Genomic DNA, 72,089 nt, shown 5'->3' with positions numbered 1-72,089 from the left:
CACGTTTTAACACTAGATGTATAGTGGTCCAGGGAATCTTAATAGGGGTATCGACGTTTCGACCCGACTTAATGCCTTGGGGTAACTGATAGCCTCTGCTTGCGGGTCTTCTTCAGGACTAGAGAACACCCTCCGTACCTGACGTAAACCAGTTCCTTAATGGTAATTCAAGTGGTCATCATCAGAAATCGACCTAGGATCTATATATCCATCTCGCAAAATGGAATCCGTAAGAATTAATCCACTCTCAATGGTGATGAGCCCACTCAGTCTATGTATCCAAGTTGCCAGAATGCTTATGTAGCGACGTCAGAATTAAATCCACTCGTAATAATAGTAAATTCCAAACCAGCTGGTTTGCGAGCGGTGAAAAACGACCGGCGCTGTATAGTGGACTCCCCCCTTTGCATCACGTTCGGCGTACATGGAATCTAACAAGAGTGACCACACCGGCACTAAAATATAATATCGCTCATTGAGGTGGGAAGATACATTGGATATCTCAAACTGTGAGGGAGTCCTCAACACCATTTGGAATTTACTATCATTACGAGTGGATTTAATTCTGACGTCGCTACATAAGCATTCTGGCAACTTGGATACATAGACTGAGTGAGCTCATCACCATTGAGAGTGGATTAATTCTTACGGATTCCATTTTGAGAGATGGATATATAGATCCTAGGTCGATTTCTGATGACGACCACTTGAATTACCATTAGGGAACTGGTTTACGTCAGGTACGGAGGGTGCTCTCTAGTCCTGAAGAAGACCCGCAAGCAGAGGCTATCAGTTACCCCAAGGCATTAAGTCGGGTCGAAACGTCGACACCCCTATTAAGATTCCCTGGACCACTATACATCTAGTGTTAAAACGTGTAAAAAAAGAATGAGATTCTAATACACTAGATTGTGAACTTTGAAAGTGGACAGGACATATTGTTTTATTAGTATTGAATCAGTATATTCACTTGTATAAATTGTCACCAACTCTTCCTTCTCTTTCTCTTAATCACCCGCGCCATCTTTCGAGCACTAACTCTATGCACGTTCTCCATGAGCACCTTGTTATGCGTACCTTTAAAAACATTGTAAATATTGTAAAAACCTGATAAAATTGGAACTTGAAACCTTTGAATTCTAAGAGGTTATAAGCATGGTTTAGCAAAAATAATAAATAAATAAAAAATATTATATTTTTCTATAAACACGACACAGTTGTTGGGCTCTGTGACTGTATGAATAAGTCTGGATCTTTTTCAAAGAGCAAAATTTATTTGGGCTCCAAGTTAGTAAATTAAGGACTACTTTTGTGATATAATCATTGCATTGAATTATGTCCAGGGGACAGCAAGATGGAATTGTAGGAGGTCCAGAAGTGTACATAACAGAACTAGTTAAAAAGGTGGGTTTTTATGGCTTTGCGAAAGGATAAAAGGTCATTCATTGCGCGGATTTGAGCTGGAAGTCCATTCCAAAGTTTGGCGGCCAAGTATCCAAATGAGCGGCCGCCCATTCTGGATAACTTGATGCGGGGGATAATGACCAAGTTTTGACCTTCTGACCGAAGGGACCGCCGAGGGACGTAGGGTGAGAGCAGGGGACATAACATAGGTGGGGAGGAGAGTTTCAAAATTTTAAAAGCAAGACAGAGGGTTTTAAAGTGAATCCTCTTTTCAACAGGTAGCCAGTGTAGGCTCCTGAGGGTGGAGGAGACCGATTTGTGCCGGGGTAGCCCTGTAAGAGCTCTTGCAGCGGCGTTTTGGACTCTTTGTAGTCTCACTTTCTCAGCTACGTTAGTTCCCAGCAGAAGTGAACTAGCGTAGTCCAGCCGTGATAAAATAGCCGACTGTACTACCACTTGGTGGGTTTGGCGGTCGAAAAATTTTAGGATGGGCCGAAGGTTTCGAAGGATCCCGAAACATGTGGCAGCAACTATTTTAGTGTGGTGGGTAAAATTCAGAGCAGAGTCCACCCAAACTCCTAGGTTTTTTACCACATTCTTGGGGGCAGGCGGTTGGTCTAAGGTTTCAGGCCACCAATTATTGCCCCAGACCGTAGTGTCTTTGCTTAGAAGCAGAACCTCCGTTTTACCGGCGTTTAGTTGAAGGTAGTTTGCTGACATCCAGCTTGTGATGTCACTGAGGGTTTGCCTAAAGTTCATGGCACTCAGGCCATTATCGTCTTTTAGAGCCACCACCAGCTGGGTGTCGTCAGCGTAGGACACCAATGTGAGTCCATGTTTCCTAGCTACCTCTGCCAGTGGGAGGACATATACATTGAACAGGGTCGGGCTGAGCGCCGACCCCTGAGGAACTCCTTGTTCAACGGGACATTCCTTCGAAATGAAGGGTGGGGTAGAGACCCTAAAGGATCTGTCGGCAAGGAAAGCCCTAAACCAGCCAAGGGCCTGGTCTACAACTCCTACTTCCTCAAGTCTGGACAGCAGTACCTTGTGTGAAACTGTATCAAAGGCAGCACTGAGATCTAAAAGAATCAGTGCTGCCTTTCCTCCTGCGTCCAGTATGGTCCGAAGATGTTCAATGACGCTAAGGAGTGCAGTCTCGGTACTGTGCCCAGCTCGGAAACCATGTTGAGACCTGTCTAGAATGGAGTTAGACATTAGGAAGTTGGTCAAGATGGAATTGACATAGGCTTCTGCCACCTTGGCAGGCCAGGGGAGCAGAGAAATAGGCCTGAAATTCTCCGGGAGGCTAGGGTCAAGTGATGGTTTTTTTTATAATAGGTGAGACCCATGCCTGTTTCCAGGTGGTGGGGATGTTGGCCGTAAGGAAGGACGAGTTGGTGATGGCTCTGAGTGGGCCCAGAACATGCTCACCAGCTTCTCTGAAGAATTCAGGTTTTAAAGGATCGGCGGGAGAGCCGGATTTGATTTTCGCACAGACTTTCAGATAGTTGTCATGGCTGATGGGAGGAATAACAGAAAGTTTAGGGCCATGAGAATCGGCAATGGGTAAATTGTGGGGCACTGTTGTAAACGTGTTGTAGATTTTTTTAACTTTGTCCATAAAGAAAGTGGCCAGATTATCGCACAGGTCGGGGGAGGTATTGATGTTTTTTACAGTTTTTTTTGCACTCAGCTCTTTCATTATGCGAAAGATGATTTTAGAGGCATTGTGGCTGTTCTGAATTTCCGATGCATAGTATGCCGCCCTGGTCCTACATATGTTACGATGGTAGCTTTTTTGAAGCTGGCAATATATGTTTTTTAGCGTGGGGTCGTAGTCCTTTCTCCATTTGCGTTCTGCTTTTTTTAGCTCTTTTCTGAGCAAGGTGAGCTCATTATTAAACCAGGGGCTAGATTCATGGGCTCGTGGTTTAGTTAGTTTAGCTGGAATTAATGAGTCTAGAGCTTTTGTTATCCGGTTGCAGAAACAGTCGTAATCTAAATGGGGATCGTCGCTGGAAATGGAGGGGTCTGCAGTAAGAAGAGTGTGGAGATCTTCCAAGCGGAGTTTCTTCCATGGTCTTTTCAAGACCTGGTGGATGGGAGTGGTAGAAAGGTCACTGCTAGCGGGTAAGTCCATAGTTACTAGGTAGTGATCTGTCCAGGTCATGGGGATGGGAGAATGGACTTTCAGGTTATCCAAGTTAGAAAAAACTGGGTCGAGAAGGTGCAGACCGCTGTGTGTGGGACCCTTCACGAGTTGGCAGAGCTGTAAGGCAGCAAGGTCAGCAATCAGGGAGTTGATCTTGTTGTCTGTGACCGAGTCAAAATGGATGTTTAAGTCCCCAATGATGGAGAAGTTGGCGGTTTTGATGACTAAGGGACAGACATTCTCCAAGAGGGACTTTATAAAGTTAGCATCTGCGCCCGGGGGTCTGTAGATCAGGAGACCCGTAAGGGTGAGTTGGGGGTTAACTTTGATGTGATACTGAGCACTTTCACAGTCCTCTACTACTAAGTTAGTGAAGGTGCAGGTAAGATGGCTTTTAGCAATCATTGCTATCCCACCTCCTCTGGAATGTCTATTTAGGGTGTACGCGGTATATCCCTTAGGGGTTGCTAAGTTGATGATGGAGTCCATATCCTCCTTCAACCATGTTTCTGTAACAAACAGAACGTCACAGGTTTGGTTGGATAGCAACTGGAAGATTTCTAGATGGTGTTTTGGAAGGTATCTGACATTCAAGAGACCTAGTCTAAGGGTTGCAGGGGGGGATTTAGTGCACGACGATGGAAGTGTGAGTATAGGCGCATGAAATCCACAAGGGCACACGGCAAGGGAGTTATTGCAGTTAAGGCTGAATTTAGTGCAGTTTACATGTCTTTGGTTCAAGGACAATAGCTCGTTTTTAGAGTATCTGTAGTAACCTTCTTTAATGTCTCCTTGGGTTGGGGGCAACGTCCTGGCGCGGACGGGCGCAGACGGGCTGGACTCTGGCGCGACTCCGGCGCAGGTCCGGCGCGTCCGCTGACCGCGTCCGTGGCGCGGAGTCATGGCCGTTCTTTATGAGCGCTGCTAGAGCGCGTCACTCACGCACCCCCACTCAATATGGCCGCCAAAGTTGTTGACAACCAGCTCTTGGTGTCTACACTCGACCGAGAGCTGACCGGGGGCAGAGGGAGGGAGGGGGGGCACAACAGCGATCCTACAGCAAAGAGAGTCACAACACGCTTATTTCAATCAAGCGTGGCAAAGCTGGCGCTATAAACAAAAGTGCTTTAAAATGCGGGCAATTAAAAGTAAGTCCAGCGCTAAGCGCGGTGTGCAAAGGGATAGAGACAGAGACCACCCGGCTTCCGCCTCAGGTGGGAAATAAGCAGCTGTTAACAAGCAGAACACGGGTACCGTAACTACTGAGCGGGTGTGCAGCCTGCGGTGATGCCCTGTCTTGGCAGTCTGGACAGCTCAGGATTTGTGTGCCCTGCTGGACTGCAGTGTAGGCCTGAGCCATCAGACAGCGCAGGCCTACCGCCACGTGGCGTCGCCTCGCTGGTCACAGAGTTAGTGGCACTGCAAGGGCTGAGCGGGTGTGCAGCATGCGATGAAAAGCCAGGTGCACTGATATGTCCTCTGTCATGGTGAAATCAAGACCCAGACCTAGTGGCCTACGGAGTGGGGCTGCATGATATGCAGGGTGCCCTGTCCGCGGGCCCTGGGCATGGGGCTTGCAGCGGCATGTGGTATGCTCTCTTTTTTACACACAGATTGAGAAAGGTGAGCAGAAAGGCTTGTTTGTGCAGCGGGGGGCAGTCACCTCCGAGCAGTGGGAGTGGATGGGGTACAGTAGCCTGGGTGCGCAGTGGCGGGCAGTCACCTTTGGGCAGTGGGAGTGCATGGGGTACAGCAGCCTGGGTGAACAGCATCTGTCATACACCTCTGGGCAGTGGGAGTAGATGGGGTGCAGCAGCCTGGGTGGGCAGCGGTGGGCAAACATCTATGGACAGTGGGAGTGGATGTGTTACACTAGCCTGGATACACAAAGGCATGCTCAGTTGTATGTACTCTTCCATGACCGATTCCATACTATGTTTCAGATGACTAAGCTTGAGGACTGCCCTATATCCCGGCACATGGTTGGAGATGCACCAGTGGCAGAAAGGTGAGCTGTGAGGATTTTCTTCACAGTGTCAATACTCACTCTCCCTCTCCATCTCTTCCTTTCTGTCATTCACACTCTTTCTCTCTCTCTCTCACTCTCTATCTCTTCCTTTCTCTCCGTCACACTCTTTCTCTCTCTCTTCCTCTCTCTCTCTCACTCTATCTCTATCTCTTCCTCTCTCTCACACTGTTTCTCTCCTCTCTCTCTTCCTCTTTCACTCTTTCTGTCTCTCTTTCTCTCTCATTCTTCACACTGTTTCTCTCTTTTTCTCTTTATCTCATTCTTTCTCATTCTCTCTCTATTCCTCTCTGTCTCACTTGTTCTCTCTCTCTTCCTCTCTCTCACACTGTTTGTCTGTTTTTCTCTCTCTCTTCCTTGTATCTCACTGTTTCTTTGTCTCTCTTCTTTCTCACTCGTTCTGTCTTTCTCTGTCTTCCTCTCTCTCCCACAATTTTTTTCTTTCTCTCTTCCACTCTTTCTCTCTCTCTCCTTTGATGGACGCATGATGCACAATCTTATTATGCTTTTTGTCTTGCAGGCTGTGATTCACAAATGGTCCATGGATGACACATTATGGCTGTACATAGTTTTATTTGTTGTTTTGTTTACATAAAGTGTTTTATATGTAAATTCATACATGACTGTGATTCTTGTTTGTCCAACCTCACATGCATCTTTTTTATTATAATTGTGCGACATCAGTCAATTTGTTACGTTCCAGATTTTCTAAGGTTGCTCTCACATTTCTTTGTGGGGTGGGGGTGAGGAGGGATGACGGACAAGGGGCTGGTGGTGGGGGTGTTGGGGCAGTGTTTTAGGGTTTAGGCCAGTGCAGTAGTGTTTGGGTAGTGTAGGGAATCCTGCCGAGGATAGTGTTTTAGGGTTTAGGGTAGTGCAGTGGTGTTTTCTCAGGGTAGGGGATCATACTGGGGTCGTGTTTTAGGATTTAGAGTAGTGCAGTGGTGTTTGTGTACTGGTCAGAGGTTTGTGTTGGGAATATTAGTTTAGGGTTTATAGTAGCGCAGTGGTGTTTGTTTAATGTAGAAGGTCATGCTGGGAGAAGATTTTTAGGACTTAGGGTAGCGCAGTGGTGTTTGTGTAGTGTAGGACGTCATACTGTGAGTAGTGTTTTAGGATAGTGCAGTGGTGTAGGAGGTCGTGCTGGGAGTAGTTTTAGGGCCCGATTCACAGAACTAACTTAAGACAACATCCTAAACTTACTACCATTTTCGTATTCACAGAAGGCACTTATTTATTTTGGTATTCAAAGAAGACACTTACTCATTTCGGTATTCACAGAAGTTAGGACTCCTAACTTTAGGACTCCTAAAGGCCTTCTGTGAATACCGAAAGTTTTAAAATTAGTATTTTTCTCAATTTAGTGATTCCGTTGAAGTGAGTAAGGTGACAAAATTGTGTGTCTTATGCTGTGAAGTCATGTGCCATGGCCGCTGCACTACACCTATGGAAGTATTGTCAGCATGTGTTTATACCTACTAGGACGAACTACTGACCCGTTCTGGTCTGAAAGTCCTGCGGTACGAAAAATGTGTGAGGTATTGTCTACAGTCTCATGGTGCTAATCGGAGCTGCTGCCGGACTCGGGGAGGAAAGAGTGAAGTCATGTGCTCTAGGCGCTGAGCCAAACTTGTCCAAGTAGTACGAGCATGTAATTGTAGTTACTTGGATGAGCTTTTGTTTCGAACATTATAGCTTGTGTTTGGTGCTTACGGGGTGTTATAGAGGGAGTGCGAAGGAAAATTTGCACGTAACAATTCAATTCGGTATTTGTGAAGTGCTAACTACTCACTCCTACGGGTCTGATGGCGCTGGGGGCGTAAGCTGAGCTGCTTACGGACTCGGGGTAAAGCCGTTGAACTACTGACCCCTAGTGGTCTGAAAGTGCAGGGTACAGAAATTAAGTGAGGCATTGCGTAGAGTATCATGCTGTTAAATTGAGCTGCTGCTGGACTCGGGATAAAACCATGAGCCTAAACTATGTGTGCTATGCTGTGAAGTCATGTGCTCTGGGCGCTGTGCCACACATGTTCAACTTGTATATGGTGCTTAGGTGGTGTTGTATAGGGAGTGCGAAGGTAAATCAATACAGTATTTGTAAAGTGCAAACTACTCACCCTTATGGGTGAGTAGAGCCGGGGATCAAATCGAGAGGTCTGTGCTTCAAAGTGTGATGGTCTGGCCCTGCGCCGCAGCTGTGTGTAGAATAATTGTTGGCGAGGGTCCAGGAGTTGCCGTTATCTGGCCCTAAATAGTGGGCCTAAGTTGTAAGTTATTGGGTGGCTTTGAAAAGTGCCCTTGTGTCCATTAGTTGGAGCTACATATAAGTGCGGATGCACAGCTTCAAGTTATTCAGGAAAACTCGGTTTCCCTGATCTGTGAAGTGTAGGTCATCACTTCTGTATATATCCGCCATTTTAGATGTAGATGTGACCCATTTTGTGGTCTCTGAGGTATTTCTTCAGAGATTTTTCAATCTGAGGCCAAAATTGTTTGGACCATTTCCACTTCTGTCTTTGGAATATTTTGGAATATACAAAGACAGTTTGAGACAAAAGTAACATAAATTGTCCAAAGGTGTCCTTCATAAGCATTTCCAATGTGGCTAGGTTGTTTCCACCCCAGTGCACAATCATGAGGTCAGGGTGTTGGAGATGCAAACAGGTTTTAACCAAAGTCAACACTTGGTGCCATTTCAATCCTCTCTGTCTAAGCCATTTAATGTCCAATACGTCTCTGTTCTGCTACCTCTTGCACCAGAAAACATAGCTATGTCCAATGATCCATGCTAGCATTTTGGAAGTATGGCTGGAAGGTATGGAACGATGTCTGTAGCTCACGCAGTTCCTTCGTAGAATAAGAGATATGTTTAAAGATGGGGAACTCGTTTCTTTTCGAATACAAAATGGTACCTGATTGGGAGATGAAAATTATTGTTTTTTAAAAGTAGGGTGCACATTCATTTTGTGGAAAAGCATCTTTGTGATTGGTCAAGAAAAAGCAGTTTGAACGTAGAGTACATATTGTAAGATAAAATATGATAAACTCAACCACACCTGCTACTTGCATATGGAATCCAGTGTTCAAACTTAAAATAATCGTGAACATTTAACCTGCATGTGCCGTTAAATGTTCGAGAAAATGTTGCAAAAAAATAGTGTTAGGTTTAAAACAATTGATGAACTTTTAACCTCCATGTGTTGTAGAATGGTTTAGAAAGTGTGTTGATAGAATACATTGCATTTCTGACTTCTATGTGTACTTGAATATTAATAAAATTGTTTATATAGAAAATTAGAAAGTCAGTAATAGACAGAAGTTTTGAAAACTAAAAGAGTTAAGGAACTATTCTGATTTGTTCTTTATTACCTACTGGCGGTTGCCCCAGTAGGCAGGTATAGAGTTAGGACCGAGGGGCATATATCAAGGTCGGGTGTTAAAATTATCGCCGTTTTATCGGCAGGAAACTGCAGATAAAACGGCGATAATGGGATTGATAATACGCCCTTGTTAATTCCCATAGAAGCCCATGTTCTGATGTTAACATGGGCTTTCATGGGAATTAACAAGGGCGTATTATCAAGCCCATTATCGCCATTTTATCTGCAGTTTCCTGACGATAAAACGGCGATCATTTTAACACCGGTCATTTATAATATGCCCCATGTTTCTATAGGAAGAACATTTTTTGTTTTGCTTGTGAAATTTTGAAAACTAATTCTTTCTTCATATCAGCTCATATGTTGAAAAGTTGTGGGTAATTCATTAAGGGGGGGCCGAGATAAAAAGGGGGTCCCAAAACGTGTTTTCTTCATGTTAATTTCCTTAGGAAAGTTTAGACAAGGCTACAGGTCGAACGGGTGAACCGAATTAACCCAGATTTGGAAGGGAGAAGGGTCTTGGTGAAGAAAGCATGATTTTGTTTCTTTGGTGCAAATACTTTCAGTAGTTTTTGAAAAAATATTGAAATTTACAGATATCAATATTTAGGAATTCTGCCATCTGATTGGCTGAGGCATTACGAGCAGGAGCTTGCTGCTTATTGGCTGTGATGGTGTTGCAACTAGGAAGTGCTGGCCGCCATTTTGTGATTGCGTTGAAGCGAGTAAGGGGAAAAAAGGGTGAAAAAAGTAGGACAGGGTAGGAGCACTGTAAGCTGTGTGGGGGAGTGAGAAGCAAAGTAGTCACTGTTACCGGTCTGAAAGTGCGGTGTTGCTCAGAGTGACATGGTGCTTATATGATATGGTGCTACACTCGGGTATGAAACCGAGAGTCTAAACCGTGAGGTCATTGCTGTAAAGTGATGTGGTGTGGTGTTTGTAGCATATGTGTGCAAGTAGTGTTAGTAGGCGTTTATACCATACAGGGAGTGGGAAACAAACTACTGACCACTACTGTTTGTTGATAGTATACCGATAGTGGGAAGTGAAGTAGTTCGCCTACCGGTGTGTTAATAGGCGTATATACCATACAGGGAGTGGGAAGCGAACTACTGACCGGTACCATGCATTTATACTATACCAGAAGTGGTGTGGTGTTTGTAGAATATGTGTGCAAGTAGTGTTAGTAGTTGTTTATACCATACAGGGAGTGGGAAACAAACTACTGACCGCTACTTTTTGTTGATAGTATAACGGAAGCGGGAAGCAAAGTAGTTACGCCTACCGGTGTGAAGACTCAGCAATCAAACTGCGCTGATTGCTGTAAAGTGATGGGCTCTGGGCCCTGTAGGAAGGATACTAGCCGCTGTAGTATAAGTGTGTAAGTAGTGTTAGTATGCGTTTATAGTATATAGGGAGTGGGAAGCGAACTACACACCCCTACTGGTGTGAAGACTCAGGGTTTAAACCGTGAGCCTAAATTGTGAGCTCATTGCTGTAAAGTGATGTGCTCTGGCCACTGTAGCATACCTGTGGAAGTAGTGTTAGTTTGTGTTTATACAATATAGGGGGTGGGAAGTGAAATACTTTTTTTTTAAAAAAAATCCAAAAAATCTTAATTGCTCACTTCTGCGAACATACACAGCACGTAGCCTACAGCCCGGAGGCCGGCAGCAATGAGATCTCAAATCTTTAGCAGTTATGTTCACCATTTGCACAGCCTTGTTGCCGACAACCCTGGGTTCTGGCGGCGCAGTTCACTCAAAATTTGTATATCTGACCGTGCATTTTCTAATTGTAGGAAAGCTTATTACACCCCCCCTAGGAGAGAAACAAAACCCGTAAACCTGACCTATATCTCCACCCGGTCTTACTCCTTGCTACGGTGACTATGTTATTCTGAATCTCACAATCTCACTAAGAAACAAACCTAACCCACCCCCCACCCCCCACCCCAAATTCCTGCACACCCATAACCCCACCTTGCTTCACACGTAGTTGCAGATGTAGAGTGCCCTTAATCCCTGTCACTCTGTGATTCCTTACGGCCCGGACATGTTCCTATTTCTCGCCTAAAAACAGCCTTCACCGTGTGTCCCAGCTTGCCCCGCCTATAGGGCTCCCTTAAGATACCTCTGAGTGTAGCTATTGGGTCATCTCACCTCCCCTTCAGTGTCTTCCTCCCCCCCTTCGGCACAATGTTCTCCCAAACCCCCTCTATGAGTTTTATTTGTTATACAGTGCTACTCCCTCTCCTCTACGGGCAGAGTTGTGCCTGACAGTGCCCCCCCATGATCCGCCTCCTCCTCCGCTGTGCTCCCTGTGTCTCTGACTTTCAGGTGCGTTTGGTATAAGTACCAAAAGCTCTTCGGTCGGCTAGTAGGGGGCAGCAGTTCGCTATAATGTTCGGATTGTGTGCAGCAGTACAGCATATTGTGTGCCCACCTCTTAGCCGTCGGTAGTGGGCTACCAGCAAAGGGCTACTACTCTCCTAGCCATTAACATACCCATATCGGTGAGTCGCCTAACCACAAACGGAAGTCCTCTGGAATGTCCAAGTAGCGCTAACGCCGGGTCCGGGGTCAGCTCTAGTTCCAGTATCTTATTCATTTCTGCAAAAATGCTGTCCCAGTATTTCTGGATCCCCGGGCACCACCATGCTAAGTGCATAAAGTCTACTATTGGTTCGTGGCAATGCTCTCATTCTGCCGTCTGCCTGAGACCGTATCTGTGAAGTCTCTCAGGGGTGTAATACACTCTCTGGAGAAACTTGAAATGTATTAGTCTGTGTCTTCCGTTCATTGATAGCTTTTTAGTATTTGTACAGCAGTATCGCCACATATCATCATCAATTGTGACCTGTAGATCTCTTTGCCAGGCCACCCTGGCTTTCATAAGCTGGTGTTCTCTGTGCGCCATTGCCGACTTGTATAAGTTCGTGGTTAACCTGCGCGGGGCTTCTGTTTTGATACCATAAGATAGTTCCGGAACCTCGAGCGGTTCCGCCAGATCTGGGCCCAGAAGGTCTAGTAGCGCGCTAAGCACCCTGTGATGTTGGAAACGGAGCAGCAGTGAGGCTACGCGGTGCTATGTCTCTACCTGATCCCACGTTTTCACTTGACCCACTGAGAATAAGTCTCCCGCCTTGGTAATCTCTAGTTTATGTAGCGCTTGCACCACACCTCTTTCTGCAACTGGTGCTAGCCATATAGCCCACTCTAGTGGCATGCTGGGGGAATAAAGGATTGCACATTGCTGTGCTTGCAAGAGGGAGTGCCAGGCGTGATTTATGGCAGTTATGGAATCCAATATGCCCGTCCTGCGGTCTACAGGTCTGAATACCGTGGCCGGAAGGGGGAGAGGGTCTACAAAGACTCGTTCCATGTGCACATGAGGAATATGCGTGTCTCCATGTATCCATGTGTGAAGGTGTGCTGCCTGCTCGACCCTGTAGTACAGCTCCAAGTCCGGAGCCCCTAGTCCGCCCATATCATACAGCAGTGTAAGGAGAGTCCACTTCACCCTGGGCTGTTTGCCTCCCCATGCCAGTTTACTCATGAGCTGCGTAAGGGACCTGAAAAAAACTTTCGATAGGACCATCGGTATGGCACTGAACAGGAATAGGAATCTGGGCAGCACCACCGTTTTCATGATGGCTATGCGTCCCATGAGGGACAGCGGCAGCTTGCACCACGCCTCCACATCGTCTTCCAGCTTTCTGTACGCCACTCCATAGTTTTCTCTTAATATAATTTCCGGGTCTGTGTGTAGCTGAACCCCTAAATATCTTACCGATTCCACGGACCATTGCAGCGGGTATTCCATGTCAAATTTACTGGTCGCAGGGGTTAAGGGAAAGGCCACTGACTTCGACCAGTTTACCTTCAAGCCTGAAAGCGCCCCAAATCGCCCCACTTCTCTGAGCATTGATGACAGGCTGTTCTCCGGGTCTCAAACGTACAACAGCGTGTCATCAGCGTACGTCGATACTACAATCTTATACTCTGGAAAACTGACACCTTCGTTACTATGCTACTCACGCAACGCACAGGCAAGTGGCTCTGCCACTAGTGCATAAATTAGCGGTGATAGTGGGCAGCCCTGTCTAGTTCCTCTGCCTATCGGGAAAGGATCCGTTACCAGGTCACCCAGGCGAAGCCTCGCTGTCGGACCACGGTATAAGGCACCAAGCATTTGGAGAAACGGTTCACCCAAGCCAAATCGCTGCAATACTCGGGACATGAATGGCCACTCCACGGAATCAAAAGCTTTCTCCATATCGAGGAAGATTGCCATGGCCTTCGCGTCCTGCTTAATATGTTGCATGGTGCCCAGCACTCTGCATATATTATAGGTGAGGTTCCGACTTGGAATGAATCAAGCCTGTTCTGGTGCTACTAACTGCAGAGTGAGCAGCACTAGACGAGTCGCCAACACCTTGGCATACAATTTTGAAATCTACATTGAGTAGAGACAAAGGCCTATATGAACTGCACTCATTATGGGGCTTGCGGGGCTTGAGGATTGTGACTATCGGCGCTTCTCTCATGAATTGTGGCATACTGCCCTCTACGGAAATATCATCGAACAGAGTGGACAAGTGTGGGATCAGCTTTTCCTGAAATGCCTTATAGAAGCCCACCGTAAGCCCATCAGCACCGTGTGAGCTAAAGGGAAGGCATGCTCACCAAAGCTTCTAGTATTTCATCTTTACCTATAGGCAGCATGAGGAACTCACGATGTGTATTCGTTAGTATAGGCAAGTCAATATGCTCCAGGTAATCAGCTATGTCGTCAGTGAGGTCCCCGCAATTAGAGGAGTACAGATCCTTATAATATCCTCTAAAGCCATTTGCAACCTCAGCCTCATCAGAGACAACGTTGCCATCAGTTGTCCTCAACTCCGTGAACTGTGTTTTCCCTCTTGTGCCTTTCAGCACTTTGCCGAGTAGCGAGCTAAGGCGCTCCCCCTCACCGTATGTCCGCGCAGTCACATATTTCCCCATGTGCTGAACTTCCCTGTCTGCCTCTTCGTTGTATTCAGCAATTAGTAATTTTATTTCCTCTGCTACTGTTGGGTCAGCGCCTCTCCTCTGCCGCCTCTCGAGTGATGCTAGCTGCTTTTCTAATAGCGATAATCGTTGCTGAATGGATTTGAGCACACTCAAATGTTTGGACATAGCAATACCCCTTATATAAACCTTAAAGGCCACCCACACTGTGTTGAAACTATCTACTGAACCTGTATTAGTCTCGAAAAAGACCTCAATCTCTTCCGCCAACTCCCCCCGAAATTGTTCGTCTAACAGTGAGTACGAGGGGAAACGCCATGTGAATGGTGGAATCACCTTCGCCGGGGAGTCTATTACCAGTAGAAGTGGAGAGTGGTCAGAAAGAGTGAGTGTCAGGACTGCACACGACTTGATGCATCCCAACAGGGTGGAAGATGCTAGCCAGTAATCAATTCTGGTGAGAATATATTGGTAGGCAGAACAGTGGGTGTACCCTTCCTGTGTTGCGTGCCTATTCCTCCAGACATCCTCCAGATCCAAGTTGAGAAACTCTGTCTGCAGCGTTTGCGCAGCAGCTGAGGGTGTACGCAGGGGGACTGCGGATCTGTCCAGCATCGGGTTCAACACCAAATTAAAGTCCCCCCACCCAAAGCATCTGTGAAGTAGTGTACATGCGGGCGATATGCGCCAGCTTTCTATAAAATTCCGGGGAGTCATAATTAGGACCATAGACGTTAATAACTATTAGATCAAACCCCAACCCTTTGCATCGAAATATCACAAAGCGGCCATCTGTATCTGCCTGCAGTAAAGTCAGAGTTAGCTTCGATCTAGGGTTAACCCAGGTCAATACACCCCTGTCATGAGTTGTGAATCCAGCAGCTGTGGCGTTGCCTGCCAACCCCCTACTAAGTAGCATTCTTCTTGTGAGCGGGAGATGCGTCTACTGTAGGAGTGCCAAATCGACCTTCTGTCGCTGTAAATAGCTTAGCACCTTTCTGAGTTTGCGATAGTCATTTAGTCCCCTTACATTCCATGTTAAGGCCTGGAGCGCAGCCGTCGTATCTTTGGGAATCACATCAGTTGTACTTGCCATCGCTCCAGTGCACGGGTAGCTTGTGTGACAGAAGATGGTGTGGGCCCGGTGCAGGCAGTGGGTGCAGACATAATCCCAACAGACTCCCCCCCTGCCCTTTGTAACTGATGACCAAAGAACTTCCCCTCCCCCATCCCACAGCAGACCTCCCCCAACCTGGCCTTGCCGGACCCATACCCACCCATCCCCCCCTTCATCCTGTTGTAAACGTATCTAGGACCCTAATTAAATATTCCCGATTTATGCCCTTATGTGGTTATAACAAATCACATCCTTATAAAGGCATAAGAATCACATCCATATTTAGTAATAGCCAATGCAGTCCAAATACGGCAAGGCTGCTTCCTTAGACTCCTAGAAAGTACAACGAGTTCTTTAAACAAACCAAACCTCAAGCAACCTGGGAATTCCCCATGCTTTTGTTTTGATTTGTCCTAGAACTCCTGCGAGTCCTGAAAGAACTGCCAGTTCTTAGTGACATCTTTCATTGACGTCTTATGTCCAACCTTACGTCAAACACGGCACCTTCCGGGTATAAAAATACCAGCGTTTGCCTTAAGCAACACACTGTGGTTTGGAGCAGAGCGGCTATCTACTTATCCGAAGCCCAGCTGATGCGAGTGCCGAAGGAAGCCGTCCCTCCCATTTGACACATTGAGAAAGACGCTGTCTTTTTCTCCTGCCGAGAAAATCCAGCTCCAGTTTATCCAGTTACCCTTTTGGGTTACTGGGAGATCGAGTCCTGAGAACGAGATACAAGACCTCCTTCATTCTTAAACCAAGGTACGGAGCTGATTAGACCTTTAGAGAATTCTTGACTCAGATTCTTGGCAAAACTAACTTAACTTAAACTGCAACTCCCTTACTCCTTCCCACGTACTAGGCTTAGGTTAGGTACACTGGGGTAGGCGTATTTAGGAGCACCAGTTGAGTATGTTTAGTCAACTTTTATCATTGTATGTAATTGTATATATTTTATCTGTTTTAAGTATCATATGGCTCAGAAACCATATCAATGCTTTTACAGTATTATTTCATAATACTCCTTTTACTGTACGCACTTTACTTTATAACAAGTATTGCAATTGTGGAAATTCATTTCTCTTGCATGAGAAAGAAGACTGCTCAATAAATAACACCTTTTATTGAAAACGCCTGTCTCTCTATTTCTCTGCACTCTGGTAAAACTAAGTATTCACGATTGACTGAGTGAAATAGCTATCTATTGTTTTCACACGACTCTGGAGATATACTCCTTATTCTGGGGGAGCAAAGTTGTCATGTTTATGCGGTTGTCAGAAGCTAATTACTTCTTGTCTAATCATGGAAGTTAACTCCTCCCTGTTCATTCGAGAAAGTTTCTAGTGACCTCTGAGCTAGCTGGCATTCCTATTGAGTCTAACATATTCAATAGAGACCTAGTTGACCTCAGTCCTACGTCTAAACTGCTGTTTATGTTATTCCAATGCGCAGAGTCTATTGAGAATATAGGAACTACACTACATGGCGCCCAAAATTTGGTAAGGCGATAATCTAATGCAAGATACTAAAGTAACTCAGTTGTGCTTTTTCACACAGACCCCCTTTCCCGTAAAAACTCCAATAGATGTCTGAAGTGGATAAAAGGTTAATATCCGCCGAAACTTAGTAGGAAGAGATTCCTATGTATTCGTTTTTGGTTTAGTCAACGCTGAAGGATACAGTGTTCCAAAATATTGTGCACCTAATCTTTGTTTCCTCAAAACTTGCTCTGCAAACTTTCTATCAGTAAAAATGTCAGACAGTGAGGACGAAAGGGACAGAGTTAGAATAGCAGCTCAACTCGTAGCGGACGACACACTTGTCCGAGATAACGACCCGGATGCTATATTCATCCCGGTCAATATAAGAAAAAAATAACTATAAAACGTATAGAAAATGGAGTAACATCAAGAGGTGGTACAGTCGTATTTGTGGTAGAGGCACATGAATTTCGGCAGACAGAGGTATTCAATTCCTGGATAACTTTTCCAGCAGCACATGCTGTAACACATGAGCTCCACTACTACAAAATAGCGGAAGCTCTGGAGGAATACTCTCCTTTCGAGGAAGTTGAAATTCCACTAACATACCAAGAGCACCTGCTCTGGTTTAATGGCGCCCTAACACATCGAAATCACATTACCAGGCTTGGTCCACTAGGTAGACCAGGAGCCACATGGCCGGTTCTAGCCAGCTACACACCACATCCCGATATTGAAAAAATGTCAAGTGAAGAACTCTTAGTTAAAATAAAAGAACTAACAAAAGCATATAGAGATTTAGTTCAATTAACATTAGACAATACAACATACCAACTAAAACCCCAACTAATTGAAAATCCTGAAAAGACTTTCATTAAAAATAATCTCAATTTTCAAAAGAAGAAGTGGGAGGGTAATAAACAAACCACTTCCAGAAAAAAGAAGTTTCAGCTCCAGAGGAAGGTCTCCCCAATGAAGAAATAGATCTCCAGAAGGGATGGGCAAGTCTCCACAGCGAGAGCCCTCTGAAAAAAAATACAACCTTAGAAATAGGGACAATTTGAAAAAACCTGACAGATATCAAGATATTGATACACGTCCCTCTCGATCTTTTCAGACTTCCTCAAAGAAATCGGAAAGAAGAGGACGGTCAGAACATAAAGAAGAGCACGTCAAGTCCAAAGACAAGGAACCTGCTCATCAAAGTAAAAAAAAAACAATTTCCCAGAAAGAAGGTAGCCAGTATTAAAATAAAACATGCAGAGAATCCTGAGGACACAACTGAAAAATGGAGAGTGGGCCCAGACAATGCTAGACAGCGCAGCAGAAGTGACCATAGCTCGTAAGATCCTGATGAATCTTATGGAGACAGTGGACACAAATGAATACATTCAAGTGGAAACTGCAGACACCCGAGTGAGCGTGCCCCATAAATTATACGAAATAACATTACGTATAGAGTGAGATAAAACTAGGAAAATAAGAGGTCTCTTTTGGGAGAATCTATCTGAAGGTTATGATATCCTTCTAGCAGAAAGGGACTGGCCACCAGAGTTTGTCAGGGAGTGCCCACATGGCAAAGAAATGATTATGCCTGCCTTCTCAAATCACATTCCAATTCATAAAAAATACACACTTGCTAGAAAATGGGCAGTTGCCCAAGCCCCTGAATTATATAAAAATAATGTAGGATGGGATGAGGATTCTCCTCACCATAAAATCCAGTTAAAAAATCAACCTACTGCACAGAGGGAGTATCCTGGTAAGCAAGAAGCTAAAAAACAAGTAAAAGAAATTTTAGATCAACTTGAATATCAGGGGGTGATTAAAACATGCACCTCACAAATGAACAATCCTTTGTTTCCTGTCTCCAAGCCAGATGACTCATATCATCTAGTTTTGGACTACAGACACCTAAACTAACATTTGCAGTACAAAACTCACACAGTGCAGCACTAATGAATAACATTGTGCGCAAGAAATATAAAACGACATTAGATATTTCAAATGGTTTCTTCTGTCAAAACATAGCTCCTGAAAGCAGATATTTGACCGCTTTCTCCAGCATGGGAACCCAGAAACAATTTTGTCGTCTTCCACAGGGATTCATAGCCCAGGATTATTTTCAGCCAGGGTAACAGAGTTACTACAAATTTATGATGATGAGGCATTATCCTATGTCGATGACCTCTATTTTACAGACGATGACCTGGAGACTCACTTGAAAAGCGTGAACACCATAAAACTTGGGTTCGCATCTAAAGGGTACAAATTCAACTTGAAAAAATCACGAATCGCCCATTTAACTGTCCTATTTTTAGGATATGAATTATCAAGTGAAGACAAAAGCCTAGCAGACAACTTCTTAGAGAAGTGTGCAGTACTCCAAGCTCCAAAAACGCTGAAAAACATACAATCAATACTAGGTTTCCTGAATTTCGGAAGAAAATACATTCTAAATTATGCAGAGAGGGTTAAACCTCTATATGAACTAATGAAACCTGATTTTAAACCACTTAATTGGACTCAAAAACAGACAGAAATTTTAAGATCATTACAGACAGACATGTTAACTAAAATAAAACTGCAAACACGCTCAAACGAAACGCAACCTTGTAATCCGAGTCATCCCAGGAAGATGCGGATTCACATACCTGACCTCTAACGAGGGAGAAACGGTACCAATAGCTTACAAATCACACTTGTACACACAAGCTGAGATGAAATTCAGTTCTACTGAAAAAAATCTAAATGCGGTTCAAACTGCGGTAGCAAAAGAAAGAACCCTAGCCCAAGGGAAAAGGATATCTGTTTTAACAGCAGTATCAGCCCTTGAGGCAGTAACAAGACCCGGCATTCCAAATGCTATAGCTCTAGATCCAAAATGGATACAATGGGAAAATTCTCTTGCTACAGAAGACGTGAAACACGCTTTTGATTCGAAGATGAAAAAAATAGAAAATCTGGAATACGAACATGAATGCGCTCTGGCGATCGAAATTCTGCCTCTAGAACAGTACACCTGTGTAATCTACACGGACAGATTGGCACAACACTACGTTGTGGAAAAACAAATTTACAATGCTGCGTGCGTGATTGTAAAAGGTCGCTGGCGCTTAGGTAAATTCAGACTGATGGTCACTAAAACTGAATCACTCAGAAACTGTTCAGCTCAGCGAGCTGAAATACGATCTTTAAAGATGACGCTTGAAAATGCTGATCGCGAATTCCCGACACTAATAGTGTGCAATTCGCATTACTGCGTCTGATCTTACAATAATTCCATGCAGACCTGGATAAAAAATGGTTACAAAGATGAGACAGGTGCCACAATAAAGCATAAAAAAATGTGGGAACAAGTAGTTCTTTTTCAGATAGAACTACAAAAGACTAACGTGGTACATACGCAGAGTCTTCAACGTGATGGCGTTCACATTGTAGAGAATTCATTGGCTGACAGAGCCACAGCGGCAGCCGATCACTCGGCTTCCGTAGCTACAAAAAAGTGTACGAAAAAAAAATAGATGGAGAAAAGCCTCAATGGAAGGCAGTTATGCGGCGTTACCTCTAAACTATCCACTCGGCAATACATACATAATTGATGCGAACTCCGTTCCGTTTGCTCAAATCCCTGGAGTGGGGGATAGAGTAATTCCAAACACGAACCGGAGAGTCTTCTTGATACAAGAAGCACTCATGGAATAGGGTCTGAGGCATCAAGAGATCCTGAAATATCTAATAGAATTACAATCACAATACTGGTGGCCGGGAATGAGTGTGCAAAGTTATAACTTTGCAATTATTTGTCAGGACTGCAACAGAGATCTCAGTTGTGAACCGGACCAGACACCTGCCCAGACACCACTATTAGACAGCATCAGGCTATCTATGCGCAGACATCCAGATGGAAAAATGCGATCCCATACGTATTAAGACGGGATTCATTTAGATGAGACCCTCGGCGCTCGACTGACGCCAGAACTGTTATAAAACATTTGCGAGTCTTTATCGGCACATAGGCAATTGGCATGCTACATTCTGAGCAGGGTCTTGCGTTTAGCTCTCGAGCTTACAAGGAGGCCATGGCCAGCATGGGCATTGCATTGCAGTATTCTAGTCCATTCCATCCCGAAGGAAATGCGGTAGTGGAGAGAAAAAAACGTGACATAAAGCAATCTATAACAGCGAGGGTATTAGGTTCGGGTGACGGGTGGGTCAAACATCTAATAAGTGTCAAACGTAGTCTTAATAACATGCTAAGAAATTCTCTAGGAAGTATCAGTCCGTACAAACTTTTATTTGGTACTAGAATGATCATCCAGGATTTGGATTGTCAGACTTCATTGGTGAAACAAAAAAACCTTTGATATCACAGATTGTTTGGCTGTTTTACAGGACTTAAATGAAATGAGAAAAAGTCTGAGTAACGAAAAGCTAAAGCCAACAATCACTGAAGAAAAATACCTGTCCCAGCAAGACCTGTCTGGATTCCAAAAATTGGGGATCTGGTCAGAGAAAAGATCGCGGTGAAGAAGGAATTTGGGCCTTCTTATAGAAAAGTAGTACCTGTCTTAGCTGTCAGCGGAACAAGATCAGTCCCTTGATCAGCCGCCCCTTGCTGGTAAAAAGGAGAACCGAGTTGTATCAATCGACCTGGTGAAATAAACAACCAGGTGGCCGATAATAAGTGGTATGCCCAGTGGACTCCCAAGAAATAGCAGAAGACCAAATCTTGCTACAATCCAAGAGGTTCAAACTTAGAGACTAATCACATTTGATAAAACTGCAGTGATTAAAAAAGGACTATGCAACAAAGTCATTGAACTTGTGCCTCTTGAAACCCAAATTGCAACAGTTCATCAAGAAACACCAGTCTACAACGATGTAGCCTCGGACTATACAAATGTAACAAAAGAAAATCCAAAGATCAATAGAAATCCGGAAGCAATCCCACCAATTGACAGAACTGCATCTGGCTACTTTATCAACTTTAATGAATTTCCCGATGATCCAAGTGAACATGAAGACAAGCCAGCAACAAAAACTTTTAAAAAGAAAATCACAGAGCTCGTTCATCAACTCAGAGAAACATATCTAACTTCACCATGGATTACATTATGGATTGTGTTAGGTGTACTTTTCCTCCTTCTGTGGCACATCTTGGATTTAAGTTTGGGTAGATTTATTAATGGAAAATATAGTACAATGGACACAGCAAGTCAGAACATCAACTTGGTCCTGAAACCACATAGATCCTCTCACATTGAAAAAAGAGAACTATCATCAGTGAACATCACAGCCATCCCTATACCTGGTGGTATAGCATGGGACAGAGCTGACTATGAAATCTATGGCCCGGTTGAGCTCTTGAAATATCCACACCAATTTACGATTTCCTTAAGTGACTTTGTATCACCTAGTACCTTCTCTGATGATTGGGACTTTGAAAATATTAATAATATGATGTCAGATTTAGAAATGTCAGCAAAATTTACAGAACATGAATATTTACAGGGTTCGTCGAATTATGAGGAAATGTATTGTTACAATCCCTTTGGGCATCATTATCTGCATAAGTCTGCAAATCCTAGAAATGTTTTCAGTTATAATCAATGGGAACATTTTCCAACCCCGCCAAAAGACAGTTGGAAAATATTTTATGAGAAATGTTCGTTCTTCTCAGGGTGTAAGTACACTAATCCAGAAACATTTTATTTCAAAATGTTAAATAAGACAGGAGTGAAAAACATGTTGACAAATACTAAACTGATTTATTCGGAAACATTTTATGAAAAAATGTCTACATTTGGTTTTGAATTTTGGAAAAACAACATTGAGACAAAAACCATCTGGGGTACAAAAGAATGGCAGGTACAGGGTCTAGAATCATTGTTTAGAGCCTGCATGATCCCAGAACAAATAATGTTCCTGAATGACACAATTCAACAAACAACCTGTCTTGGTTTAGCCAAGATAAAAGATTTAAACAACCCGTCTATACCAAAGCCTATGCCTGATACAAACACCGCTACAGATGAGGGGTTAGACGTGTCCTATATTTTAAAACAAAACAGAACACTTACTGACTGGAACAAATGGTTGATCTGGCCAGCAGACACTAATAACTGAACAAAATACAGGGGTTTAAACAGAATAGGCCAGACCCACGATATTTCCAGAGACAACATCCAGGGATAGTTACAACATACAGTGTAGGAAAACTATGCCTCGACTGGCTACAGAAATCCACACTTCCTGAAATTAAGCACACTTAACTTTACTTACAGAAGGTGCTGACTTGCGAGATTTCTTACCGGGACCTCGCAAACAGTGTCAAAAACGTTTCATATACGCCGGTATATACGCAGCTTACAATGAAGCTTGGAAGGTAACACAAATTGAAACTGCAGAAAAAATACGAGAAATTGATCGTATTAATTTGGAGAAATCCCTTACTGTGGTGGACAATGGGTTAACGACTCTGTCCTCCAGAATTTATTCACTGGACAGCATTGTATCATCTGCTATTGATATAATAGAACAGGATATGATAATGTTACAACATGGTCAATCCCAATTGCGGTCTATTGTACAGCTAGGCTGGACGTTACAAAACCTTCATTCAGGCCACGTGCCATGGCGTCTAATCAACATAACGTCATTATTTTCTATCTTTAACATTACTGATAGACAAATCTCGTTGGCACAAAAAGGAGCATTGAAAAACTAGAAAGATTATCATTGACAATGTCAGAAAGACCAGTCATTGAATGGATAATACATGGCACCATTACAATCCGGATAACAACTTTTCAGTTTCAATACTGCCAAAAATATATACCAGCAGGCCTGTATGAAAGGTTGGGTAAAGGATACATCAAATCAACCTGGAAGTTACCTTTTACACAGAAATGTTATAGTGAAGGGAAAAAGGAGGTATTTCTTAGTGGTAACAATTGTAAAAAATCACTAAGCGGTACACTTCTGTGTCAAGGTATAAACTTTAATGGAGCCTGTGAAGATTCATCAAACAACCTTTCATGTCATCTGCACGGCACCCCTGCTACACAGATAGAGCCCTTTTTCAGACAACTTTCCAACGGTAGCTACGTTATATTAAGTGACCGCAGCTGTTGTGGCAAGGTGCCAGGAAAAGCCTATCTCGTGAGCGTTACTTCCAGGGTCATTTGTTGTATGCAAGTATTGTATCCAAAAAGCAATCCAGACATGGAGGCAGCAATATGGCCTTCTGTGAATATCTCTTCTATTCGAATTGATACTTTAAGCAGAATGAAGTCTATTCTTTTACAAACAACTGTGCCTTTAACATGACTCAGGAGATATACTCCTTATTCTGGGGGAGCAAAGTTGTCATGTTTATGCGGTTGTCAGAAGCTAATCCCTTCTTGTCTAATCATGGAAGTTAACTCCTCCCTGTTCATTCGAGAAAGTTTCTAGTGACCTCTGAGCTAGCTGGCATACCTAATTAAGTCTAACATATTCAGTAGAGACCTAGTCGACCTCAGTCCTACGTCTAAACTGCCGTTTATGTTAATTCAATGCGCAGAGCCTATTGGGAATATAGGAACTACACTACAATCCCAACCCTCAACTTGTCAAAGAAAATTCTGAATTGCATTGCGCGCTGGGGCCAAGTTCGTCAGGCAGCCTAAGTACCCTAGTGATGCACAGATATTTCCCAAGCCACACCCCCGCTGCCGCCACACCCTACGGATAGCATCATTGAACACTGAAACAATACTACTTGTTACGCACATTAAGTCCCTTCCCTGCCCCCCCACCAGATAGTAGACTCTCCCGTATGAATCTAGGTATAGGCAAGCCTATTAGCATTTGACAGTCAGTTAAGTCCCGTATAATGACCTGTCTCCAACCCCTCTCCCCAGGGTCAACAGTTCCAATGTCTATACATCCAATCAATGGCGTCCTACCTGAGACCGCTACATGGAACATTCCAGATCACTCTCTGGGGGGGGGGTCAACATTCAACGGGATAGATCCATTCGCCATTGGCGAGTCCTACCACACTTCTCGCAGTTCGAGGTCACTCCTGTACATCAAGTTGACTGTTTCCTTCGCCTTCCTCCATCGATCTGTTATTATCACCTGACCGCTCAGTTGACCAGCTTTTCAGCGCCTGTTGCAGCGCCCATGGGTCAGTTAAGAGGTGCGAGTGGCCCTGCCAGTTCACCCGCAGCTTAGCTGGGTATAACATTGCATAGTCCAGCCCAAGCTCTCTGAGTCGCTTCTTATAGGGGATAAAGTGCTTGCGCGCCTCCTGTACCCCAGCTGTGAAATCAGGATATAGCGAGATCTCGGATCCCTCAAACTGCAGCGACATTTTAGCTCTTGCCAACCTGAGGGCAGTGTCCCTGTCGCGATAATTTAGTAGTTTAACGATTATAGGGCGAGGTGGAGCTCCGGGCGTAGGCCCAGCGAGCGGTGCGCCCGCTCCACCACAAACATTGTTGAGAACAACCCGTCACCCAGGAGTGTGGTAAGGAGTCTTTCCATTGTTCCTGTCTGAGTAGTTTCTGGCAGGCCCGTGATGCGAAGGTTACAGCATCGTGAGCGTGCTTCCAAATCCTCCGTCTTGTCCTGTACAGCCTGCATGACCTTCTCCAGCTTCTTATGCCCTGTGTCCAGTTCCATCTGGGCCTCCTCCACCTCAGTTATTCTCCTCTCCATCATGTCGAGTCTCTCAGCATGTTTATCAAGGCGCTCCCCCATGCGATCCATCCTGTATGTTAACGCATCAATCTTGGGGCCCAACGATGACATGCTAGACTGCAGGCCTTTTTTCATAGATAGTAGCATGGTCTTTATATCCGCTGCTGCTGCCTGATCCTCCACTGGCCGTGCATGCACATCGTCCACAGCCGGGGCCCCCTGTAGTTGCGATCGCCGCTGCGCAAAGGGCAATTTGCTCTGAGTTTTGTCTCCTTTGCCCATTGTGGCAGCTGGTCTGCAGCACAGATGGGAGGACTCGCCGCTCGCTAGAAACCTGGGAGGACCACTAGCTGCCAGGGTCTGAGACGCACCAGTCCGCAGCCCCGCTTGCTTGTGCAGGAAATGTAAGCTATCTCCACATTCTGGCCCAGTGCCCTCGGAAATGTGGCTCTCAGTCACAGCCTCAGGTCTTAACGGCATGCAAACCACTGTCGGGCACGCCATGTGGCAGAGAAGGCTCGCACCCGAACCTCTAGGCACCTAAGTTAATTGCGGCAAGACCCCCACTGCACCTCCAGCAGGACTTATGATCACTTATCTCAGTGTGGTCACCAATTAAGCATGAGCGAATTTTGCGGATCTCGCGTTCGCGAATTTTGCGGATTTGCGGATTCGCAATCCGCAAAATCCGCGAATTCCCGCGAATTTGCGGATTTTTTTTTTTTTTGTGTTCGCCCGTGTTTCTGCCAGTTCGCGAGGGTTTTTACAATTTCGCAATTTGCGAACTTACCTGTCGGGTCGCAAGTTTTGCGAACTTGTTGTTTCTACGTGTCCAGCCTGTTTGGGACACTCTTCTTCATCACTGCCACTCTCTGTCACCACTGCCACTCTCTGACTACTCATGCCACCCTCTGGCCCACCCATGCCACCCTCTGTTTCATCACCACACCCTCTGGTTGTCCAGTGTACATTATTTTCGGCAAAGCAAAGCACACCTTCCCTGCCTCAAGTGACCTGAATTAATTTGGGGCTGATTAATGTGTCACAGAATATTTTTTTAGCTGGCACCTGCTTCCTTAGTGCGCCCTGATTATTGATCTTTTGCACTTGCTAAGTGCTTTCATTGTTGCAAAATTAGTTACAACACCTGCCCTGCCCTAACTGACAATAATGAATTAGGGGCTGATTAATGGATTTTAACTTCCAGCCTGGCTCCTGCTTGTCTCCCTTAGCTGTAATTCAGGACCTTTGTGGCATATGTGTAACTATTCTGAGGTTCAGAGCAGGGTCACATAATAGTTTCAACTGGCAACTGAACTCTGGAGGGGCCCCTCAGGAAGCACTACAGGAAATGGCTACTAATGATGAGCCTGAACTTTTGAACCTGGTAAGTAGTTACTTTCAGTTTTGCTAAGATCGTATTTCTGCAATTTTGCACTTATTCGCGGGGCGCGAACTCACGCGAACAGTGCGAGCAGTGCGAGCAAAATCCGCTGCTCGCGGATTTGCGGATTTTGCGGGAAATTCGCAAATCTCGCGGATTGCGGATTTCCCGAAAATCCGCAAAATCCGCGAGCGGAACGGATTTTCCACCCATGCCTATCACCAATATCCGTCCAGCAACCGGGGGGTGTCTGCCATATGGTGCAGCTCGCTGTGTAGGCCTCACTGCCACCGCATCAATTCTCATCCCCTCACAGCGTTTCGCACATCTTCAAGTGCGCTCGCCACGGTCAGGCACGTTTCTCCGACACTTGGGGTTCGTACTATGCACACCGGTTTCACTCTGGTGGTCAATTCTCTGTGTTTTCGCCCCTACATCGAAGGCGGCACCCGGGGCCTCGCAAACATTAGCGGAAGAATGCCCCCGTGGCGCGAGGGCAAGTCAGCACTCTCTGCGCTCCTCTCCTCCCGGCATCGCTTTGGGGGCACCCCTGCACCCCATCTACCCTGGTTGCCGGGCCTGTGTGTGCGTTTGGCGGTGTTGCACCCTGGACTATCCGCCGGACCTCAGTGACTCCACTTCGGCGCTTCTGCGCTGCTGTCAGTCTCTCAAGCACGGGGGCTAGAGGGGAGAGCCAGTGGGGGTGCAGTTATCATCATGCAGAGACCCCCCACCTCACCTGGTGCCCCTACTTTGCTAGTCTCTCCGGGGTCTCTGGTCTCATTGCCCGCTCCCTCCCAGCGATGGAGCTCACGTGCCCACAAGTCACGTTACGTCTTCCGGCCTCCCGGCTCACTCTAGGTCGTGGCATCAGGGCCCTCCCGACCGTAGCTTGCTGTTGAGCGTTTCCCGGCCTGCTCTTTCCCAAATCTCGGGGGAAAAGGCTCTGCTAGTATCTCCGTTGGTTCACTGGTTCAGGGGGGGTCCGGGACACAAATCAGGCGTGTTCTGATGCAGGATGTTGCAGGATAGGCTGAAATACGTGACAGAGCTACAGGCTTTCGGCGGCCATCGCGGTTGCCGGCAAGCTCCGCCCCCCAGGGAAGTGAAATACTTACCCCTACCGGTCTCAAGACTCGTGGATGAAACCATGAGCTCATTGCTGTGAAGTCATGTCCTCTGTGTAGTATTCCAATGTAAGTCATAGTAGAATGTTAGTATGTAATTCTACCAGAATCTAAGTATGTAATGTTAGAATGTAGGGCTGTCATGAGGGGAACTTTGCGGAGTTTGTACACGGTGCTGGAGAAAACGGTTGCCTTGCTGTCTGCTCCTGTTGGTGGCGGTTTCAGGTGTCTTGTTTTTCTGTAATAAATCTACTTATTGGGTCCACTGCTGTCTGCCTCTTCACTACATAAATTTGGCGACGAGCCGGAGAAGGTAAAAAGAAAACAGCACTCACCAACATTTCAAAATTGCTTGCTTTGTGCTGAAGACCCGTGTTCTTGGTGTAGCTGTTTCTACTTATGCCAGGGTCGTTGGCTCATTGAACTATGTCATCCGACTCCTGGTAGGTTTTATATTTTTAGATTTTGTGCTTCCTCTGCTTCTTCACTACATTCTGTTCACTGTACTACACGTGTGTAAGTAGTGTTAGTATGCTTTTATACTACTAAATGCATCATGGTCCTAGGGAGGGTGACATGTCCTGCGCAGCTTATAAAATGTTCCAGGGTGTGCATTCGTGGGACATTTGTGTTTTCTATTAGAGGGCTGGTGCATGGCTTCCACCCTGTGATAGAAAATCCTTGTTTGTCTACTTGAAACAAGAGGAGGAAAACCTTGTAGCACTTTAATAGAGGGGATGCGGATGGTAAAAATAGAAGGAAAAATAGAAACAAAAAAAATAGCAGGGTCTCACCTGTTCTTTTAAATGAGGCCCCTGGTGGGTAATGTTTTGTGGCCAATCCAATTATTATATTGGGGGTTTCCGTTGGACTGGGGATCTTAATGTCACATGTAAATTAGGCGCAGAAGGGCACAGAGACGTTTTGCAGCCTATGGAACCGCCACCTTCCCGGGTATTGTTTACTAATTGTTCAGGGGGTTCAAGGCCAACTGAATTCCGGGGATCGCCACACTCCAGGGCTTTATTTAAATATGCAGGGTGGGCCTCAGCAGTCCCTGAAGTCTTGGTGGTCCTAGGCAGTGCCTTATTTGTTCTGTAATCAGACGGGCAGTACTTAAGGTGTTATAAAGTGATACACTCATAGAACTCTTGCAGTTGTAGAACTACCCAGGCTTGATTTGTCTAATAGTCAGAGATTATGTTTGGTGCACTGTAATATTAGAAAAGTTTGCCCTTAAAATCTCCTATAAACAGATGATTTTCACAATAAATAATAGACAAGTGTTGTTAGAAAAAGAAGACCTATACACTCAGTTATGTATTTGAGAAAAAAGTAACCTTTATTAAAACACAAATAAATAGAAACGTAAGTTTAATAGAACATAAGGTATAATAGAAAATACGTGGGTTGGACTCCAGTGGAAGCAGCGTGGGAAACCTGCAACGCAAAAATGAAACATAAGTATGTGTGCTATGTGGAAGAGGTATAGAAAGGTAGTCCGAATGAAAGGACGATAGTGAGAATGGAAGGGAGGGGGAGTGGGTGGAAGGGAGAAGGGGAGGGAGAGTTAAATGAAGAGAAGGAGGAGGAGATAGAGCGTCGGCCTACTGCACCCAGCCCTTAGTGTTTACCCTCCTATCACCTGTTTGTCTAGGACGCTGGGGTCTGCGAGAAAGAGTGTGGTTCAGCAAGTCCTTAAAATGAAACGTATGAGGCCAATGATTAGGGGCCTCATATTGTCAAGGAACAGCGATAACATTATCACTGCTTTAGCGGCAGGAAACTGCCCCTAAAGTGGAGATAAGGGGTTGATAATATGCCCTTGTGAATTGCCATGTTCTGGTGTGAACCTGGGCTTCTTTGGGAATTCAAAAGGGCATATTAGCAAGCTCATTATCGCTGCTTCAGCAGCAGTTTTCTGCCGTTCTCTGATAACATAGTCCTACATTATTAGCTACAGTAAAATTGCTTGCATGCTCCTGTGCACCCAGGGTGCTGCACCCCAGCCCCTTCCCCCGCACTGTGCTCAATTATAGGTCTTGCACACCGAGACTTCACTGCTCACCTGCCACCACCGGTGTGTCCCACGACGTGTTGGTGCAATCTCCGAGTCCGGGGTACGTATGTATGATAGGAGACAAGGTCTCCGGTTGGGGACGGTGTCTTGATACCACAATGGAAGGTGTCAGAATGCCCAGGGCATCTTTGCTGGGTCAGCTCCCGCTTCGCCCTTCTTGAGCCAATCAATTGTATGTCTGGAAAGGGAGAAATAGTTTAATGGTGGAAACGTCTGGAGGTAAATGAAGGTTTATTTCAAGCTTGATGGCAAACAGGAGTTGAGTGCATCCTTCGTTTTTGAATCACGATCTACCAACTGTTAATGGTAATCGTGGTTCAAATAGAAATTTGAGTGCTGGAGAATTCACAAGGTTAAATAATATTACGTTATACGAAGATTCCTATAGAAAGGAACTGAGCGCATGCTAGAAGCATAATGTGCATGTGCAATGCAGTGTCGGAAGCCTGTGTGCATGTACACTTAGTAACAAGCTCACTACAGTGCCCTGAAAGCCAACGCCACGTGTCTGTAGGTCAGCGCTGCCCGCTGGCTCAGGCCTACAGTATGGTACAGCAGGTCCTTAAAATGAGACAGATGTGACTGAATGAGGTCAGATATCACATCGTTACACAAGGCAACATTGCTTATTCACAAATGCGCACCCAGGCTGATGCACTCCACCCCTCCCACAGCACCGTACTCAAGAGGTGTCTGTAAGGCAGCGCTGCCCACTGGCTCAGGCCTACAGTACGGTCCAGCAGGTCTTTAAAATGAGACCGAGATGAGAATGAATCAGGTCAGAGATCAAATCATTACGCATGGCACCATTGTTTGTACGCACCTGCTCAGCCAGGGTGATGCACCCCACCCGTCCTGCCGCACCGCGCTCAATTGGAGGCCCTGTGCACCCAGGCCGTTCTGCTTACCTGCTGTCATTGTAGTGTGTACAACAAGGGGTGGTGAGGGACAGAGTCTCTGAATTAAGCAGAAAGCTCTCACCCAGTCAAGAGATCAGGGCTAGATCCAACACCGTTTTTTAGCTCACTGCACCATCCCAGTTTCAGAACCTGGCTGTATGCAAATTAGTCTGTTCCTGTCCCAGTGCATGATGGGAACAGGGCAAACCAAACTGCAAAAGCCAATTCTTACACTGGGAAGGAAACAAGCTCCCGGGGACCGGTTTCTGGCATTACAGCCGTCTTCGGCCCGGTTTGCTTGAATCCTGATGGTGCAATGAGCAAGGGTCTCACATCTGAGAATACCCTTCCACGCTTAGGGTGGACAAAAATATTTACAACAAGGGGTGGTGAGGGACAGAGTCTCTGAATTAAGCAGAAAGCTCTCACCCAGTCAAGAGATCAGGGCTAGATCCAACACCGTTTTTTAGCTCACTGCACCATCCCAGTTTCAGAACCTGGCTGTATGCAAATTAGTCTGTTCCTGTCCCAGTGCATGATGGGAACAGGGCAAACCAAACTGCAAAAGCCAATTCTTACACTGGGAAGGAAACAAGCTCCCGGGGACCGGTTTCTGGCATTACAGCCGTCTTCGGCCCGGTTTGCTTGAATCCTGATGGTGCAATGAGCAAGGGTCTCACATCTGAGAATACCCTTCCACGCTTAGGGTGGACAAAAATATTTACAACAAGGGGTGGTGAGGGACAGAGTCTCTGAATTAAGCAGAAAGCTCTCACCCAGTCAAGAGATCAGGGCTAGATCCAACACCGTTTTTTAGCTCACTGCACCATCCCAGTTTCAGAACCTGGCTGTATGCAAATTAGTCTGTTCCTGTCCCAGTGCATGATGGGAACAGGGCAAACCAAACTGCAAAAGCCAATTCTTACACTGGGAAGGAAACAAGCTCCCGGGGACCGGTTTCTGGCATTACAGCCGTCTTCGGCCCGGTTTGCTTGAATCCTGATGGTGCAATGAGCAAGGGTCTCACATCTGAGAATACCCTCCCACGCTTAGGGTGGACAAAAATATTTACAACAAGGGGTGGTGAGGGACAGAGTCTCAGAATTAAGCAGAAAGCTCTCACCCAGTCAAGAGATCAGGGCTAGATCCAACACCGTTTTTTAGCTCACTGCACCATCCCAGTTTCAGAACCTGGCTGTATGCAAATTAGTCTGTTCCTGTCCCAGTGCATGATGGGAACAGGGCAAACCAAACTGCAAAAGCCAATTCTTACACTGGGAAGAACCAAGCTCCCGGGGACCGGTTTCTGGCATTACAGCCGTCTTCGGCCCGGTTTGCTTGAATCCTGATGGTGCAATGAGCAAGGGTCTCACATCTGAGAATACCCTTCCACGCTTAGGGTGGACAAAAATATTTACAACAAGGGGTGGTGAGGGACAGAGTCTCTGAATTAAGCAGAAAGCTCTCACCCAGTCAAGAGATCAGGGCTAGATCCAACACCGTTTTTTAGCTCACTGCACCATCCCAGTTTCAGAACCTGGCTGTATGCAAATTAGTCTGTTCCTGTCCCAGTGCATGATGGGAACAGGGCAAACCAAACTGCAAAAGCCAATTCTTACACTGGGAAGGAAACAAGCTCCCGGGGACCGGTTTCTGGCATTACAGCCGTCTTCGGCCCGGTTTGCTTGAATCCTGATGGTGCAATGAGCAAGGGTCTCACATCTGAGAATACCCTTCCACGCTTAGGGTGGACAAAAATATTTACAACAAGGGGTGGTGAGGGACAGAGTCTCTGAATTAAGCAGAAAGCTCTCACCCAGTCAAGAGATCAGGGCTAGATCCAACACCGTTTTTTAGCTCACTGCACCATCCCAGTTTCAGAACCTGGCTGTATGCAAATTAGTCTGTTCCTGTCCCAGTGCATGATGGGAACAGGGCAAACCAAACTGCAAAAGCCAATTCTTACACTGGGAAGGAAACAAGCTCCCGGGGACCGGTTTCTGGCATTACAGCCGTCTTCGGCCCGGTTTGCTTGAATCCTGATGGTGCAATGAGCAAGGGTCTCACATCTGAGAATACCCTTCCACGCTTAGGGTGGACAAAAATATTTACAACAAGGGGTGGTGAGGGACAGAGTCTCTGAATTAAGCAGAAAGCTCTCACCCAGTCAAGAGATCAGGGCTAGATCCAACACCGTTTTTTAGCTCACTGCACCATCCCAGTTTCAGAACCTGGCTGTATGCAAATTAGTCTGTTCCTGTCCCAGTGCATGATGGGAACAGGGCAAACCAAACTGCAAAAGCCAATTCTTACACTGGGAAGGAAACAAGCTCCCGGGGACCGGTTTCTGGCATTACAGCCGTCTTCGGCCCGGTTTGCTTGAATCCTGATGGTGCAATGAGCAAGGGTCTCACATCTGAGAATACCCTTCCACGCTTAGGGTGGACAAAAATATTTACAACAAGGGGTGGTGAGGGACAGAGTCTCTGAATTAAGCAGAAAGCTCTCACCCAGTCAAGAGATCAGGGCTAGATCCAACACCGTTTTTTAGCTCACTGCACCATCCCAGTTTCAGAACCTGGCTGTATGCAAATTAGTCTGTTCCTGTCCCAGTGCATGATGGGAACAGGGCAAACCAAACTGCAAAAGCCAATTCTTACACTGGGAAGGAAACAAGCTCCCGGGGACCGGTTTCTGGCATTACAGCCGTCTTCGGCCCGGTTTGCTTGAATCCTGATGGTGCAATGAGCAAGGGTCTCACATCTGAGAATACCCTTCCACGCAATCGTTTTTGGCCACTATAGGTGTGGCAGGGTATACTCAGACATGAGTCCCTTTCTCACTGCTCCATCAGGATTCAAGCAAGCCGGGCCGAAGACGGCTGAAATGCCAGAAACCGGTCCCCGGTAGCTTGTCTCCTTTCTGGTAAAGAATTGGCTTGGTAGTTTAGTCTGCCCTGTTCCCATGATGCACTGGGCCAGGGACAGACTGATTTGCATATAGCCAGGTTCTGAGCTGGGATGGGGCAGTGATATAAATAACGGTGATGGATCAAGCCCTGATCTTTGGACTGGGTAAGTGTGGTCTGCTTAATTCAGACACTCTGTTCATCACCACCCCCTTTTCTAAATCGTTTTTGGCCACTATAGGTGTGGCAGGGTATACTCAGACATGAGTCCCTTTCTCACTGCTCCATCAGGATTCAAGCAAGCCGGGCCGAAGACGGCTGAAATGCCAGAAACCGGTCCCCGGTAGCTTGTCTCCTTTCTGGTAAAGAATTGGCTTGGTAGTTTAGTCTGCCCTGTTCCCATGATGCACTGGGCCAGGGACAGACTGATTTGCATATAGCCAGGTTCTGAGCTGGGATGGGGCAGTGAGATAAATAACGGTGATGGATCAAGCCCTGATCTTTGGACTGGGTAAGAGTGGTCTGCTTAATTCAGACACTCTGTTCATCACCACCCCCTTTTCTAAATCGTTTTTGGCCACTATAGGTGTGGCAGGGTATACTCAGACATGAGTCCCTTTCTCACTGCTCCATCAGGATTCAAGCAAGCCGGGCCGAAGACGGCTGAAATGCCAGAAACCGGTCCCCGGTAGCTTGTCTCCTTTCTGGTAAAGAATTGGCTTGGTAGTTTAGTCTGCCCTGTTCCCATGATGCACTGGGCCAGGGACAGACTGATTTGCATATAGCCAGGTTCTGAGCTGGGATGGGGCAGTGAGATAAATAACGGTGATGGATCAAGCCCTGATCTTTGGACTGGGTAAGAGTGGTCTGCTTAATTCAGACACTCTGTTCATCACCACCCCCTTTTCTAAATCGTTTTTGGCCACTATAGGTGTGGCAGGGTATACTCAGACATGAGTCCCTTTCTCACTGCTCCATCAGGATTCAAGCAAGCCGGGCCGAAGACGGCTGAAATGCCAGAAACCGGTCCCCGGTAGCTTGTCTCCTTTCTGGTAAAGAATTGGCTTGGTAGTTTAGTCTGCCCTGTTCCCATGATGCACTGGGCCAGGGACAGACTGATTTGCATATAGCCAGGTTCTGAGCTGGGATGGGGCAGTGAGATAAATAACGGTGATGGATCAAGCCCTGATCTTTGGACTGGGTAAGAGTGGTCTGCTTAATTCAGACACTCTGTTCATCACCACCCCCTTTTCTAAATCGTTTTTGGCCACTATAGGTGTGGCAGGGTATACTCAGACATGAGTCCCTTTCTCACTGCTCCATCAGGATTCAAGCAAGCCGGGCCGAAGACGGCTGAAATGCCAGAAACCGGTCCCCGGTAGCTTGTCTCCTTTCTGGTAAAGAATTGGCTTGGTAGTTTAGTCTGCCCTGTTCCCATGATGCACTGGGCCAGGGACAGACTGATTTGCATATAGCCAGGTTCTGAGCTGGGATGGGGCAGTGAGATAAATAACGGTGATGGATCAAGCCCTGATCTTTGGACTGGGTAAGAGTGGTCTGCTTAATTCAGACACTCTGTTCATCACCACCCCCTTTTCTAAATCGTTTTTGGCCACTATAGGTGTGGCAGGGTATACTCAGACATGAGTCCCTTTCTCACTGCTCCATCAGGATTCAAGCAAGCCGGGCCGAAGACGGCTGAAATGCCAGAAACCGGTCCCCGGTAGCTTGTCTCCTTTCTGGTAAAGAATTGGCTTGGTAGTTTAGTCTGCCCTGTTCCCATGATGCACTGGGCCAGGGACAGACTGATTTGCATATAGCCAGGTTCTGAGCTGGGATGGGGCAGTGAGATAAATAACGGTGATGGATCAAGCCCTGATCTTTGGACTGGGTAAGAGTGGTCTGCTTAATTCAGACACTCTGTTCATCACCACCCCCTTTTCTAAATCGTTTTTGGCCACTATAGGTGTGGCAGGGTATACTCAGACATGAGTCCCTTTCTCACTGCTCCATCAGGATTCAAGCAAGCCGGGCCGAAGACGGCTGAAATGCCAGAAACCGGTCCCCGGTAGCTTGTCTCCTTTCTGGTAAAGAATTGGCTTGGTAGTTTAGTCTGCCCTGTTCCCATGATGCACTGGGCCAGGGACAGACTGATTTGCATATAGCCAGGTTCTGAGCTGGGATGGGGCAGTGAGATAAATAACGGTGATGGATCAAGCCCTGATCTTTGGACTGGGTAAGAGTGGTCTGCTTAATTCAGACACTCTGTTCATCACCACCCCCTTTTCTAAATCGTTTTTGGCCACTATAGGTGTGGCAGGGTATACTCAGACATGAGTCCCTTTCTCACTGCTCCATCAGGATTCAAGCAAGCCGGGCCGAAGACGGCTGAAATGCCAGAAACCGGTCCCCGGTAGCTTGTCTCCTTTCTGGTAAAGAATTGGCTTGGTAGTTTAGTCTGCCCTGTTCCCATGATGCACTGGGCCAGGGACAGACTGATTTGCATATAGCCAGGTTCTGAGCTGGGATGGGGCAGTGAGATAAATAACGGTGATGGATCAAGCCCTGATCTTTGGACTGGGTAAGAGTGGTCTGCTTAATTCAGACACTCTGTTCATCACCACCCCCTTTTCTAAATCGTTTTTGGCCACTATAGGTGTGGCAGGGTATACTCAGACATGAGTCCCTTTCTCACTGCTCCATCAGGATTCAAGCAAGCCGGGCCAAAGACGGCTGAAATGCCAGAAACCGGTCCCCGGTAGCTTGTCTCCTTTCTGGTAAAGAATTGGCTTGGTAGTTTAGTCTGCCCTGTTCCCATGATGCACTGGGCCAGGGACAGACTGATTTGCATATAGCCAGGTTCTGAGCTGGGATGGGGCAGTGAGATAAATAACGGTGATGGATCAAGCCCTGATCTTTGGACTGGGTAAGAGTGGTCTGCTTAATTCAGACACTCTGTTCATCACCACCCCCTTTTCTAAATTGTTTTTGGCCACTATAGGTGTGGCAGGGTATACTCAGACATGAGTCCCTTTCTCACTGCTCCATCAGGATTCAAGCAAGCCGGGCCGAAGACGGCTGAAATGCCAGAAACCGGTCCCCGGTAGCTTGTCTCCTTTCTGGTAAAGAATTGGCTTGGTAGTTTAGTCTGCCCTGTTCCCATGATGCACTGGGCCAGGGACAGACTGATTTGCATATAGCCAGGTTCTGAGCTGGGATGGGGCAGTGAGATAAATAACGGTGATGGATCAAGCCCTGATCTTTGGACTGGGTAAGAGTGGTCTGCTTAATTCAGACACTCTGTTCATCACCACCCCCTTTTCTAAATCGTTTTTGGCCACTATAGGTGTGGCAGGGTATACTCAGACATGAGTCCCTTTCTCACTGCTCCATCAGGATTCAAGCAAGCCGGGCCGAAGACGGCTGAAATGCCAGAAACCGGTCCCCGGTAGCTTGTCTCCTTTCTGGTAAAGAATTGGCTTGGTAGTTTAGTCTGCCCTGTTCCCATGATGCACTGGGCCAGGGACAGACTGATTTGCATATAGCCAGGTTCTGAGCTGGGATGGGGCAGTGAGATAAATAACGGTGATGGATCAAGCCCTGATCTTTGGACTGGGTAAGAGTGGTCTGCTTAATTCAGACACTCTGTTCATCACCACCCCCTTTTCTAAATCGTTTTTGGCCACTATAGGTGTGGCAGGGTATACTCAGACATGAGTCCCTTTCTCACTGCTCCATCAGGATTCAAGCAAGCCGGGCCGAAGACGGCTGAAATGCCAGAAACCGGTCCCCGGTAGCTTGTCTCCTTTCTGGTAAAGAATTGGCTTGGTAGTTTAGTCTGCCCTGTTCCCATGATGCACTGGGCCAGGGACAGACTGATTTGCATATAGCCAGGTTCTGAGCTGGGATGGGGCAGTGAGATAAATAACGGTGATGGATCAAGCCCTGATCTTTGGACTGGGTAAGAGTGGTCTGCTTAATTCAGACACTCTGTTCATCACCACCCCCTTTTCTAAATCGTTTTTGGCCACTATAGGTGTGGCAGGGTATACTCAGACATGAGTCCCTTTCTCACTGCTCCATCAGGATTCAAGCAAGCCGGGCCGAAGACGGCTGAAATGCCAGAAACCGGTCCCCGGTAGCTTGTCTCCTTTCTGGTAAAGAATTGGCTTGGTAGTTTAGTCTGCCCTGTTCCCATGATGCACTGGGCCAGGGACAGACTGATTTGCATATAGCCAGGTTCTGAGCTGGGATGGGGCAGTGAGATAAATAACGGTGATGGATCAAGCCCTGATCTTTGGACTGGGTAAGAGTGGTCTGCTTAATTCAGACACTCTGTTCATCACCACCCCCTTTTCTAAATCGTTTTTGGCCACTATAGGTGTGGCAGGGTATACTCAGACATGAGTCCCTTTCTCACTGCTCCATCAGGATTCAAGCAAGCCGGGCCGAAGACGGCTGAAATGCCAGAAACCGGTCCCCGGTAGCTTGTCTCCTTTCTGGTAAAGAATTGGCTTGGTAGTTTAGTCTGCCCTGTTCCCATGATGCACTGGGCCAGGGACAGACTGATTTGCATATAGCCAGGTTCTGAGCTGGGATGGGGCAGTGAGATAAATAACGGTGATGGATCAAGCCCTGATCTTTGGACTGGGTAAGAGTGGTCTGCTTAATTCAGACACTCTGTTCATCACCACCCCCTTTTCTAAATCGTTTTTGGCCACTATAGGTGTGGCAGGGTATACTCAGACATGAGTCCCTTTCTCACTGCTCCATCAGGATTCAAGCAAGCCGGGCCGAAGACGGCTGAAATGCCAGAAACCGGTCCCCGGTAGCTTGTCTCCTTTCTGGTAAAGAATTGGCTTGGTAGTTTAGTCTGCCCTGTTCCCATGATGCACTGGGCCAGGGACAGACTGATTTGCATATAGCCAGGTTCTGAGCTGGGATGGGGCAGTGAGATAAATAACGGTGATGGATCAAGCCCTGATCTTTGGACTGGGTAAGAGTGGTCTGCTTAATTCAGACACTCTGTTCATCACCACCCCCTTTTCTAAATCGTTTTTGGCCACTATAGGTGTGGCAGGGTATACTCAGACATGAGTCCCTTTCTCACTGCTCCATCAGGATTCAAGCAAGCCGGGCCGAAGACGGCTGAAATGCCAGAAACCGGTCCCCGGTAGCTTGTCTCCTTTCTGGTAAAGAATTGGCTTGGTAGTTTAGTCTGCCCTGTTCCCATGATGCACTGGGCCAGGGACAGACTGATTTGCATATAGCCAGGTTCTGAGCTGGGATGGGGCAGTGAGATAAATAACGGTGATGGATCAAGCCCTGATCTTTGGACTGGGTAAGAGTGGTCTGCTTAATTCAGACACTCTGTTCATCACCACCCCCTTTTCTAAATCGTTTTTGGCCACTATAGGTGTGGCAGGGTATACTCAGACATGAGTCCCTTTCTCACTGCTCCATCAGGATTCAAGCAAGCCGGGCCGAAGACGGCTGAAATGCCAGAAACCGGTCCCCGGTAGCTTGTCTCCTTTCTGGTAAAGAATTGGCTTGGTAGTTTAGTCTGCCCTGTTCCCATGATGCACTGGGCCAGGGACAGACTGATTTGCATATAGCCAGGTTCTGAGCTGGGATGGGGCAGTGAGATAAATAACGGTGATGGATCAAGCCCTGATCTTTGGACTGGGTAAGAGTGGTCTGCTTAATTCAGACACTCTGTTCATCACCACCCCCTTTTCTAAATCGTTTTTGGCCACTATAGGTGTGGCAGGGTATACTCAGACATGAGTCCCTTTCTCACTGCTCCATCAGGATTCAAGCAAGCCGGGCCGAAGACGGCTGAAATGCCAGAAACCGGTCCCCGGTAGCTTGTCTCCTTTCTGGTAAAGAATTGGCTTGGTAGTTTAGTCTGCCCTGTTCCCATGATGCACTGGGCCAGGGACAGACTGATTTGCATATAGCCAGGTTCTGAGCTGGGATGGGGCAGTGAGATAAATAACGGTGATGGATCAAGCCCTGATCTTTGGACTGGGTAAGAGTGGTCTGCTTAATTCAGACACTCTGTTCATCACCACCCCCTTTTCTAAATCGTCATTGTAGTGTGAGCAAACACTACGGGCAGCAGTGCGCACAATTCGGTGGAGTGATGATTGCAGGATGGTGTACACCTCATGAATCCCTTTCATAGATGACGGGCAGTAGGGCTAACAATTTAGAGCCCGTGTTGATTGCCAGGATGGTGTACACCTTATGGATCGCTTTTTTTTTATTGCAACCGTATCACCTGAGGCAGTGTGGAAGAAGAGGGATGTGCGTTGTCATGGTTATCGTATTTATACGTATGCAAAGTGGGCTGGACTTGCATACACCAGGCCTGAGTAGGGGTGTGAATAATTATTCCGGGGACCTGGGCTTTATTCAGTTCCTGTCTGGCCAGGAAGTGTTCGAATGTGTGTTTCTTTTGTAGTTTTGACCTCGCAGAGTGCGCAAATTACATTAGTGTAGCATTTGTCGGGAGGGCGTAAACTATCGTTAATGAGATGGTGTTTGAAAAGATTGAATGGTGAACATGACATGTGGTTGTCAAGGTTGTGGATATTCGTAGTCATGCATGTCAATGGTGTGCGGTATTATTGAAAGTGTTGCTATCGGGAAGCATACACATGTATGTGGTCGGATGGAGGGAGGATCAGCAGTGAGGCTACGTCATATACAGTGATAACACTAATTACTGTCAAGGAATACATGTCAAATGTGAATCTGAAAGTCTCACATATAACACATTAGTATATAGGTAAAGGCTGTCAACAGAGCGTACAGCAAAAGAAATCTACACATTGCTGTTTACTGTTTGTCACATGTGATCTAGGATGTGCACTCTGCCAGTGGCTCCTGATACTTCTTAGAGCCACAAATACCCAGGCCGAAAGGGAGCACAATAATGTGCACACACACATACCAGGGGCATCGCGTAACACATATTTGTTTTTAATGGAATGTTTGAGATGCATGGCAATCACACGTGGAAGGCTAATGTACAGACCATGAATATTGATCAAGATGATTGTTGCATAAGACATGTGTACACAGCAAAAAAAGGTTTTTCAAAAAAGCTATCCAAGCAGAAGAGGTGTCTTTCATCAAACGCTGTAGAGAAAATGAATAAAATGGGTGGGGTCGTCCAACTGTTACAATGGGAAATGTTATGAAGTAATCAAATGCTTTTTTTAAGGTCACATGGCAATCCCGCATCGAGCGCTCAAGGAGGCCGCACCCGGTGCTATTTTGACAAAATATATTTATCATAATATAAGTTTATTACAGTTAGAAATATATAAATGTTTGAACTATTTTAGATTATCGCTTGCTCTCATATACTGTTTAAAGTTATTTAGATATACTTTTGAGAAAAAAAAAACGAGGGACTGGCATATCTGGTCCGACACCATACGTCTGTGACGTAACACAGGTCCTGACAGCGTGTACCTGTCGCAGACGCAACGCGCAGCGGGCGCAAACCCATACGTTCATGACGTGAAGCGTGGCTTGGTACTGTGTACCCGTCAGATACCAAAGAAGCAGCTGTGGTGACTTCATTCATATATGATGTTATGCGGGATGCAGTGCCACAAAGTCATCGGATACGAAGTGCGCATCATTTACGAGTTTAGAAATATGACGGATAGGATTCACGTGGTGATGGAGCTTATTACTCTACCTGTATGGTAGTTCAGTTTTCTCTGAAAAAATGTACATATTTTTGGGGAAGATATAAAACATTACATAATTTTTAAAGTTAAGAAAAGAAGAAGTATAATAGAGTTCCAAAATATTAACTAAACAGAGAGCAGTTTTATCCCTTTTAGAAAACTCGGGTGCTGATCTTTGCCTCTTTCAGGAGACCCACCTCTTGGCATCAAACACCCGCTGCATGCGATACAAACACTTGCCCCACCAGTACTGGTCCTCTATGATAAGCAAGAGGGGTTGAGTGTCCATCCTAGTCACCAAACACTTTAAGGGTTCAGTGATCAGGCCCCTACAGAAGATTAAAGGATGCCTTTTAGCCCTGTGCCTCTAAATTGGCTCCTCCTTCAACACCTTCGCTTCCATTTACTCCTCTAATGAACAACCAGAGACATTTTTAATAGAGGCCTGCGCTGCAGTATTGCACACTCCAGAGCTAGTGGTGGTGGTGAGAGGGGACCTTAATCTAGTGATGAACAAGGACCTTTACCGTTCAGGCTTAAGCACTGGGGGCGCTAGTGCCATCTCAACTTCAGGCGAGGACTGGCTGCGCAACGCTGGGATTAGGGACGCCAGGCTCTGCACACATCAGACTGTCAGGGACTATTCCTATTACTCGGCTGCACATAAAACTGGACCACTTTCTAGTTACCTCCACGGCCTGGACCTTAGTTACAGGGGCGACTACCGAGGCGGGGCCCTCTCTGATCATGCACACATCACACTGTCCATGTGCTTCCCGTCTGCGAATACTGCCCCCACAATGCTCTGGTGCCTGCGAGACTCCCTGCTTAAGTCCCTCGGTATAGTTGCGGACATCAGGCGCTGCTTTACAGACTATATTGCAACTAATAACAGGGATGACACACCACTATCCTCGGTATGGGAGGCGCTCCAATTGGTCACCAGGGGAGCCCTTATAGCTAAAGCCTCTTATGACAACAAGGTTAGGCAATCGAAATGCACGGAACTGGAAGCCACAGTCAGGGAGTTAGAGGCCATACGTAAACATACAGGTGCCCCTTGCATATGGTGTCAACTGGCAAAAGAACGCCTTCAACTCTGCCACCTAGATCTCGACCGCTCGGAACACATAGCAGTGCGCCTAAAACATAAATATTTTGTGGGCTCCAACAAAGGAGGCCGCATGCTAGCACACTGCCTTCGCAGCCAGCAAGAAGCGCATTCGGTCCAAACGTTCCGTGATGACACCGGCTGCTTCATCTCCAGCGACGCCCAGATTGTGGCAGCTCTCAGCTCTTTCTATAGTGCGCTCTACACAGCAGACCCCTCTTTACATTCAGATCTCTCGTTCTACCTCACCGGGGCGGCCATAACACTCTTAACCATGGGACCATGGGAGAAGCAGATTCCCTGCAAGCACCTATTCGTATAGAAGAGGTGATATCCGCGATTGCGCGGTTGAAGCCACAGAAGGCACCGGGTCCTGATGGCTTAGTGCCCTTTTTTACAAGACTTATTTTGCGGAACTTGCCCAGCTGCTAACACAGTTATTCAACTCCTTCGCGGATACTGGGTCTCTCACTCCCTCCGTGCTGCAGGCCTCTATATCGGTCATCCCTTAACCCGGGTAAGGATCCGGAGCTTTGTAGCTCATACCGGCCGATCTCCTTATTGAATATAGATTCCAAATTATTCTCTAGTATACTAGCACACAGACTAAATCCACACATGCCAGGTCTCGTTGACCCCGACCAATCTGGCTTCATTCCGAGTAGGCAATGCAGGGACAGCACTAAAAGCATCTGCCACCTCATCGACAAAGTGCATCGGTCTAAAGAATAAGCTTTTCTTCTAGCAATGGATGCGGAGAAAGCATTCGACCGTGTACACTTGCCGTACCTCTAATGCTACTTTGGAACGCTTTGGAATGGGGCCACGATTTCGTCGCTGGATTTCGAGCATCTACAGTGCTCCCCAGGCAGCCGTTCGGGTCAATGGTGTCCTTTCTGCGCCATTTGCAGTGGGGAGGGGGACGCTACTGGGCTGCCCCCTTTTTCCCCTGCTCTTAGCCCTCTATATGGAGCCAATGGCCCAAAAACTCAGAGACAACCCTCCTACCTTTGGTAGTCCCTTCGGCCTAGATAAACACCTGCTCAGTCTATATGCAGATGATCTTATCTTCTCGGTGGCCCAACCCCTAGCCTCCCTAACGGCTATTGTGGATGACCTCTGAGAATTTAGCCAGTTTTCTGGCTTCAAAATCAACATGCAGAAGGTGGAGGCTCTCCGGAATCGGTTTGCATTTGATTGGGTGGCCGACGGCATCACATACCTCAGGCTGGTCCTCCACAAAAACCTCATGCGGGGAGCGGAAATAAATTACTCGGCACTGCTTCAACGGATCCGCACAGATCTACACCGTTGGCGCCGCCTGCCTCTGACATGGTTTGGGAGATTATCCGCCGTTAAGATGAATATACTACCGCGGGCTCTCTTCCTATTTCAAACTCTACCGCTTGAAACCCCTCCGCATACACTTCGACAGATACAGTAAGAGATAAAAGGGTTCATCCAGGGCAGGTCAGCGCCCCGATTACGCAGAGCATAGCTTCAGAGACCTAAGAAAATGGGAGGCCTGGCCCTCCCCAATATGGCCCGATATTATTACGCCTCCCAGCTGTGATACCTGGTGGAGTGGAACCGCCCCATGACCAAGAAATATTGGTTGTTCATGGACCAAACCGTAGCAGGCCACCACATTTGGCATGATACCTGGATGCCACGACCGACTCTGGCTTGGGGCTTATATTCCTCTCCCATCACGCATCCTACAATGCTCGCGTGGGACAGGGTATCCAGGAGAGCTCATCTGGCCACCTTCCCTTCCCCCTTGACTTCACTTTTCATGAACCCTGCTTTCCTGCCAGGGGTGAATAACGGAGCGGCGGCGCGCTGGATAGAGGGGGGCTGCAAGCGCCTAGGCCATCTCTTTGATTCTAGGGGACTGATCCCATTCAAAGAACTCAGAGCATACTATAACCTGTCTGCATCCGGTTATTACATGCACTCGCAAATGGCGTACTGGCTATTGGGGCCCGAGACGGGATCTCTGGCTTTTCGTCCAATTCTGCTGTTTGAGCAATGGGTCCTTAGCAAAAAAGATGACAAGCACCTAATCTTGGAAATATATGCCTTCCTTATGGCGGCTTTCCCTTAGGCGCGCACCGCTGGGCAGAAACGTTGGGAGACGGAATTAGGCAGTACGCTATCGGACAAGGAATCGTAGGATGATTTTTACAGAGCACACCACACCACCTACTCCTCGAGTCACACAGAAACGGCCTTCAAGACTGCAACATACTGGTACTATACTCCTGACAGGATCTCCCAATGGCAACCCCAGTGCGATGGCCTCTGCTAGAGAGGGTGCGGTTGCCCGGGTACTCTCTTACACCTACGTTGGCAATGCCCCAAACTAACTCGCTATTGGGATCAGATACTTAATGACATTGATAAGGCATACACCCTTCTAGGCCTTCCTAATGCCCTATCCTTTCCCCTACGCTCACTTAAGGGGAGGCAAATGGCGCTTGCACTGAACGCTGCGCACAGAGTAATACTAGCACGGTGGAAGTCAGACACTGCTCCGGAACGCATATTTTGGGTGCATCCGCTGTGGAACCTCTTAGCGATGGAAAAGCTCTCCATGGCAGCGGCTGGGAAGTCTACCGACTTCGCTAAAACCTGGGCGCCGTTCCTGACTATTCTTTCCACAGAATTCCTGGAAGTGACCTGCCCTTGATATCTCTGTGTCCTTAAACTTATCCCCGAGAACGCCCCTGCCCCTCCTTAAATATATCGAGCAAGGACCCCCCTCTCCTTTTTTTTTGCAGAACTAGTGCCCCAACGATGGCGCAAAGGATCCCGGGAATCAATATTGTTTCCTTTTTTCCCCTTTCTTGTGTTGGACGGCTCACTGAGGGGGTTGGGTGGTGGGAGGGTTTGGGATTTGTTTTCTTCTGTTTTGATTTACTTCCTTTTTTCTTTTTCCATTTGTTCACTGTATTCGGATACGTCCGATTTTATACTTGGCATTTGACAATGGGTCTATTGCCTCAAGGCCTGCAAAAGGCACTCTGGTCCTCCCATCTCACAAATCCCTTGGGCATTGACCCTCAATCTTGCATACCAGTTACCTGACTTAAGACGCGGCCAGCCCTGTAGGGTTGTAGGTGGCATGCTGTGTAGAATAGTTAAAGGGCCTAAGCTGCCTCAATCTCCTGGTGCAATTGCAATCAACTTTGCCGGCCCCCTGGGTTGTAGGCGATTTGACCTGTTCAATGCTTATATTCTGTCAATAAAAATACTAAAATAAAAGAAGTAAAATAGAGTTGCAAAATATTTAAAAAAAACATTTGAAAAAATTTAGGTTTTAGAAGCATTAAAATATGAAATTAACATTTAAAAAACCTTAGAATTGACATGCTAGTGTACCTCACGGACCCAGAACGCTCTATACCAGAACTCCTTAACATATGCGATAACTTCGGGAAGATGTCAGGATACATGATAAATTGGTCTAAGTCGCTTCTATATATTTTAAAGGAGCCCGCACCACGCCTCCCTCCTGACTGTCCGCTGGTAGTTACCAGTGACTCCTTTAAATACCTGAGTATATATATTACAAAAGATCCAACAGAGTTTTTCTCCAGAAATCTGGCACCCCCTCTGGAGCGATTACGAAGTGACGTGTTAAATTGGGCATCCCTAACCCTCACGCTACTGGGTAAAGCAGCGTTATACAAGATGATGGCCCTACCCCGGTTTCTTTATGCCCTAGACAATACGCCATTCCTAGTCCCACCCCGGTACTTTAAACAGGTAGCTGCACAGGTATCTGCACTTCTTTGGGGGCCTCCGACCTGCACGCATAGCACAAGTAAAACTGCATAAAAGTTGGTATGAAGGCGGGATAGCACTCCCTGACATACAGTCATATTATTGGGCAGCACACCTTAAGGTCATCAACCAGTGGATCCACGCACCTCAGGATGATCCAGCATATAGGGCAGATAGAGCCAAACTCGGCACGAATAACATGCTGGCGGTCTTGTATAACAGGGGGCTAACACTGAAACTAGAGGGCCCTACAAAACATACGGTCACATTATGGCTCACAGCGCAGACACGGCTGGGATGGAGAGGGGTTATCACTAAACTTACTCCACTTTGGGACACCAAAAAATTGGGACAGCTGCAAAACAGCAAGGGATTTGACCAATGGGACAATATAGGCATCTCCACAGTGGGTGATCTGTGGGACGGGAGACTGTGATACCATTTACCCAACTTCAGATACAATGGGCCAGATGTAGGAAGCCCTTTACCGATCGGAATCGGCCGAAAATACCGATTTTCGTCCGTTTCCGATCGGTAAAGGGCTAGGGAGATGTAGGTGCACATATTCGGTAATTTTACCGAATCGTTATTATTACCGAATCGGTAATAAGTACCGATTCGGTAATAATTACCGATTCGGTAAAATTACCGAAAATGCTATGTGGGTAGCCAATTTTCAATTGGAACATGGCTTACAGAATCGGTATTTTACCATGGAATACAAATCCATGGTAAAATACCGATTCCTGTGTACATGCACATCTGTGCATGTACACATGTGCCATGTGACAGACAGACGTGCCCTTAGGGCATGTCTGTGTGCCACATTGCACACATGCCCGTTTTGAGGGTGCTAGAGGGTGTCAAAGTGACACCCCCTGCACCCTTGTGAATTCATTAATTACCGATTCGGTAAATACCGAATCGGTAATGCCTAATCATTCCTATGGGCTTCAAAGCCCATAGGAATGAATGGGCATTACCGATTCGGTATTTACCAAATCGGTAATTAATGAATTGTTAAGGATTCGGTAACAAATCCAGATGTTGGGACCTACATCCCATTTACCGATTTTGAAATACCGAATCGGTAAAATTCGGTATTTCAAAATCGGTAAATGGGATTTACCTACATCGGGCCCAATATGACTTTGGTCCAACCGAGACTTACAGATACACGCAAATAAGACATGCGTTGCTAGCAGTGTTCCCGCAAGATACCGAAGTCCAAGAGGCTGCCCCGTTGGAAGACCGACTGCTTACTGACCACATGCAAAAACGCGCCACGTCCTTCATATACAGAAAGCTAATCAACAACCTGCCAGACCCGGCGGTCTCACTGAGGGGCAAATGGGTGACAGAGGTGGGGGACATAGACGACTCAGAGTGGCAGGAAGCCCTGGCATCGCCTAAGGAGGTGGCAATCTCTGCAAGGCTTTGGTTAGTACAGCTTAAGATCCTGCACCAAGTGTACTACACTGGGACCACATTACATAATATACAAAGGGCACAACATCCATATTGCCTTAGAGGGTGCGGGGAGGAGGTATCGTTTATACACACAATGTGGGAATGTGCAGCAATAGCAGACTACTGGCGAAAGGTACTGCGTACAATATCACAGGTGATGGGGGTGTCACTTTTACCAGAACCACGTAGATGCCTACTCAACATATGGGAGCCCAATGACCTCACACGCCACGGACAAACATGGGTCACGTTGGGACTCATGGTAGCAAAACAAAATATTTTGCAGAAATGGGGTGCAGTGGAAATACCATCATTGGCGACCTGGTGCAGAGACATGGATCTGATAATGGTCACAGAACGGACAGTGTATGCAAATCAAGGTAGCCCCCGAAAATGGACTAAAATCTGGGCAGCCTATCGGGGGGACATCTGTGACCCAATACCAGAATCAGAGGGGGATAGCTCAGACGAAGAGTAAAGGTGGGAGGGTGGGCCTGGTAAGGACTGTAGTACCGAAGGGGATACTGCAGAACATATGGATTGTTAATTGTGGGTTTGTAATGCGCTAGAATCGACTCCCGAAGGAATATCTCTGCGCAGTAGACCGCTGGGTAACCCGTCCTGGCTTTCCCTGTGAGATGGTCCCTACTGGGTATCTCCAAGGTGAAACCAGGCATCCCCGGCGTATGTGGGGGACCGTTGTGGAGATGAGGCAAGCTAATGCCCAGAGTTGCCGAGTGTGATCCCTGGTTAGAGTAGGCACCGAGATGAGAATTATCGAGTCCGCTGACCCTGGTCCACGACCCTGCCGCGTCGGGAATTGAACCCTGGTCCCGGGCCGTTCTCTGCTCTCGGGTCTGCCACCTCTAACCAGTGAGCCACACCACTCCATATTACACTATGATTCCATAACGGCAATGTATTCGGATGCCTATAACCTAACTACACTATGTGCTTCTCTGTATACTGTCATTATTACCTATATGTTGAATGAATACAATAAAAACAGTTTAAAAGAAAATAACTTAGAAATGCACTGAAAAAAACATAGGTTTTAGGCACGTTGTATTTAGGAATTAGCATTTAAAAAACCTTAGAAATTCACCAATAAAAACATAGGTTTCAGGGACGTTAGTTGAACATTTGACTCATATAAAACCAGAGAAATTCACCTGTTAAAGTTAGTTGAGCTAACTATAACTTGTGAGCCCGCAATGCCCTGCTGGTGATGTCACATAATATATCACTCATGACATGGTCAGTGACATCACTGATGACATCTCAAATGACATCATTGATGACATCACTCATGACATCATCCAGTGAATGTGTATATCTGTATATTGTGTTTTTATCTAGGAACCTGAATCGATATTCCTATTTTATGCCTTTATCCGGTCATAATCAATAATGTCCCTATGATGGCATAAGAATTATATCCATAACTAGCTGTAGCCCATGCAGTCATATTAAGCAAGGCTACTTCCCCGGACTCCTAGAAAGCACAACAAGTTCTCTAAACACTCCAAACCTCCAGCAACCTGGGAAATCCCCATTTGCTTTTGTTTTGATTTGTCATAGAACTCCTGCGAGCACTGTAAGAACGGCAAGTTCTTAGTGACATCTTTATTGACGTCTTATGTCCATCCTTACGTCAAACCCGGCACCTTTCAGGTATAAATATACCAACGTTGCCTTAAGCAAACACACGGTGGTGGTTTTGGAGCAGAGCAGTTATCTACTTGCCCCAGAGCCCAGCTGATGCGAGAGCCCACGGACGCTGCCCCTCCTCTTTGACGCGCTGAGAAAGACGCTGTCTTTTTCTCCAGCCGAGAAAATCCAGCTCCGGCGTTTCCGGCCTACCCTTGCGGGTTGCTGGGATATCGAGTCCTGACAAAGAGATACCAGACCTCCTGCTTTCTAATACCAAGGTACGGAGCTGACTAAACCCTTAGAGAGAATTCTTGATTCAGATTCTTGGCAAAACAAACTTAACTTAAACTGCTACTTACTTACTCCTTCCCACGTATTAGGCTTAGGTCAGGTACACCAGGATAGGCGTATCTTAGAAGCACCAGTTGAGTACGTTAGTCAATGTATATATGTATGTATAGATTTTATCCATTTTAAGTATCTTATGGCTAAGAAACCATTTCAATGCTTTTACAGTATTATTTCATAATACTCCTTTTACTGTACGCACTTTACTCTACAGTAAGTATTGCAATTGTGGCAATTCATTTCTCTTGCATGAGAAGGAAGACTGCTCAATAAATTATACCTTTTTATTGAAAACGCCCGTCTCTCTCTTCTCTGCACTCTGGTGAATCTAAGTACGCACAATTGACAGAGTGAAATAGCTGTCTATTGTTTTCACACGACTCTAGAGATACACTCTTATTCTGAGGGAGCAAAGTTGTCATGTTATATGGTTGTCAGAAGCAAATCCCTTCTTGTATATCCAGAGAGGTTAAACTCCTCCTCGTTTATTCGAGAAAGTTTCTAGTGACCTCTGAGCTAGCTGGCAAAACTTAAGTGTAATATAGTCAGTAGTGACCTAGTCGACCTCAGTTCTACGTCTACACTGCTGAATATATTATTCCAATGCGCAGAGCCTATTGGGAATATATGAAGAATGAATGCATTTACAAGTGCCTAAAGGAATTATTTTGTATGTGTGTGACTGACTGTTTAAGTGAGTGATTGAACGTGTCTTACTGAATGCATGGTTTAGTGATTAAACTGTGTAAAATTCTGTGTTATTCTCTCCGTTGGTGTGCAAGCAACTGCATGGATTGCTGAATAGCTATATAAGTGTCTATCTAGGTAATTTTCTCTGTGTCTCTCAATGGGTCCCTGAGTGTCTGTGTGGGTGGGTGCGTGTATGACTCTGCTAATGCTAATTCCTAACTATAACGTGCCTAAAACCTATTTTTTTCAGTGAATATATATATATATATATATATATATATATATATATATATATATATATTTATTTATATTTTTATTTTTTTACTGAAAAAACACAGGTTTCAGGGACATTATCGTTAGTCTGGCATTTCACTCCTACAAAACCAGAGAAATTCAGCCATTATAGTTAGCTGAGCTAACTATAATTCAGGCCCCAGCAAAAGCACTGCTGATGACATCACATATTACATCACTCATGACATGGTCAGTGACATCACTGATGACATCTCAAATGACATCACTGATGGCATCACTGATGACATCATCCACTCAATCTCTGTTGCAGCGACTCACACCCTAATATATCCTTCCATACACTCACTCTAAAATACAGACTACCATTCTCGAAACCATAGACACACCAAAACCAGTTAGTACATACCCAATCACTGATTCCTAGGTCTACACACACTTCCACTCACTCTCCCATACAGTCACTCATACATGTAATGTAATGTAATGTAATGATGTCTTGTAAAGCACCTGAATTACCCCACATGGGGTATCTCCGCGCTGTAGACCGCTGGGGAACCTGTCCTGGCTTTCCCTGTGAGATGGTCCCTACTGGGTATCTCCAATGTTAAACCAGGCATCCCCGGCGTATGTGGGGGGCCGTTGTGGAGATGAGGCAAGCTAATGCCCAGAGTTGCCGAGTGTGATCCCTGGTTAGAGTAGGCACCGAGGCGAGAATTATCGAGTCTGCTGACCCTGGTCCATGACCCTGCCGCGTTGGGCAATTGAACACTGGTCTCGGGCCGTCCTCTGCTTCCGGGTCTGCCGTCTCTAACCAGTGAGCCACACCACTCCACTACATGCAGTCACTCATTAATATGCCCTCATACACCCATAAAGACACTCACACACTGCCTCTCACACATAGAGTTACTCACACACCTAGTCAGTCACCCAAAGAGTCAATCACAATGCCATTTACTCACCTATACAGTTAGACACACACCACCTTACTTATTTATACAGATGCTAACTCATACTTACTCTCTTATACAATCACTGACACAAGCAAACACTCATCCCTACATCCACTCCACACAATTACTCACTTTCACATACAATCACTTTTATACTCCAACACTCCCATATACTGCCATTCACACATGTAGGTACTCACACATATACCACTGAGACATCAATTCACTTTCCAACACAGCCATATGCATACTCACTCACCAATACAGCCCCTCGCAGACACACTCATGAAGCCATACACCCAGTGAATCACCCACTCACACATCGATTCAGGTAGTCACACAACACACAGACACTTAGGCACCCATACAGGTACTCAGACAACCAATCAATAACTCATATAGACACTGATGTACCTATTCACCAACCCATGCAGCCACTTACACAACAACTGATAGACTGATACAGACATTCACACAGATTAGTCACTCACCCATACATTCACCCTGACATGTATAATCACTCATTTATACAGTTAGTCACACACTGACTTAATCATCATAAATATATCACATTCTTAAACTTTTTTGAAACAATCACAGTCACTGGATGATGTCATCAGTGATGTAATTTGAGATGTCATCAGTGATGACATCAGTGATGTCACTGATCATGTCATGATTAATGTAATATGTGACGTCATCAGCAGTGCATTGCGGCAGGTGAGTTATAGTTAGCTCAGCTAACTATAAAGGCTGAATTTCTCTGGTTTTGTAGGAGTGAAATGTCAGACTAACTATAACGTCTCTGAAACCTGTAGTTTTTTTCAGTGAATATCTAAGGTTTTGTAAATGCTAATTTCTAACTATAAGGTCCCTGAAAGCTGTTTTTTTCATTGAATTTTATGTATATGGTTTAAATCTCCTCTCACTCTTACAAGGAATGAATCAGCACTCAGGTTGTAGTTTGGAAGTATTTAATCTGCAAAGGATGCAATCTTCACATTTTGGCTAGTCTGAACCTTGATAATGATACAAGACATCATTATAGCTTCCCTTTTTAAATGTACAAATGCCTCCAGTTGGCAACATTAACAAAGGACTACATATGACATTAATCAAAAAAGCTTGCAGCCATTTTAGCCTGGTCGCAATTCGAACATTCAGGAATTTATACAATAAAGAAAAGAAAACAAGTGTTGATATGCACACAATGTCATTTCAGCATATCATGCCCCATGACCGCTGTACCTGTATGTTCGTCAATGTGACTTGTTCATAATAAACATACTTACGATTGTAAACATAAACATAAACAATGGACTACACATTACTTTAAAGTGAAAGGCTATCAACCATATTGATCTGGGCACTTTGCGTATTATAATGGTTCTTACATGAAAGAAAAGAAAAAGAGGTGTTAATATGCACACACTATTCCTAAATAAAGTCCTAGCGATTATGGTTCCATTCCATTCACAGCTCATTTGAGATGTCATGAGTGATGTCATGAGTGATATCATTGACTGTTGTACATTAACAGCGATTAGGTTAAGCATTAGCAGAAGACATGCTATATTTGACCATTGTCGTAGCAAATGAACTGACTCCATTTTGTATTCGTAGCGGTCATTTCGTATGCCATACATCGCCATGTGCTTTGTCCTACCTCCTTGTTAACTGCGCCTGAAGTCTGCCCGGCAACAGGCTATATATAGCATCCCCCACTTTCAGCATGCCCAGGCAAGCCCATTACCGTCTGCAGCTGTTACTAATTAGTTCCAGATAGGAATGTGTTTACTAGTTTCTGAAAACTGTTAACTCCGCCCACTCATCAATTGTGTCTTCCAATATGCCCTTATATGTACATAAAACTTGCGCTTGTATTTTGCACCACCTTCTTTTGTGCCCCCTCATTGTGTAGAAAAAGGGGCCATGTTCTTTAGTTCGGTGTGCTACTCTATACAATGCTGAAGGGTGTTGTGTGGACTTTAGTACCACCTTTAAAGGTTTAATAAACTATGCTTTTGTATTTTCCAGTTTCTGTGCCAACTTCTTCCTATGGCCTGAGGACTCTGTGCAGAGAAGGGCGAACCCCTTGCACTGGTAGGCCTAGCTGAGGCATGCTTACTTCAATTGGTGCCCGACACGTGGGGCTCATCGGCGACTCGGATGCCCGAAGGAGTGGTCGTGACGAAGGATTGGAATCTTGCCGCGGACGTGATCACTGCCAGAAGAGACCCGAGTCTTGGCATCCAAGGCGTTGTTCCTTTCTTTCCGATCTGACCATCCAGGTGGCGCCGGTCCTTGACTGAGATCTCTTCTGTTGGCTTGCCGTACAGTGGCAGTTTGGTCGAATTTAGAACTTGGCAGCTGGAATCTGGACGCCCTGTGATTGGTAAGAACCGTTGTACGGTACTTGCTGTGGGTTTTGGAAGCCTGGGACTGCTTGCTGTGTCAATTTTGGTTTGGTATGACTAGTCATTATGTGTATGTGTAAGTGAAATATATGCGTTGCAACACATATAGGCAGGTAATCATGAAATTTTTCTCTAAAATTGCAATTTTGATTTGAACGGCACAACGTATTACAGATACTTTAAGTGCTACTTTGAATCTAATACTACATATTTTGCACTATTTTTGTCATGCCTGCTTTTAGCGCACTTCGTAGGATGTGCTGCTTTTGTGGAAATAACCGGTTAAGACTTGAGGAATAGCAGCCGGCCCCCCCAGAGGGGACGCCTAATAGAGATATGTATATAAAATATGGTCTTTCTTCTATAATGTACGGCACATTAAGGAGGAAATACACGCGAAAGGATCCTGAGTTACGTTGGCCAATGTACGGGTCATTTGATATGTGAAAGATTGAGTATGTGGAACAGTGTATGTTCGAGCGGAAATCCAGACAAGACATGTTTGAATGTGTGCGAATGTGGGTGAAAGAAGTATGTTAGCGTGATAAAAGTGAGCAAGCACTGATTGAAAAAGAGCAACAAAAGAATGTGTATGAAAACACGCAAGAAATAAGGAAGAAAGAAGTGAAAGAATTGGAAGACAGACAGGAGAAGGAGCGCAGGTTACAGATATCTGGCCAATATGCTGTTTGGCAACCTCTTTATCCTGTCCCTAATAAATCACAAGATGATTTTTCAATGCTAGATCGTCCTCCGCCTCCATATGCCGTTCCGTCCGCTCCATCAGACGAAGACGACGATTCCAGGGCAGATCGAAGGAAACCAGAAACTCGCTCTATGCTGTTGGTTGAACGTGCGGCAGAACTTAGAAAGATTGCTCGTCAAGCACTTTGTGATTCTGGTACTGTTTCTAATATCTTAGATAGTTTACAAGGGTGGCAGGACAGAGAGTGATTACATTTTACTCAGTACTTTGCTGAAGAAGTTGTTGACCTGTTTCGGAAAGTCTCTGATGTTTTAGAACCTGATGATGTAGCAGCCGATTGTAAGCAAATACGTGATGGGCTTTTTACTCTCCCCCAGGTGGCTGATACGATAAGACTGTTGTTCAAACTACGAACTGAGGTGCTTCCTATGCGAGAGGAGAAACGGAAAACAGATGCAGATGCACGGACGGATTCGCTCGGCGGGAAACAATCATCTATCTTTGGAACAGATAAGACCGCAATAGTGCATGCAAAGCCTATGCGAGAGGCCGCGCCTTTATATGTTCCTACTAAGGGAGCGGGTACAAGATAAGGTTATTTTATTTATAATTGGGTGTATACTCCCTGGAATAGGGCAGATGTAATAGCACTTAAAGCTGCATTACCTGACCCGCAGAAAAATCCAGCCGCTTTCTATGAAGAAATTGAGGGAGCCATAAATTCGTGTACCATGACATTAGCTGATATCGATTTATTTTTCGGGTTAATTTTGCCACCTGATTTGTGGAGATCTGTGCATAAAGTTGATGATCGCGCAGTGTATGGGACATTATGGAAGGAGATAGAGACAGAAGATGAGGATAGGGAACCAGCGAAAAAGCCATGTCAGTTGATTTTAGATCTTCCTGTTGCAATACTAACTAAGTTAAAAACGATTATTCCCCCTAAAAAGATTGATTGGACTATTTTAGCATTGTGTAAGCAAAAGACAGATGAATCGTTTCAGATTTCTTTACGCGTTTTGAGGGAGCCTTTCATGATTTTAGTGGCCAGTCGCTAACGGACGAAACGGGCTGACATCTGTTTGTAGATAAGTATGTTACGAATCTATTACCAGGAGTGGCTAGCCGTTTAAAAGCTAGTGAAAGCTCTTAGACTACCTCGTCTTGGGCATCCCTCCTGACGATGGCTCAATATTATGAGCGTCAGGAATTAGAAGCGAAGGGTAGTGAGGATAAAAAGTCTAAGGAATTGAAAACAAAGGTTATGTTATCTCAGGTTTATGGTTCACCTCCTAGAGGTAACGATAGAGCCGGATGAGGATTTTATGGTTCCTCCTACACTCGTTCGAATTTGGCTGTTGATCAATGCGCGTATTGTAGGAAATTTGGCCATTGGGCAGATGAGTGTCCATTGTTGCGCTCACAACGTTATGCCCGGGGTCGAGGACCAATGAGAAATCGCGCAGGATATTCAGATCCTAGAGGCAACACGAACGATCGCGCTAGGTTTGATTCTAATGTGCGGGTACAAAATGGGTTCAATACTTTTGACAGGCGCAACCAATAGTAGATGTCTGATTATGTGCAGCCTGATTTACATGATTCTGCTTATGCATAGGATTGCGTAGGATGGGGTAAGGAACCAGTTGAAGTTCAAGTAGATCAGAGGGGTCCTTATGTTACAGCACATGTTTTGGATTCTACTGATCAGTTTCTGGTTGAAACAGGAGCTACTCGTAGCGCTCTGTCTACACAATTGGTTCCGAGGGCTCCCCTGTCTGGCTTGACGATCACATCGATAGGGTTCGATGGAACACCTTCCCGTAGCCCATTATCACAACCACTTGTATTTCATGTTGATAAATTTGATGCACCATGCTCATTTTTGCTCTCCCCAAATACACCAGATCATGTTGTGGGTCTTGATATGCTCAAGTATTTCAGAGCCACAATAAGATGTTCCCCCGAAGGAGTACATGTGATTTTGAATGACAACTACAATGTAATGGAAAGAGTTTGTCTTGTTAAAGAAGATACTGCATTAACTTCTCTACCTGACACTTTGTGGGCTACTTCAGATACTGATGTGGGACAGATGGTTATTCCCCCAGTGCATATTAGTGTAAAGGAGGGAGCTGTGTTACCATGTTTGCCTCAATATAGAATTTCACAGGACAGTGAGGAAGCACTCACACGAATTTTACAAGATCTTATTGAAGTTGGGGTTTTTGAAGAAGTTCCACTTAATGTATGTAACAGTCCGATTCTCCCAATTTTGAAGAAAGACACTGATACTAGGATTTATCGATTTATAATTGACCTACGGGAGGTGAATTAGATAGTGGTGCCACAATACCCAGTGGTTTCTGACATCACAACACTTCTAACTTAAGTTCCACCTACTGCAACCACGTTCTCTGTTATAGACTTGAAGAACGCTTTCTTTTCGATCCCTATTCATCCTGATAGCTGATATCTGTTCGGTTTCACTTTGGATAATCGATCATAGAGATTTTGTAGAGTTCCTCAAGGCTATACTGAGAGTCCTATTATTTACAGCCAAGCATTAAAGAGACAACTTGATTCTTTTGTTCTACCCGAAGGTGTGGCGCTCATACAATATGTCGATGATAACTTGTTGGCAGCCGATACCCATGAACAATGTGAACAATGCACTTTGTCCTTGCTTTCTTTCCTTGCTTCACATCATCACAAAGTATCGAAAAAGAAATTGCAGTATTGTAGACCAAAGGTAACCTACTTAGGTCACCGTTTGTTTAAGGAGGGGCGTGCACTCACATCAGAACGCATTCAGGCAATTCTAGACGCACCAGTACCTTCTACACAGAAAGAAGTTAGGGCATTTTTAGGTCTTACTTCCTTTTGTAGGCAATGGATATTGAGATTTTCATACATTGTTAAGCTTTTGTTAGTACTTTTGAAAAAAGACACTCCAATACCCCTTTCATGGACAGATGAATGTGAGAATGCTTTTCGACAGTTATGACAAGCCCTTTGTTCAGCACCAGTGTTAGGTGCTCCAGATTACACGAAGCCCTTTACATTGTATGTACATAAGAGAGATGGATGTGCATTGTCAGTTTTAGTACAGACACATGGTGATAAGCAACGTCCTTGTGCATATTTTTCAGCAGTACTTGATCCTGTGGCTCGAGCGTTGCCTGGATGTTTTTGCTCGGTTGCAGCAACAGCTGTGTCAATACGCCAGAGTGAAGGGATAGTCTCATCACATACGCTGTTGGTGTTGGTACCCCATGCTGTTGATGCCCTTTTGAATCAAACAAAGATGCAGCATTTAACTAGTGCTCGTCTGACAGGATATGAGCTGATGCTGCTAGCTCCTCATATTACACTGAAGAGATGTGCAACACTAAATCCTGCCACATTGTTGCCATTTCCAACGACTCAACCTGAGGCGCAAGAAACACATGATTGTATTTTCCTGACTGAGGAACAGAAAAGGGTCGTATTGATTTGCAAGATACACCCCTTCCAGATGTAGATGGAGAATTGTGGGTTGACGGGGCTCGTCTGAAGGTACCGGATGGTACAAGTTCAGCCGCATATGCAATTACTACACTTCACAGAATAGTGAAGACAGCTCGCATACCACAGAAGTGAGCTAAAGCAGCAGAACTAATAGCTTTGACATGAGCATGTGAGCTTAGTACAGTTTTGTGTGTGAACATTTATACAGATAGCCGCTATGCTTTTAGAGTGGCGCATGATTTTGGCCTGCTCTGGAAGGAAAGAGGTGCAGATAATGCACGGAGAACTAGTGCATAATCTTTTGACTGCATTAACATAGCCAAAGAAAATAGCTATAGTGAAATGTAGTGCGCACAAGGAAGTGACTGATAAGGTGGGACAAGGAAATGTTTTTGTAGATCGAGTGTCACGTGAGACTGCGATGCAGACTGACACTACTTCTATGTATGTTGTGAAGTCACAAGTTGAGCGGTGGCACGATGTTAGGAAAGAAGTATTAGAGATACAAAGAACGGGAGCAATGGTCCAAGGATGGAGAGTTGGATGATGAAGGTTGTTGGCAAAACAAACAGATGGATAGACGGAAGTTGCCTATAGCTTTTGTGCAACCTATAGTTCAGATGGCACATGGGCTAGCACATGTTGGACCTTCAGCAATAGTGAAATTGCTTACGCAAGTTTGGGAGCATCCAGAAATTGTAGGCACAGCTAAGAGAGTAGTACAGTCCTGCATGATTTGCCTGCAATTCAATCCTGGAAAAGGGACACAAACTCCAGCAGGAGGGTTTGCTACACCAACTGCACCTTTTGAAGTTTTGCAGATGGATTATATTCAGTTTGAACGATGCAATAATCTGAAGTATCTCCTGGTGGTGGTATGTGCCTTCAGTAAATGGATTGAGGCATACCCTACAAAGGACAATACTGCAATTACTACGGCAAAGGTGCTTTTGAAGGAATTCTTTCCTCCTTATGGTGTTTGTAGACTTTTGTGGAGTGATAACGGACCTCATTTTATAGGGGATGTTATCAAGTATGTCCTGAAAGTATTAGGGATCAAACAGAAGTTCCATGCAGTGTTCCACCCACAATCAGCAGGATTGGTGGAAAGATACAATGCTACTCTGAAGCTGAAATTAGCCAAGATACAGGCTTCTACTTCTCTGACTTGGCCAGATGCGTTGCCACTGGCATTGTTGTCTATTAAATCAGTGCCTCATTCTCGGACAGGTCTCACCCCTTATGAGATCCTGTTTGGTAGGCCTATGAATATCTGGGGAATTCCTAAACCAAGTTCTGTGTATGATGTACCTTGTGTCTTAATGAATGACTATTTGGCACATTTAACTGATAACTCGGTTTCTATTCATCAACAGGTTCGAGAAGCACTTCCTGACAGATCTACAGTTGAAGGCCATGAACTCCGACGTGGTGACCATGTGATGTTCAAGGTCTTCGAGAGGTCGAGCAGTTTGGAGCCAAGGTGGCGTGAACCAGAGCAAGTGCTACTTGCCACGAGGACAGCAGTTCGAGTCACAAACCGGAAAAATTGGATCCACAGCACCCATTGTCGGCGAGTACTTCCTACCTTGGTGAAGCCTGCTGTGTTGACCGACCATCGAGAGGTTCTGACTGCGGAGAAAGGCCGTGCTGTGACACCTGACAGATCTGAGGAGTTCTTCCCGGACCAGACAATCCCTGGAGCAACGAGATATCATTTGAGACCGAGAAAGGAGTCTGCAGTGCTTGTGAAAGTTGTCTGAGCATTCCCTGGGTTAGTGAAACGGAGAGCCGATGTGGCAAGGGGGGGATCAGCCCTGCATTAGAGTAGTGACACCCGTCTTGGCCCGTGGTGAAGAAATCAACGGCTGCCCAGGGGTAAGAGCTCTGACAACTACTTAGTTTCAGGAAGAGTTGTTTTGTGCTTTGTTAAAATTGAAAAGAAGAAGATTTTTTGTGCTGTAGGGTTTATTGTTGTCTTGTTGATTGTGGCAACAATAACATGGTCTGTTGAGGAGACAACTCCTGCTCGTGAGTTGTTTGTTGTCACTACACCGACACCTGAGGAGCATTATTTCTTCATGCTCCCATATCACGAATTGAAACACCGACAATCCTACCTTAATAACACTTTTATTCAGATGCTACATCATACCCACATTGCTACAAATGCCACAAACTGTTGGATTTGTGGGATGATGCCTGCACATCAAAAGAAAGGAGGTACACCGTTTATACCCAATTTCGCTTAATGGCTCCTGTCGAGCCTGGTATACCCTGTTTTTTGCAACTAGGAAGCCTACAGTGGGCAGACTGCTTTTCCGGTTGAATAAAGAGTGTTATCAAGACAAAGATGGGTATCCCCAAGTGAATGGAGCTAAATGGGAGTGGGAGGAATATCGACCGGACAATATTTCAACGCCATATACCTTCACCAACACAAGAGACTCTGTTAAAAGTGAAATTTTTGTCATCTCTGTTACTCAAGCACAAGCAGAATTATGTGTACATTGCATTGGACATATTCCTGCTGGAATTAGCGATTGTATTACTGTTTTGAATATAGATGGATTAAACAATAGTACCTTTTTAGCTTCACATAACACCTACTTTGTGTGTGGAAATCGTGGATATTATGAATTGCCAGCTGGGTGAACAGGTGTTTGTTACATGTAATTTTTGTTGCCCCCTGTGTTTCTGGCACCTCCATTGTATCATCGAGATCTTAAATTATTCAACAATATTACTGTAAATCGTTATAAGAGGACCTTGAATACTGATGATGTAGATCAAACAGACACTAGCCTGCAACAATATGTAGATTTTAATTTCGGATTGTTCTTCTTTGTGGGTGCTGCATTAAATAGTAGAAAGGCGCGACGATTAACTAGAGTTGTAGAAGCTGTTACAGATCAAGCAGCTGTAGTCCTAGGAAACCTCACTGAAGAATTGCAAATTGCTAGAATTGTTGCTTTACAGAATCGAATTGTTCTAGGTGTTATGTTAGCAGATAGAGGTGGTGCATGTCGTATTATAGGTAGTAGTTGCTGTGTGTTCATCCCAGATCATACACCATGAGTGTATAAAGCGATCAATAAACTCCATAAGATTGCTGCAGACCTCCACACAGAGAATGGTACGTGGACTCTTGCAGGATGGTTCTGGACTCTAATTTATGCCTGGGGCTGGAAAGTACTGACTGCTCTATGTACAATAATTGCAATAGTCTTCACATGTTGTGTGTGTATCCAGTGTAGTCCGATGATTTTTTCTATGTGTAATACTGCTTGCATACCGATCAAAAGAAATGTTGAAGAAGTCAAAATGCAGAATAATTTGAACAAGGAGATAGCTGAGATGATGGTCAGTGATATAAGGGATGAGTATCTGGCTTATCCTAAGAAGTCGAATATCTTCAGCTAATGCTGAAAGGATCGTCTGTTGTAAATTAACAGTGATTAGATTAAGCATTAGCAGAAGACATGCTATATTTGACCATTGTTGTAGCAAATGAACCGACTCCATTTTGTATCCGTAGCGGCCATTTTGTAAGCCATACATCCCCATGTGCTCATCATGTGCTTTGTCCTACCTCCTTGTTAACTGCGCCTGAAGTCTGCCCGGCAACAGGCTATATTTAGCATTCCCCACTTTTAGCATGCCCAGGCATGCCCAGTACGGTCTACAGCTGTTACTAATTAGTTCCAGGTAGGAATGTGTTTACTAGTTTCTGAAAACTGTTAACTCCGCCCTCTCATCAATTGTGTCTTCCAATATGCCCTTATATGTACATAAAACGTGCTCTTGTATTTTGTACCGCCTTCTTTTGTGCCCCCTCATTGTGTATAAAAGGGGCCATGTGCTTTAGTTCGGTGTGCTACTCTATACAATGCTGAAGGGTGTTGTGTGGACTGTAGTACCACCTTTAAAGGTTTAATAAACTATGCTTTTGAATTTTCCAGTTTCTGTGCCAACTTCTTCCTATGGCCTGAGGACTCTGTGCAGAGAAGGGCGAACCCCTTGCAATGGTAGGCCTAGCTGAGGCTTGCTTACTTCATGACCATGTCATGAATAATATAATGTATGAGGTCATAAGCAGTGCATTGTGGAGGTGTAAGTTATAGTTAGCTCAGGTAACTATAACTGCTGAATTTCACTGGTTCTGTATGAGTGAAATCTGAGTCAAGCTATAATGTCAGTGTAATCTTTGTTTTTTCAGTGAATTCCTAGTTTCTTTTAATGTTAAGTAAAATGCCTATCACAATGGATGGTGGGAGTTGGAAGCAGAGCCTGGCCTGGCATTGTGCTGCTCCTGCTTGCTGCTTCTGCCTCCCCTCCCCCTTGCCATCCATTGCTCAAGTCCATGACCCTGCTCCCTCAGTACAGCCCTGTGTAGCTGTTGTTCTGCAACTGGCCTTTCTGCCTTCTCTGAACAGTTAGCTTGCTGCCCTATCCTCTGTTGTCTGAATCCATGCACTAGCTTTCTCCCTCCTGCCATGTATGGTCTGGTCAATCAATCAATCAATCAATCAGTGACACTTATAAAGCGCGCTACATACCCGTAGGGTCTCAAGGCGCTGGGGAGGGGGGGTGCCGCTACTGCTCGAACAGCCAGGTCTTCAGCTTCTTCCTGAAGGAGAGGTGGTCTTGGGTCAGGCGCAGGTCGGTCGGGAGGGAGTTCCAGGTCTTGGCGGCCAGGTAGGAGAAGGACCTTCCTCCTGTAGTCGCTCTTCGGATGCGGGGGACGGCGGCGAGGGCGTGGTTGGCTGATCGGAGGTGGCGTTTGGGAGCGTAGAAGTTGACTCGGCTGTTGAGGTAGCTCGGGCCTTGGTCGTGTAGGGCTTTGTGTGCGTGGGTGAGGAGGCGGAAGGTGATTCTCTTGTTGATGGGGAGCCAGTGAAGGTCTCTCAGATGTCCGGAGATGTGGCTGGATCGTGGGATGTCGAGGATGAGTCTGGCTGAGGCGTTTTGGATCCGCTGGAGTCTCTTCTGGAGCTTGGCGGTGGTCCCGGCGTAGAGGGCGTTACCGTAGTCCAGTCGGCTGGTGACGAGGGCCTGGGTGACGGTCTTCCTGGTCTCTGAGGGGATCCACCAGAAGATCTTCCGTAGCATGCGTAGGATGTTGAAGCACGCCGAGGAGACGCTGTTGACTTGCCTGGTCATGGAGAGGGAGGAGTCCAGGATGAAGCCCAGGTTTCGTGCATGGTCTGTCGGTTTGGGTGCGGTGCCCAGGGCGGGAGGCCACCAGGAGTCGTCCCAGGCGGAGGGTGAAGAGCCCAGGATGAGGACCTCCGTCTTGTCCGAGTTCAGTTTCAGGCGGCTGGTCGTCATCCACTCGGCTACCTCTTTCATCCCTTCGTGCAGGTTGGCTCTGGCGGCGGCGGGGTTGTTGGTCAGTGAGAGGATCAGCTGGGTGTCGTCGGCGTAGGAGATGATGCTGAGGTGGTGTTTGCGTACGATGGCCGCGAGGGGGCTCATGTAGACGTTGAAGAGGGTGGGGCTCAGTGATGATCCTTGGGGGACGCCGCAGATGACTTCGGAGGCCTCTGACTTGTACGGAGGTAGGCGGACTCGCTGTGTTCTTCCGTCGAGGAAGGAGATGATCCATTCCAGCGCCTTGTCCTGGATACCGATGTTGCTGGTGTGCTGCTACTTCCCTCCATTTAGCATGATGTGCCAGTCCACTCATCCTGCCCTCCATTGCCCAATTCTATGCCCCATCATAGACTTTCTGCTTAACTTCTGTGCTTCGCTTGCTGCCCCTACTCTCTTTCCCCATGCCCTTCGATGTCTGTGTGAATTCTCCTGCACTATCCGTTTGGTCCACCTTGTTCCAAGGACCTGCCCCTACTATCTACTCTGAGTGTTCTGTTGAGCTGCCCCTCCCCTCCCACCTCCCTAGTGTTGTCAGATGACTGTAACCTGTCCCTGCCACCTCCACCCTGCCTGTCCGAGTTTCATGCCTCTATACCCTTCCTTCTATCCTCAATGGTCTATTTTACAGCCAGACCCTTCTGCCCTCCCTGGTCTGTTGTGCTGCAACTGCTCCACCTGCCTGCCCCTTGTGGTCTGTTGTGAGACCCCTCCCCCTGAACTTTCTTGTCTGTACCCAGCTCCTACCACTCCCTTCTATCATCCATGGTATTTTGTGCACGCCCCTGCCCCCTCCTTCTTGCCCATCATGGCCATTGTGCTGCCACTAACCCTCCCGATTGCCATGCATGGTCTTCTGTGCTGCCACGGCCTCTTCCACCTTCCCTGTGTGGTCAGCTAGCTGCCCCTGATCCCCTCCCACCTTCCCTCATGGTCTGTGTGTATGTCCTTAGAGTCTCACTGGTGCCTTCCATGGTGTGTTGTGCTTCTAGTGCCCATCCTGCCTGACCTCCATGGTCAACTTGCTGATCCTGCCCTGCCCCCTTGCCCCCTGCCCTCTGTTTTCCATGTACAGAACCCTATTCCCTCCCTCATGGTTGGTCTGTTCCATTGTAATGTCACTGGTTCCTCCCTCCTGCCCTTTATGGTCCGTTATGCATCAGCTTTTTTCTCATGTCTCTTCATTATGGTCAGCTTTCTGTCATTACCTCTTTCCCCTCTGTTCTATGTTGTCCACGTGCATGGTCCTTTCAACTTCCTATGGCTTCCATGGATTGTTGTTCTGCACTGCCATCCCGCATTTCCTGTGTGGTGTATTGTGCTTCTGAAAACCCTAATGCCTGCCCTGTAAGGTCAGTTTGGTGCACCTATCCATGTCCCTGCTGCCCTTTGTTATCTGAGCCCATGTCCCTACCCCAATTCCTCCTACCTTCCATGATCCAATGTACCATACTTTCTAACATTTTGAACTTGGGTGGTAAGTGGGAGATTTTTGAAACAAAATACAGGAATTGATTTTCCCCATTGACTTACATTGAAAAAGAGGAGATTGTAGACAGGAGACAGATAAAATAAAGCCCATTTGGACTTAAAAACATTGGGCGTTTCCTGGCTGAATCGGGTCTCTCGGCATGTATGGTTGTACTACCACTGCCTCTTCCTTCTGCCCACAATGGTCTATTATAGTGCCACAGCCTCTCTTGCCTGTCCTGAATTGCTGGTTTGTTGCCCCTGCCCCCCTTTCCACTGCCCTTCATAGTCTGTTGTATTGCCACTGCCCTTCCTGCCTGCCCTCTGACCCTCCTACCTGCCTTTAATTTTCCGAGTCAGTGCCCCTGACCTCTGCCTCTCAACAGTATCCTAATGAACTGCTAGATTGCTAACATTCTACATTGATTACAAAAGTGTGGCACACCTGACGTCATCTTGATGTACTCAAAACTGTAATACCTAAAGCATTTCCTTTAGAAACTATAGAAATGAGAGGGTCTTATTTGCATCGAATTTATGGTTTGTGCTCTAAAATCTAAAATGAATACATATTAGGTGAGTTCTCAAATAGCAACAAAGCACTTTTAAATTACTTGTCATCTTTATGTTTTTATCCAGTTGACTAATTGATTAAATGTTGCACTTAGGGAAGAGTATGTGGTGGTACTTCCAGAGCTGCAGACTTTGTAACTGGGGAACCAGGTTGAGTTTCTGCTTAAGCTCAACATCTGTGATTCTGGTCAAATCACTTAATCTCCCCATATATACAACAAAAATGAATTTGTCCTTCTGTGAGGTAACCACTGCTCATGTAAAGCACTCCAATACCTAACCAGTCTGCACTATATAAAACTACAAAAAAAGTGTTTTCCACTCTTCTGACAATAAGCTATACTTGGGCTACATCTGGGTGATATTTGTGCTATATTTGGACTCCTTCTTCTCTGATGGCCATCTTGGGAGACTTCAATTCAATTCAGTAAACTTTACTCGATCCAATTTAGAAACATAGATCATAAAAGTGTACACAAAAACTGAAAATCCTTTTTCCTAATACAATTCAATAAGAATTAATTAAAACCAGTAGGTAAAAATGGGTTTTACAAAGCCCAGCTCAGAGCAACTTCAGTTTATCAGAATAGTAAAGTTCAATGGTTTGCAAGATCAATCTCAAGTACTTCGTGCAAAATACGCAATAAGGGGTCCAAGTAAGTTGCAACCCTCCAATACCTGACTAGTCTGCACTATAAAGTACTTCAAAAAACAAAAAATAAAAAGTGTTTTGCACACTTCTGTCATTGAGCTATACTTGGGCTACATCTGGGTGATATTTGTGCTACATTTGGGCTCTTTTTTCTTTGGTGGCCATCTTGGGAACTCGTGTCCTTAATAGAATTGAAACTTTCCTTCGTGATAACCAGGACATTTCTCATTTCTCATTTCCGCATTTATTGCAGTCTCCTCAGTAAGAAATGCTTTCAGTTTTTTACTTTGATTCCATCAAAAAGGCATTCAGATCTGTCAAACATTTTCCATAAACTCAGAATGTTAGCACTCTAGTAGCTGCTAGTAAAGCTACTGCTCACTAGGGAGTTAACTGGATGTCTGCTGCTGGTATTGAAAGTACATGATTCAGTCTTCATGTCTGAATTTTTTAATAAAATCGAAGAGGATATGAGAAGTCACTCAAAATGTGCCCTAATTATTCTATCTGCAGCACTAATCATAATTTCTATGGTGAAAGGAACCCCCTTATTGTGTTCCTTTTTAAATGAAATGTTGTAAGTGTTACCAGTTTATTCCAATCAAGGTGGCTTCAGGTGCGCCATACGTTTGTCACAAGTAAGACTGTTAGCTCTCTAGTTGTTCTTTAGAACACTCTGGGAAGCTTTAGTAGAACACAAAGGAATCAACTGACAGTGTCTGCCCTTGTTGGATGTACAAGTTTTACTGAGAATGTCAGACTTCATTCTCACATGACTAAGAAAGATAATGTGAATTTACAGAAAATATGATCTCATTTAAGCTTCTGGCGCACCTTCCAAACCTCTATGGGAAAAGCAAGGGAAAATAGTTTTCTCTAAAACATGATTCATGATATCACAGAAGAAGGCTTTTTCACAGGTTAAAATCACCTTAGAACACAACACAGTTCCTAAAATTAACATGGTACCATTAACAAATGATTTATAATGTTATATGTTCTCCTTTTGGTGACCCTCAAGACCTTCCATTCACTACAATGCATTTTAATGGGGTGCTATGATGTATATTGGTCCCAAGATGGCTGTTAACACTTCCTGGATCAAGTGCTGACAGCCAATCAGATTTCACGATGAGATGCATAGTTAGGCTCCTCCCGGATATATGCATTTCTTTTTTCTTTAATATTTCAAATATCTTAAAGAACAACTGAATAGATTTACACCATTTAAAGCAAAGAGTGCACACTAGAACAAAAGCTACCTTTCTGCCAAATTTGGTGTAATTCCATTCAGCACTTCGGGGTGTAACCGCGACAAAAGTTTCCTAAGGAAATTCACATGGAGAAAACACGTTTGGGATCCCCCCCTTTTTTTCTTGGCCCGCTTGATGAATCACCCCAAAACTTTAAAGACAGGAGCTGACCAAAGCGCCCCATTAGTTTTGAAAAATTGGCAAATATAAGTCAAACGGTGCTAAAGATATTGGCAAAAGAAAAAACACTTTTTGAACAAGGCCCTTACTATACCTACCTACTGGCGACCGCCAGTAGGTAATTGAAGTGACCACTCCAGACACGGTAAGTGGAGAAACCTTGTGTTTATTGATCGTTCGTCTCCACAGCTTCCAGGGAATGACAAACTGTCCCTGGCAGTTCATACATTCTATCACTATGGGGGCAAACTAACATAAGATGAGACAGGTAAATTACTACAACATCTTCCTTCTTTACCACAAAAGCATAGAAGAGATCATTTAAACGAATACCCAGCAAGGCAAAGAAGAAGAAAACATAGGAATAAAGAAGAGAGTAAATACATAAAAGAAAAGCTACAAAATAGCACATTTCCATAGATCAAGAATGCGAAAATAAGAAGCAAAATACAAAATATACTTTTTTACACTTCCATCAAAACATAGCAAGGAAATAAAAATCAACAAAATCACAAATCACAAATTCATATGTTTAGGTGGAACCCTTTTCGTACCTTTTCTTCCGCGTATAAGGAGAATGGGCAGAACTCCGAGGGACATTGGAGTTGGAGACACTCTGAACAGATTCGACAACCGAGTGGTCTAATCTGACTTCCAGGACCAATTGATGAACAATTTGGTCAGGAATCTTGTGGATTCTCGAGAGATTCCACCAACTCTTGTCATTGACTCTCACTGCATAACGAAAAGTGGAATCCACTTGAGCAGGAGGACCAAACTTGGACAACTCTTGGGAACCTTGTAAGGGAGCTTCATTCTCACCCAATCACCCACCTGAACCTTAGAACACCAACCCTTCACCTCCTTGGCACTCTTAGAGGAAACCTCAACAGAGGTATTGCTCTGCAAATCACCCCTCCCCACACCTCAAAGAGAAGAAGCAGCTTTAGAACACAAACCTCATTTCCTCATCCAAGCGGGACACATTTCAAATGTAGCCACACTCCCACGCATCAGCTCAAAGGGACTCTTCCTAACAGCCAGATAGGGAGTGGTGTGATGGGCCCACAACATGCTCTGTACAGCTTCTTTAACCTCCACCCTGTTGGAAATAGCCCACTACACACACTCAACCAAATACAATTCATGCGCACAATAAAACCATTGGCTTGTGGGTGCCACCTGGTGATGCACAATCCCAGATTGAAAAAGAAAGTCAAACACTTCTCTTGAGACAACATGCACTCCATTGTCAGACACTAATTCTTTGGGGAAACCTTCCCTGGCAAAAAGACTTTGAAAAAATCTGAATACCTCCTGGATGTTGTGATCAACTATAAAATGCACCTCTTACCATTTGCTATAGTAGTCAGCAACAACCAAGGCAAACTTATACCTGTTGGGCAGTGGTTCCCGAAGTGTGTGCCGCGGCACCCCAGTGCGCCGTGAAGAGAAGCCAGGGGCGCCGCGGCACCGCGCAGGATGTGTCTTCCGGGGTCGGAAGTGTGGTGCATCTCATTGTGGTTTGAGTACCCCCTTTAAAATACACAACAGTAAACAAAAACAAAGCTGCACACTTACATAATGATCAGTGGCCAGTAGAGTACCCCGAACCGCGGTGCCTGCGAGCCTGGCGGGCCAGCGTGTTCATGCTGCCTCCCTCCATGTATAATGTGATTGTGTGTGAATGACCAGACTCTAGCCGGCTCTCCATTGCCGCACGGACCCCGCCTTCGCCGCCCGGCTGCCTGGTAGAGGCATATCCTCAAGGGATCCATCGGAGCCTGGACATTTCTCCCCTCGGGGTCCTGCTGCGGTGGTCCCACTGATTCTAGCCTCCTGGCTCTGTTGCATCTCAGTCAACCCAGCTGGTGTGCCTGGTCACGGCGCTCCCTAAGCTGATATATGGGCTGTACCCCACGGCTTAGTGCAGGGACTTCAGCCACAAAAGTTGCAGGGATCACAGTAAGTGTTCAGTCCCCCACGGGTCTAAGCAGGACACATGAAGGTGAGGGGGATCCAGGTGCTGTGTATTGCGAGAGGTGCGAGTGCAGGCAATGCAGGCCAAGGGGTGCAACCCTACTTGTATGGGGCTGCCCCGGGGCTGTACCCTGTGGGGTAGGGGTCTGCCCTCCATTCCCAAAAGCTCACCTCTAGTTGGGCTCCATTTTGGGCTGCGTGTGAGGCCTGCCATTCTATTACCATAGGGCCCATGCAGCTAGTAGCACGACGGGTGAAGCACTCCTACACCCATGCAAATGCAGGGCCCCAAGTGGGATGAAATAAAACGGGGGGTGGGGGGTCTCAAAGGGGCGTGGTTGATGCAACAAAGGGCGTGGCCTAAAACACTCAAGTGGGGAGCCACGGCCAACTTCCAACCTGGTCAAGGGAGACCAAGGGTCAAAAAAGTTTGAGAACCACTGCTGTTGGGTAAAGCACTGAAAGGTCAAACAAAATCAACAGCCAACTTCATCCAGGGTCCACAGGCAAGTTCCACTACTTGTGTGGGAGGGGTAACTGTCTTAACCACCTTGTCACTTGATCAACAAATGACATCCTCGATTTGACAATCCATGGAAGGCCACCAATAGACAGCACAAATCCTTCGTTTGGTGCTTGTCTGCCCAAGATGACCCTCATGTCCCGAATTAACAATGCGAGCCCTTAAACACTCAGGTGGAATAAACTTATCACCACGCATGATCATTTCACCATCCTCCAACAACAGTTCAACAGAAATCTTGGCAAACGGCTGGAGCTCAACATCAAAATGTTTTTCCTTAGGCCAGCTGTGAACAATGTGATCCCTAACTTTCTTAAGTAAATGATCAGATTCCACTGCATCAAACCATGACCTTTTCATCAAAACAACCAATATTGTAAACATCCAATGCTGCAATAAAGCACCCCTCATCCTCACCACATCCAGGTAAGTCAGTCTCACAGAACGGTAAAGGTGACCTCGAGAGAAAATCAGCCCTGGTATTTCTACCACCAGGAATATATTCAATCACAAAATTGTACTGTAGCAATTTTGAACTTAGTCTAGCTATCCTGGGGGTCTGCTCTTTCACAACAAGACCATTTAAGATAGGAATGAGAGGGTTGTGATCTGTCAGCAACTCTAAAGTCCTCCGCCACAAAAAGGTCTTGAATCTTTCAAGAGCTCCCCTTCAATAACGGAATAGTTTTTCTCACTTTGACGTAGAGAACGAGAGGCGAACCCAACAGTATGCTCCACACCCTGCTTTATTTGGGTAATCATACCACCCAATCCATCCAAACTAGCATAGACTGAAACAACACACTGCTTTGAAGGATGAAAAGGGGTCAACATTTCACACGACCCAAGCTCTTGCTTGATTTGATCAAATTCACCCTTACATCCCACAAAAAGGTAAGCTTCCTCTTAAGAAGTACATGTAAGTGCACAGTTGGAAATAAACTTGGTATAGAACTCACAGACCTCCAAAAACGAAGACACTTGTTCCTTTGGCCTGGGATATGTAGCTTTCAGAATAGCATCAATCAAACTCTCTCTCAGTAGAATCCCTTCACCAAAGATGTGTTGTCCTAGATACTCAATAAATTCCACACCAAAAACACAATTCTGTTTGTTGGCAACAATACCCTTTTCCTGCAACCTGCTCAAAACTTCAGTGAGATTTCTGTCATGCGAAGCCCTGCACTTTCCAGCCACCAAAATATAATCCTGGTAAATGACAGTATCCTCAATACCCTCAAACACCATTTCCATAATAAACTGGAACACAGAGGCCACCGAGGCAAGCCCAAATGGCATCTTCTTAAATTGGAAAGTTCCAACGGGGGGAACAAAAGCAGTGGGATACTTGCAAGAGATATCTAGCTTGATCTGATGGTATGCCGAAGATAAATCTATCTTAGAAACCAACTTGGAACCTGCAAACTTGGACAGCATGTCATCAATACAGGGAAGAGGGTTAGAATCAACCCATATCTCTTTATTCAAGCTGCGCAAGTCAATGCAAACTCTGAGACTGACATTTTTTTTTGCGGGCCACAACCAATGGAGATAACCATAAAGATGTCCCCATTGGCTCAATGACCACTGACTCACACATCCTCTTGAGCTCCTCAACCAAATCATCTCTGACACTAAAAGGAACATTACGCAAATTATGTTTTACGGGAACAGCTTGTTCCTTTACCTTGATAAGATGTTTGAAACCTTTAATGTGCCCTAGATTGTCGGCAAACACACTACCAAACCTAAGAGCCCAAAAAGATAAACCATCACCCTGCACACCCTCATCAACAATGGACACCGG

This window comes from Lissotriton vulgaris, chromosome 2_1 (assembly GCF_964263255.1).
Source record: "Lissotriton vulgaris chromosome 2_1, aLisVul1.2, whole genome shotgun sequence".
Lineage (NCBI taxonomy): Eukaryota > Metazoa > Chordata > Amphibia > Caudata > Salamandridae > Lissotriton > Lissotriton vulgaris.
Note: the sequence above shows the minus strand (reverse complement) of the source record.